Below are 72,089 nucleotides of genomic sequence, written 5' to 3' on the forward strand. Positions count from 1 at the left end.
GTACTCTCTGCAGATGAAGAGGGGAGCAAGAAACTGACGAGGTGGGAGAAGCAGTTCTCTTCTCAATATTTCTCCGGGCTTAAAAATATTCTTGGCCCTACTTCACCACTATCAAATCATTTCTTGGCTAGTGTCAAAAGTTTACCTAGCTCTTCTAGCCCACAATACCACCCACCCAGAAGCATCAGAGACTTTCCTCTGGAACCCACTAGGATACTAAAGCTATCTGGGCCACTGCTACAGGTCAGGAAAAGCATTTGCATGATTCCTAGGGATTAGCATTTCAGGAAGAAGTAGAGGTAACCCACAGAGCCTAGAAAAAAGTATGAAATTTACCTAAGTGTGATTTTTTTTTTTTTTTTTTTTAGCTCATGCCTCTTACGACTGTGACCCTTGGGCACTGTCCAAATGATATGCTTTCCAAGGACTAGTCATTTTATCATCTGATCTGAATGCATTCTCTTTCTCATTTCCCAGCTGTAAACTTTACTCCCAATCTCTAATGTGTCCAATGGAATGGTTATTTTACTCTCAAAAATTTCCCTGAACTTTCACCTCTTCAGCAAATTTGAGACTTATCTCCTCACTTAAGCTGAAATATTTTGACACCTTGCTTGAAACAACACTGCTTTCTCTAACCCTCCATGTACCACCTGGTAGGAAATGGTGCTGTCCTCTACTGAGTGGTTCCTGACAAAATTGAGGATCAATCAGACAAGCTTATGCAGAAATATCACCTTGTCTTATTCATTGTTTTTTATTTTTCATACAAACTTTTTCTCTTGGTCATTTTCTCAGATCCAATCTTACTTTCCACTTTTATTCCTGAACAAGCTTATTGGCTTAAATATCCAACATCTCCGGCATTTAGCAATCCTTAAATTCCACTTTCTAAACCTATTCTCAGAGCCACTTTGTGGGTCTTGTTATTTCAAGTCTGCTCCACCTTTAAGATGTTAAATTGCTAAGTATTTCAGTCCTCCAATTATTCTTTGTTCAAAATGCTGCAATCCTGCTTCAACATGTCTCAGGACTTCATGAAGATACTCACTCCATTGCCCCTGTGATTTTCTCCTTCTCTTCCTCCGCAAGTTGAGATTGCATAATCTGATATTCTAACTATTCTCTTGCCTTTACCACTTTGATGATTTTTTTCACATATATCTTAAAAACCTAAACACTTTCATAGCTAAATATTTATGGAGAAACTGAAATAACCGTTCAGGCTTTGGCCACTTCAAATGTATGACTCCCAATCTGAGTTGGGCATAATTACCTATTTATTTGTAATTTTCTAAGTCAATACACACTCTTCTTAGTCAGTAGTCCCAAATATTTTTGACTCAAATTTCTCTATATAATATAATGTTCTTCACTATGACACAGATTAACAAATAGTCCATCTGCTAAGAACTATTTTACCTGTACTCAGACAAGGCTGGGTACAAAGTCAATTAATATAATCTATCACATCAACAGACTAAAAAAATAAAATTACATGATCATGTCAATAGCTACAGGAAAAAGCATGATAAAATTTAGCAACCACTCATGATAAAAACTCTTAGCAAACTAGGGATAGAGTTTGAAATCTACAGAGGGGAACTTTCTCAACTTGATAAATAATATCTACAAGAAAACTACAGCTAACATCTTATTTAATGATAAGAAACTCAAAGCTTCTTCTCTAAGATAAGGAACAAGGCAAGGATATCTCCTGCTACCAATGTTTTCAATATCATGCTGGAAGTACCAGCTTGGGTAAGAGAAAAAAAGGGATGGGGGAATAAAAGTGTACAGATTTGCAAGAAAAAAATAAAACTGCCCTTATTCACAGAAGACATAATCCACTGTATAGAAAATCTGAAAAAATCAAGATCTAAATTCTTATAATTAATAAGCCAGTACTGCAAGGCATACCAGCAAGAACAAGTAGAATTTAGATTGAACAATTCAATACCATTTATATTAGCACTTGCCCCCAAAAAGAAGCACTTGTATATGACAAAATATGCACAAGAGATATTTAAGGAGAACTACAAAATTCTTATGAAAAGAAATAACAGAACTAAATAAATGAAGAGATATTCTGTATTTTGGATAAGAAAAATCATTATTGTCAAGATGTATGTTCTTCCCAACTTAATATATAGAGTCAATGTAATCATAATAAAAAACCCAACAAGTTAATTTGTGGGTGTCCACACATTGACACTAAAGTATACAAAAAGAGGGAAAAGACCCAGCATAGCCAACACGATATTGAAGGAGAGCGAAGTTAGAGGACTGACACTATTGGACTTCAAAATTTACTTTAGAGTGCTGATAATCAAGACAGTATAATATTGGCAAAAGAATAGACAAATAGGACTAGATATGCCAGAAATAGATCCACATCAATACAGTCAGTTGATCTTTGACAAAAAAGAAAAGGTAATACAATGAAGAAAAAATAGACTTTTCAACAAATGATGTTGGAAGAAGTGAACATTCATATGCAAAAAAAAAAAGGTAATCTAGACACAGGTCTTACACCCTTCACAAAAATTAACTCAAATTGAATCATAGACCTAAATGTAGAACACAAAGTTATGAAACTCCTAAAATATAACATAGGAGTAGATTACCTAGGATTTGGCACTTTTTAGATATAACACCAAAGGTACAATCTATGAAACAAATAATTAATAAACAACTTTATTTTATATATATATATATACACATACATACATATATGCTCTGTAAAAAAATTTTTTTAAGAAAATAAGAAGAGAAGCCCCAGCCTGGAAGAAAATATTTATAAATCACATAAAGGACTATTATCCAAAATATGCAAAGAGCACTTAAAACTCAATAATAAGAAAAACAACTCTATTAAAAATTGGGTGAAAGTCCTCAACAGACTCCTCACCAAAGAAGTTATATGGATGACAAACAGACACCTAAAAAGATGCTCCATGTCATATGTTATCAGGGGAATGCAAAATAAAATGAAAGTAGAAAGTCACTTCATACCTATTAGAATGACCAGTATTCAGAACACCGGAAACAGCAAATGCTGGCAAGGATGTAGCACAAGAACTCCCAGTCATTGCTGATGGGAAGGCAAAATGGTGCTACTACCTTGGAAGACATTTGGTTCTTTCTTACAAAACTAAACACACTCTTATACCACATTCCAACCATCATATTCATTGGTATTTACCCATATAAGTTAAATATTTATGTCCACATCAGAACCTCCACATGGATGTTTATAGCAGCTTTACCCATAAGTGTCAAAACTTAGAAGCAACCAAGATGTCCTTTAGTAGATGAATGAATTAAACCTTGGTAGTACATTCAGAAAATAGAATACTATTCAACAGTAAAAAATGAGTTATTGAGTAATGAAAATACATGGAGAAAACTTGACTCTATATTACTAATTGACAGAAGCCAATCTGAAAAGGCTACATACTGTATGATTCCAAATATACGACACTTTGGGAAATGCAAAACTACAGAGACAACAAGAAGTTCGGTAGTTCCAGAAGTTAGGGATGAGGGAGGGAGGAATAGGCAGAGCACAGAAGACTTTTCAGGCATGGAAACCACTCTCTGTGATGCTGTAATGGTAAATACATGTCATTGTACGTTTGTCCAAACCCACAGAATGCACAACATCAAGAGTGACCCTCATCTAAAGTGTAGACTTTGGGTTTGAATGATGTGTTAATGTAGGTTGATCAACTGTAACAAATGTACCACTCTGGTGGGTACGTTGATAATGAAAGAGACTGTGTGTGGGTGCAGGTGGTACACGAGAAATCTCTGTGCCTTCTTCTCAATGTTGTTATGAAATGAAAACTACTTCAACAAGTATTCTATTAAAAGTAATAATTGACTGGGCGTGGTGGCTCATGCCCAACCCTTTGGGAGGCCGAGGCGGGCGGATCACCTGAGGTCATGAGTTCTAGACCAGCGTGACCAACATGGAAAAACCCTGTCTCTACTAAAAACACAAAATTAGCCAGGCATGGTGGCGGGCACCTGTAATCCCAGCTACTCAGGAGGCTGAGGCAGGAGAATTTCTTGAACCCAGGAGGCAGAGGTTGCAGTGAGCCGAGATCACGCCATTGCACTCCAGCCTGGGCAACAAGAACAAAACTCCATCTCAAAATAAAATAAAATAAAATAAAATAAAATAAAATAAAATAAAATAATAACATAAAATAAAAGTAATAATTATTGTAAGGGGTGAGGTTAGAATCTGTAAACTGTGGAGTATCGTCTTGAGATTTAGTGGAGAGAGCACCATGCAGTCTTCTTCTGATTTCTCTGTGGAGCTGCTGGAATGTCACTCAGGAAATGTCATTGTGGGTCAGAAATCACAGATTTAGGAATCTTTTCAGGGAAAGATTTTTGAGTTCTCTTGGTTGTATTGAATTAATGTGCCTAAAGTGTCCCAATGTAAATGCACAGTAGTCCACTGGATGTACTCAACACGTAATCATGGGTTGTATAGAGACAACTGAGATTCATCAAAATGAATTCGGGATTCATTTTATTGGTGAGGGCAAATTCACCCAGGAATTGTACATACAGTGAAGAAACAGTTTAATATAGAACCCTGGAGGCAACTGGCATTTAATGTTTGAAAGAAGGAAAAGGGGCCGGCATGGAGGCACAATCTATTATCCCAGGATTTGGGGAGGCTGAGGCAGGAGGACTGCTTGAGCTCAGAAGTTTGAGACCAGTCTGGCCAAACCCTATCTCTACAAAAACGAAAAAATTAGCTGGGCATGGTGGCATGCACCTGTGGTCCCAGCTACTCGAGAAACTGAGGTGGGAAGCTGAGGGCTTGAGCCCAGGAGATTCAGGCTGCAGTGAGCTGAGATGACACTACTGCACTCCACCCTGGGCTACAGAACAAGACTATATCTCAAAAGCCCAAACACAAAAACAAAGAAAAAAGGAAAAGCAGCCCACAAAAGAGTCAGAAAAGCAACAGAATTAAAACTAGAAAAATAGATTTGCATAACCATAGGATGGATGAGTTTAAGAAACAGGATCTATGCAGCATCTAATAATGGAGAAAAGAAAGGAGTTTTGTTTAGGACCATTCTTACTTTTCAGTACCCATGAGGCATCCAGTGGCATGCCATTTTTTTTCAAAAGAAAAAACGAAAACTCAGTTCTAGAAATCTCAGGCTTTTGCTTTGAAATAATTTTGGTTTTCCAGAAGAGTTGTAAACATAGTGCAGAGTTTCTATAAACATGTCACCCAGCTTCCCCTTATGTTAACATCTTACATAACCCAGGAATATTTATCAAACTGAGAAATCCACATTGCCACAATACTAATGCAATACTAGTGCCTTTATTCACATTTCACTTTTTCCACTAACGTCCTTTTCACTAATGTCCTTTGATGTCCCAGGATGCACTCCAGGATGAAGCATTGTATTCCCTTGTTATCTTTCATTAGGCTCTGTCTTTGCCAATCAGGCTTTCATAAGAAAAGTACCAGAGACTGAGTGTCTTAAAAAACAAACAGTTATTTGTCTTAGCTCTTGGGGTTGGGAAGTTCAAGCTCAAGGCCAGAATACGTGGCATCTGGTGAGGACACTTTCTGGTTTGCAGATAGCTGTCTTCTCACATTGTATCTTCCTATGGTGGACAGTGAAGGATCTGGTCCTGTCTCTTCTTTATAAATGCACAAGTCCCATGACCACTCTCATGACCACCTTGCTCCTGAAGGCCTCACCTCCTAATGCCATCACATTGCAATTGAGGATTTCAGCATATGAGTTTTGGAGTGACATATTTAGTTCAGCTAATACCCTTCCCTGGTCTGTTACAGTTCTGTCTTTCCTGCTCTTTTATTGTCATGATACTTTTGAAGAATATTGGTCAGATATTTTGTAGAATGTCCTTCAGTATGGATTCATCTAATATTTTACCATTATTAGACTGAGGCTATGGATTTGGGGAAAGACAATCACAGAAGCTGAGTGCTCTTCTTGTCATATCACATTCACATATTTTGTCACTGGTGATACGAACTGTGTCCTCTGGCTAATGTCATGTCTTCCAGTTTTATTTCACTGTAAAGTTACTGTTTTTTACTTTGCATGCATTATTCTTTGGAGGCATGTCACTAAGGAATGGGTACTGATTTTATATTTTATAAACTTACTTTGAATTTATGGAATATAAAGAGAAAAGCCAGGATACTATGTGAATGTGAAGACCTAAGCAGATTTCTAGCAAAAAAAGAAAAAAAAAAAAAAAAAGAAAGAAAGAAAAGAAAAGAAAAAGAAAAAGACAGAAAGAAGAAGAAAGAAAGAAATAGAAAGAGAGTTTTTAAAAATAAAGAGAAATCTGGAATTAAGCATTGGACTCTGATTACGGAGATTACACTTTTAATTACCAAGTGAAAACAAAGTTTCCTTCAAAGACAGGAAGATGTACTCTAGATGAGAGAGGAGAATACCCAGTCCCTTCCTGAGACACTTTAAGATGTAAACCGGGAACCAGCCACCAATTCAATGAATGCTGCCCAAACATTAGAAAAATTTTAACCACATTGCTTAGGAAGAACCACAAGGAAACAAAGAATGAGGCCACTTTGCCTAATAAAATGTGTTAATTCTGTGTTCTCTGTTCCCATTCCTTTACTTTTTACCTTAAACCAGTTGATTAGCAAAGAGGGCTTTTTCAATGTTAAGGATGACAGAGAGAAAAAAAGTAATTGTATTTTTAGCAATTAAGTAGTTTTCTTGATTCTTTGGAATTCTAAACTTAAATGGTATTCCCAGTTTCTGAATAAAGAGGAACATAATTTATAAGATATTAGGGCGGTTATATAAGATATCCAAATTATCTATGCATTTTCATTTAAATAACTTTAATAGCTCCTAATTGCATGTAAAATACATAACAGTAAATTGGCCGGGCACAGTGGCTCACTCCTGTAATCCCAACACTTTGGGAGGCTGAGGTGGGCAGATCACCTAAGTTCAGGAGTTTGAGACCAGCCTGACCAACATGGAGAAACTCCATCTCTACTAAATAATACAAAATTTGCCAGGCGTGGTGGTGCATGCCTGCAATCCCAGTTACTCAGGAGGCTGAGGCAGGAGAATTGCTTAAACTTGGGAGGCAGAGGTTGTGGTGAGCCAATATCGCACCATTGCACTCCAGTGTGGGCAACAAGAGCAAAACTCTGTCCCAAAAAACAAAAAAAAAAGAAAACCAGTAAACTATTTCTAATCTATGTAATTATTTTCAGGAGGGATTTAAAATTTACTTATTTCAGAAATAATTTAAAATGCAAAGTGCAACAATATATCTCAAATGAAGAAATCAAATAAAAACAATATTTAAAAGAAATGCATTGCAAAGAAGAGATATATGAAGAATGAATTATCAGTATTTCAACATAACAAATTAAAGAGGTGATCCTAGGATCATTGTTATATAAATACTTGATAAATTAGAAAACTAGTGAAATTAACTAACTAACCCTTGAACATAGTTTGTGTCATTTGGTCAATCAATATTTTTCTAAATTGATGATTCGGTCATGTCTCCTATCTCCTTACCCACATACTCAGTAGAAGTTGCTATGTATATGAGTGGTAGAGTTAAAATTAATGTGGCACTGTTTAGTGCAGAGACATGAACCACATGATCTATCTTTATTACTCAGCCTTCATGTTATAATTTACCAGTTTGATTTTCATTTTCAATGAAATCGACAATTCGGTTACAGACAATCATGGCCTGATGGACTATGTAACTGGCAGAAATAACGCACCAGTTAAAGATTTTGTTCTTCATCAATATGTAACTAATAATATCCTCTTCTGTGTGCATATAGCTTTTTATTTCTAAAAAGAAATCTCCATTCACATGAATTAACTTTATCATTTCTCCATAACTAGACTGAGGAAAACTATGAATCTCCTGTGGGTCACTAGGCAATATTTCTCAAGTTGTCAGTACAGACCACCATACAGTCTCCTGTCCTGTTCATTCTGATCTGTCTGCAAATCTCAGGATGTAACTAATATCAGTACTTTGCGCAAAAACAATAATTCCAATATTGATCATATTTCAAAAATGTTTAATACAACATTGTTCAAAATAAACTATTGCTTGTAGAAATTTCAGAACAAACTCATATAACCCCTCACTGCTATATGAATTCATTATTCTTCATCATGTATTATGACTTTAGTTTTCTTTTTTCTACCCCAGTTTTATTTCATTTATTAAAGTTTACCTTGTTACTTGCATTTATATTTGAAAATCAATAATCTGCATTTTGTTACAGGATGAGTTATAAAAATAAATGAATAATTAGATATAGTTGGATATATACATTGACACCAGTGAATTCCTTTAAATCAGAACATAGTCTAATAAGATGGTGCTAATTAACTTTTCTTCTGAGGAAATCACAAGTCAGATTTCTCATCAAGGAGAAGTTAATTTAGTTCCCTATGGCCATGTTTAATGACCCAGTGGCATTTGCTTTAACATTATGGGCTCAGATATTCAAGGCTGGTTTCTCAGATGGTGGTTTATTTTTTTTTTAATCATTCTAACTACATTTCGAGGAGTAAGAACTAAGCAATAATTTTGTCCTCTAAATTAACAAATTGAACATAATTTAGCACGTCCTATGCAAATTGAGTTTCTAAAAAATAACGATAAATGGCAAAATTATTCCAAAAACTAACATTTGTGGGTTTTTTTTTTTGTTTTGTTTTATTAAACACATTTTTCATTAATCCAGTCAAAGTCCTGATCTCGGATACTAGACATGGGCTCCGATCCCAGAACTCTGCTCTGACTTACTGCACCTCCTATGCATTTTCATTTATAGGTGGCCTGGTTGATATCAACAACTTGTGAAATTCCATTCATGATGTAGTACCTAAGACACATGAGCAGCTGACCACCACCCGTTGCCTGCCAATGGTGCTGCATGCCACACTGGCCTGCTTACACCTCAGAATATGGACCTTTACAGTTGACCTTGAGCCATGTTTAGTTTCCCAGGTGCTGGTTCAGAAGTTTCACCAGCTATTAAAATTTGGTCTACAGTCAACATCATGCTTACTGGTGCAATATTTTTGGCATTAGCATAAAAGCAGGACAAAGAAAAGAGGGCTACTATCACTGTTATCATTTAACGCTATTCCAAATATTCTAGCAAATAAAGTAAGATACAGAGATATAGAAATTTAAAATAAGATATTAGGAAAGAAGCAAACATATCATTATTTCCTACAATAGGGTGATCTGCTTTCTATTGCTGTACAGGAAATAGTCCCCAAACCATCCCCTGGGAACTGAGTGTTAAAACTGGGACTGACATGGCACCTCTCTCGGTGTAGTCTCAGGTCTGACCTGTAAGGTCACAGCATGGTGGCTTCAGAGCAGCCATGATTGCTCACCCGTTTTGACCTACGACTCTGGAGAACAAAATTCAGTTGTGCCACCCTTTATGACTGACCTCAGAGATCACTCTGCCTCACTTCTGCTATATTTTCCAGTTATAAGGGAGTCCCAAGCCTGCAGGATAATGTGAAGGAGGCATAGATCCACCTTCTTGATAGGAGATATACCAAAGTCACATAATAGAAGAAGCCCCAGGAATGGGAAGGATGGTTGCAGCCCTGTTGAGGGCTGTGTGCAACACAGTGTATGAACAAGATATTCTACCTGGAAGACAACCACAACCAAAACAACTGAAATCTTATTAGATCTATTATGAAGACTCAGCAATGTCACCTATATAAAATAAATGCACAAACTTTAATACCTTCTTTACTACCTAGAACTAATTGATTAACTTATAATAGGGAGAAAGTATTTCACATATAGTTACTAAAATTATATATGTATGTATTTTTGTCATATATAATATATTCATATTCATATATATATCATATTCTACAGGATGAAACCAAAACACTTTATTATAATATTTGACTTGTTTTAAAGTGGGATTTGAATATATGCAGAAACGTAGTAAGTTTCTAAGTAGAAATATTTAATTTGGTATGAATACACACATATTTTATATATTTCAATGAAATTTCAAGGGATTTAAATTTTTCAGTGAGTCACAATCATTCTGAAGTACATTTATAAAAAAAGATATCTAAAATTAGCAATACTTGCTTAAAAAACAGAATAAAGAGGGAAAATTTTATTACTAAATAATAATAGAATAAAGCTATAATTATTAAAATTATAAAATATTAGTTCAAGGACTAATCAGCTACTCAATACAATAAAATGAAAAAATTACATACATAGATATAAGTACAAATTTGGATATATTATATCTATGGATATCAATGGATAAAGTTAGATCAGAAAGAAACTACTTGTAAGTATGAAAGTTTGTTGTTTAGAGTAAAAAGAAAACACATACAAGGCTCACATTTAAAACACAAAAGATTAAATACCTGATGTATTAAATAGTAAACTGCAAAAATTAAATCATAAAGATACAAATGCAGAGAGCTTAATATAATGACAGAAATATAATAAAACATAAACAAATATGTGCTGTAGAGGTAATCACAAACTTATAAACTCCTTTAAGAAAATTATTGATAATTTTAAAAAGTAGATATAACAAATATATCTTAGTAAAATTTAAATGCAAAAGAAAGAGAGGAGAAAATCAAAAGATTAAAAAGATTTAATATTATAGGAAGTCGTTGAAGCAGCATGTTAAAGAAGAATATGCTAGAGTAAATATTGGCGTAATTCTGAACAGGTAGTTTACAAAAGAAATGCAAATATTTCAAATAAAGATGTTGTCTATATTAGCCTCATATATTTTAGCATTGCTCTTCTAGCAAATTCACACTGCCTACAAGAAATGATAAAACAGTTAGATAGATGTTGATAGATGCAAGAGAGTGAGTTCTTTTACTCTCTGTGGGAATTATAAATCAGTACAACCTCTTGAAAAGTTATAAGAATCCATTAAAATGAGTGTGCTTTTTGCAAAACCAATTTATGTCCTAGGAATTTATCCAAATAAAATAAAAGCAGTCATACAAAAATAATTTTCCAAAATTCACTCTTAACCATGCTGGACATTGGAGTCATGTGGGAAGCTTTAAACATTGTTGATGCTTGAATTTCTAATTTGATTGAGCTGGTCCCTCAATTTTTATGTTGTGGACGTGTAAAAATTCTCATTGGAATCTAATTATGAGTTAAGATGAAGAACAACTAATCTAAAATGTTTAATAAAGCTTTGTGTATATTAATGAACGACTTTGAAATAGACTAACTCTTGGGAGAATAGCTAACTGTGGTAAAGTATTATGATGATGAAAACTTTGAATCATTAACATAAAACATGGTTGAATAATAATATAAATTTTTGTAAATCCATACACTAATTTAGAAACAATTCCCACATTTTTAGTATTCAATATTTCCAAGTGGTATGGTTTGTCATTTAATTTAGCCACCTCCTGTCAAATACTCAATATATTGTATATATTTCCTATGCATTCCATATTTCATTATTTTATATTTCATGTTAATTATTTTGTTATACATTCCATTTACCTTGTATATTTTATTTATTTATTTATTTATTTATTTATTTATTTATTTATATTTATCTATTTATATTTATCAGAATGGAAACTCTGCCCACAATAGCCATCAACTGATTATTGCTGACACAAGAAAAAGCTGTTACATTTGACAAATTACTTGTACATTATTCCACATTAAATAATTCCTTCACTTGATCTTCTTGAGTGAATACATTTTTTGTTTCTGTATCTGTTCCTCGTTTCTTAACAGAAATTTTAAAATAACTTTCATTTCAATGGTCAAATATGGTTGGTTGGTGTGATTTCCAAACAAATGTACTTTTTTTTTTCCTTTTTCAACTTATTTTTTAGATTTAGGAGATACGTGTGCAGGGCTGCTACCTGGGTATATTGTGTGACGTTGAAGTTGGAGCATGAATGATCCCATCACCTAAGTAGTTAGCACATAACACTTAGTTTCTAAACCCTTACCTCATTCTTTCCCTCCCCACCAGTGGTCCCCAGTGTTTATTGTTGCCTTCTTTATGTACATGAGTACTGGACATTTAGCTCCCACTTGTAAGAAAGAATATCCACTATTTGTTCTTCTCTTCTTGAGTTAATTTAGCATAATGGCCTCCAGTTGCATCCATGTTGCTGCAAAGGACAGGATATTTTTATGGCTGTGTAAGTATTCCATTTATGTTTACCACATTTTCTTTATCCAGTCCACCGTTGATGGACACCTAGGCTGATTCCATGACTTTGCTATTGTGATGAATTGTGCTGCGATGGATATGTGGGTGCATCTCTTATTGGTCGAACTTTTTAAAAAAATTTTGGATATATACCCAGTAATGGGATTGCCAAGCAAATGTATTTTAAGGAAATATATTTTTCACATTTTGAAAGGCATTTTACCTTGAATTTCTAAAAACTGTATTAAATTATTGCAGACTTTCATTTAAAAGCAGATCTAGGTATTGATCATCTGATAGGATATATGTTATATTGAGATACGCTAAAATTATCAAGCTTGTATTACTACAATTTAAAAAGTAATGGTATGGTGAGTTTTTTCTTTTTCTTTTTTTAAAATTTATTTTACTTTAAGTTCTGGAATACATATGCAGAATATGCAGGTTTTTTACATAGGTATATGGGTGCCATAGTGGTTTGCTGCACCTACTGACCTGTCCTCTAAGTTCCCTCCTATTGCTCCTTACCCCACAACAGGCCCTGGTGTGTGTTGTTCCCTTCTCTGTGTCCATTGTTCACCTCCCACTTATGAGTGAGAACATGTAGTGCTTGGTTTTCTATTCCTGTGTTAGTTTGCTGAGGATGATGGCTTCCAGCTTTATCCATGTCCCTACAAAGGAGACAATCTCATTCCTTTTTATGGCTGCATAGTATTCCATGGTGTATATGTACCACATTTCTTTTTCCAGACTATCATTGATGGACATTTGAGTTGGTTCCATGACTTTGCTATCATAAATAGTGCTGCAATAAACATACCTGTGTGTGTCTCTATAGCAGAATTATTTATATTCCTTTTTATATATACTCAGTAATGAGATAGCCGGGTCAAATGGTATTTCTGGTTATAGATCCTTAAGGAACCACCATACTATCTTCCACAATTGTTGAACCAATTTACATTCCTACCAACAGTGTAAAAGCATTCCTTTTTCTCCACAGCCTCACCAGCATCTATTGTTTCTTGACTTTTTAATAATCTCCATTCTGACTGTAAGATGGTATCTCATTGTGGTTTTGATTTGCATTTCTCTAACCATTAGTGATATTAAACATTTTTTCATATGTTTGTTGTCTGTGTAAATGTCTTCTTTTGAGAAGTGTTTGTTCATATTCTTTGCCAACTTTTTGATGGGGTTGTTTGTTTCTTTTCTTGTAAATTTGTTTAAGTTCCTTGTAAATTCTGGATATTAGACCTTTGTCAGATGAGTAGATTGCAAAAATTTTCTCCCATTATGTAGGTTGCCTGTTCATTCTGATGGTAGTTTCTTTTGCTGTGCAGAAGCTCTTTAGTTTAATTAGATCTCCTTTGTCAATTTTGGCTTTTGTTGTATTGCTTTAGATGTTTGTCCATTCCTAAGTCCTGAATGGTATTGCCCAAGTTTTATTCTAGGGTTTTTATAGTTTTGGGTTTTACATTTAAGTCTCTAATCTATCTTGAGTTAATTTTTGTATAACGTGTAAGGAAGGGGTCCAGTTTCAGTTTTCTGCATATGGCTAGCCAGTTTTCCCAGCACCACTTATTAAATAGGAGATCCTTTCCCCATTGCTTGTTTTTGTCAGATTTGTTGAGGATCAGATGGTTGCAGATGTGTGGTGTTATTTCTGAGGTCTCTGTTCTGTTCCTTTTTGGTCTATATATCTGTTTTGGTACCAGTACCATGCTGTTTTGGTTACTGTAGCACTGTAGTATAGTTTGAAGTCAGGTAGCATGATGCCTCCAGCTTTGTTTTTTTATGCTTAGGATTGTCTTTGCTATATGGGGTCTTCTTTGATTCCACATGAGATTTAAAGTAGTTTTTGTCTGATTCTGTGAAGAATGTCAATGGTAGTTTGATGGGAATAGCAATGAATCTATAAATTACTTTAGGCTTTATGGCCATTTTCATGATATTGGTTCTTCCTATCCATGAGGATGGAATGTTTTTCCATTTGTTTGTGTTCTCTGTTATTTCCTTGAGCAGTGGTTTGTAGTTCTCCTTGAAGAGGTCCTTCACATCCCTTGTTAGCTGTATTCCTAGGTATTTTATTCTCTTTATAGTGACCGTGAATGGGAGTTCATTAATGATTTCATTCTCTGCTTGTCTATTGTTGGTGTGAAGGAATGCTTGTGATTTTTGCACATTGATTCTGTAACCTGAGACTTTGCTGAAGTTGCTTATCAGTTTAAGGAGTTTTTGGGCTGAGATGATGGGGATATATTACTACAATTAAAATGTAATTGGTATGGTAATTTTTTTCAGCTTTTTCTTATATTTGCCTTGCTGGTCTATAAATTAATTTATCACTCTGGCTATGTTGGCATTTTCCATTCGGCATAATATTTTCATTAGTAATATAATTTTAGTATTCAGCTTGAAAAAAAGTATGTGTTTGCTTTTTAACCTATTTTGCAAAGATTCTGTAGTGACTCCTTATCATCTGCACCCTTGTTTCAGAAGAAAGTAGTTACTCCATGGCCCATGGTAGCACCTCCTGGCAGTTCTAAGGCTGAGAGACTGTCACTGAATGCAACATGAATTTGACCCCTTGGAATGCTTGGTCATGTATTCAGTACACCTCCTGACTTTCTGACTCTGCAGGGCAGACCTCTTCAACTTTCTGGCCCAAATTTGACAGGAAGATATAGGCTTCCAATCTATCTTCTGCTCCAGATGCCTTCATCATTCCTGGAACTTCTCCTTAATTTTCCTCTCCCAAATGGATAATGCAATCTGTGCATGCAACACCAGAAATGATACTAACTTTGAAAGAGCTGGTGATTTTGTCTGTCTAGATTATGCCCCTGAGGTACAAACTGTCACTTAAGCAGACATAAGGGATTTTGCACAATTAGAATATTCAAAACTAGTTTGTATGAGACATCTGAAAAGATACCTTCTTTAAATGATAAACATGAAGTAAGTACCTGCACGACTGTGATCAAATCATAAAACATATATCTCCACAATAGGGATGCAGTCGAGTTTATATATTTTTGAAAATATGCAGAAATTCTTTTATTTGAATTCCAGGGAATGCAGATGTTAGTTACAATTGTGTTTTTCTTCCTCTTCTTAGTTTGTTTCAATATCTTCATTGTTTATCTGGAATCATTGGGGTGCCCATGGATCCATCTCAAACATCTCCCATCTCTCAAATCTAACTCCATTCTTTCACTTTTCCAGTGCTATTGCCAATTTTTTGTCTTTTATATTTATCGACCTGCATATATTTTAATGTGAGGTTGAGACAGTCTTTTTTCTTGGAAGACAGTTTCATCTGTAATTAACCTGATGTCTAGCTTCAGATTCCTCCTCCTTCTTGGAACTGTCCTGCATCTACATTTGGAGTTCTTGGGGTGCAGTCCAAAAAGCTTGCCTCGGGGATTAAAAATGTGTTCTGATAACCAGTCCAGTATGCCTGATGGGCCATGGCACACCCTCAGGATTTGAATCTGTTTAGCTTATATTAAATACCTTATGTAATTTAAAAGATTTTATGTGGGATTTTTATTTACTATTTATACAAAAATGTATCATTGTTCTTAGAATCATTTAGTCTAAATATCAAAGTGAAAGTTGAAGAATATTAAGAAACTGTGGGTAGCTCATATTTCAGTATCAATTTTAGCTTTTCCAAGAAAGTGAAATTGCTATTGGTTATTACAATAAATGATCCCTTACAGCGTAGGCAAGGTGAAATGAAAATGGCAACATTTATACAGTGATTTTTAGGATATCAGGGGCATTTTCTTAATAATAATAATAAAGTGCAGTCATGTTTTGTGCAAACATTAGGTCAAGCTGATTTGTTTAAGCTGAATTTGGAGTACAAAAGGATCATATCAAATGTTTTGATCAGTTTCAGTGCTATTTTTATTCTTGTCATATACCCTTTGAGCTTGCATCATTTGGCATAAGCAGTGTCTTACCAGACTTAGGAGTTTTGCTTTCGTTTTATAAATAATAAATTCTACATGTTTCTGCAACTTCATATTTTCTTCTATTTTTTAAAAGTCTCTCCAAATATGTTTTTTTGTTTTATGCTAAGAAAATGGAAATTATTCACTGCAAATACTGTTGAGAAATAAGTAGAATCAATGTTTCATTAATACTACACCTGATTTGATAACTAAACATGATTTAAGTTTACAAAAGAATTGATAACATGATTTAAGTAAACAAAGGCAGAGGAGAATATAATGACTATTTACAATTGTTTAAGAACTGCATCCCTTACAGAAAATAATTGACAAATCTGAGTAATAAAAATTACAATGCAGAGTAATTGGGTTGGAGTATAAATTTTTTAAAACAGTGTGTTAGTTGACTATTGCTATTATAACAAATCACCACAAGCTTAATGGCTTAGCACAGCATGAATTTATTACCTTACAGTTCTGAAAGTCAGAAGTTTGAAGAGGGCTTTAGGGATTAGAATTAAGGTGGCAGCAGACCTGTGCTCCTCTGGAAGGCTCTACGGGGGAGCTTCACCTTCTCCAGCTTCCATTGGCTGGCTGCCCACACGCCTTGGCTTGTGGCCACCTCTCCACATCAATCCAGCCTCTGCCGCCATCATTAGCTCTCCCACTCTAACTGAGACCTCCTGCCTGTCACAGGTAAGGACCTTGGTGATTACATTGGATTTACCCATGTAATCCCCTTTCCAAACTTCTTAGACTAATCTCATTTTCAAAATTCCTTTTGCCATAGAAGGTAAAAATTCACAGGTTTCATGAATTACTTTATGAACATCTTTAGGGGAACATTATCCAGCCAGTCACAAAGTCAGCATACATTTTCTCATGCGTTATTAACGATGTTCTAAGAAAAACAATTGATTTATATGGGTCATATTATATGTGACATTTGGACAAAAGTCAGGAAAACAAATCAAACATATTTGCATACTTTAATTTTAGATTTCTGCCATTATTGTTAGTTCACATATTTGTTTTGCTTTCTTGATATGATTTTACACTATTAATTTATCATTTACCACATGTTTATGTCCTAAAAAAATAATCATTTTATGTTGGTCAGATCATAGATGAAAATAAAGTTAAAGCCAAAATAAACTTTTATAAAATACTTAATACTAGCAATCCCATTATTCTTATTTTCTCTTTAATTTGTAATTAATCAGGTTTGCATATTTCAGTGCCTATTTAACCTTAAGAGTGGATAGAATCTAAATTATAATGAATAAACATGAGTTAATCAAATGTGCGAGTAGAGATTTTACTTTGTGATGATACTGAGTTATTGATTTGCTAGTATTTTAAAATATATTTCTTCAACTTTATCTTAGGAAGAGTCTTAGTAGTTCAAGTGATCTATAGGATTAAGGATTTACTTTTTATTAATTCATCATTCATGATTCAACACAACACCAGGCATCCCAAACAGTCAAGTATCTGTTGAGACCACGCATGTAAGTCCCCAGAGGTGGGGTTTCCCCCTCAGTCCCCCGTTTCCTTCCTTGCGGGGTCTGCAACTCAGCTGCTGCTCTAAGATATTTGTTGAATAAAATATATTAAATATGATGATAATTCCACAAGAATATTTCTTTACCTCAGTTCTTATTCATTATTCATTTGCTGAAAAACTTTTTTAAAAATTCTGTATTAATGAATGTACAACTATCTCCTTGAGAAGAGGCATTTTTACTTGACAAAGTAATGGCATATCTTAAAGGTTTCAACATAAATGCTCACGTTTTCTTTAAGCAGGTTAGAACAGTATCTATTATGGCTCATACCACTCAGTAAAGACTTGATGTATCTTCAACACATTCACAAGAATAAACCCCACTTTTCTAAAATGACTAATGATATTTCAAGATATAATGGAAGAGCTGTTAGCTTACTGAATGCCATTTTAACTCTTAACAGCAAAATACAAATATAAAATTCAAAGCTGACATCAATGTTTGCAGCATTTTCTGGTTCTGAATAAGGTGCTATCACATTTAGCAGGACACATCTCTAGCACTCTCCTGTGATCAATTGCCAGTTGTTCAGCAAGATGTTTTATTACTGTTAGAATAACTGGCAAATAAAACTTCATCAATGCATGTTGTTACCATGTATAGAATCTAATAGTAAATAAAGAGAAATGATAGTTTCAGAATGATTAGATAAATATTTCTGTTTACTCTCACAAGGCATGATTCGGTTATCTTGAAGTCTTTATTTCACAAAGACTTTGTCATTTCGGTAATCTTGTCTTCCAAAGGTTTTGACAAACCTTGTCTGTCAAAGCATATCCTTGAAGAGAGAAATGTGGGATGCACTTAAATGCACTTGGTCCTTAAATAAGCAGAAAATTACTGTGGCATACTTTCCGTGGCTTAGTAGAAGAGAAATATCCCACATTGTGTTATTGGCTGAATAAGTAAAGCAATGCATCTTTTAGTAAATTCAGTAATTATTAATGCTGAATTCAAACTAACAGTTTTCAACATTGTAGCAGAAAAGTTAAACTGTATCTCAATACGGATACAGAATAAATTGGATATGACAATTTTTCTTTAAAATAATTTATTGCAGAATCTCAAATATTATTTTTTTGATTCGTATGTTAAGTTACTGCTATATGCCCAAGAAAATATCAGTAAGTGAAGGTGAAATAAATATTTAACAAGTATTTTATTAGTGGGGAAATATGAAATTCATCTATTTATGAAAATAGCCAATGCTTTACCTTACGATGTTTTTCATGGCAGACTGAATTTATCAGCAGAGGCAGTTCACCAATTATCAACACGCTTGAAAATTAGTTAACATTTTTAAGAGGAATTTTAAGAGAAAAATAATTTTATAAAACATTTGGTCATTAGTTAGTGGCTAATTATGGTATATCTTCACAGTACTAAAATAATTGTAGATGAACTGAACAATTATGAAGAATAAATTCATGGCCTTTTTTAAAGTAGTAGGTGGCATTATTTTCATTTCTATTCATGATGCAATAAGAACAGGTTGAAGGATGGACAATTCTGTCCTCAAACATTGACTTTTCCGACATAATAAACACCTGGTGTTTAACTCTTGCTAATAAAGTCAAATCTGTTAAATATTATAATCCTTTATATACATAAGTGTTTGAGGAGAAGTACAGTCAACAAAGATTGAGGGTCAGTGGGGGAGGACCCAAAAAGTCGGAGTGTCCATGGATAAATTGTTCAATGACACTACACAGGCTAGGGCAGTTCTGCTGCAGTGGTGCTGGTGCTGGTGGTATTAGCAGAGGTACAAACTGAGCGTTTTGGGGGGAAGGGTGAGTGCTTTGGTAAACACTTTGTACATATTGTCTCATTTAATCTTTTTTACGGAGCAAGATAGATATTATTATTGTCATTTAACAAATGAATAAACAAATATTCTGAGATGCAAAGCATATTGGGCAAGTTGCTAATCCAGATTTTTAGGGCACACACAAAGCCTTTCTAACAATTTCTCAGTTATTCATGGCTCTTAGGTTGCAAAGCCCTCATATCCAAGCTGAACTTGTTTACATAAAACAATTTTTGTTTAAGTAAGCAAAATCAAAGAGCTGTAGGTTGGGGATCAAACCAGACTGCACGGACTCCCTTTCTCAAGGTTGTTTCTTGTCTCTGTTTTTTTGAGCACATGTGTTTCAGGCTCTCTACCATTCATGCCCAGGAGCAGCACCCTGGAGAAGACGCAGCCAGACCACAAACCCAGCTCAAGGTTAATCACTGCTGCCCGTCAATGTGATTTTTCTCTCTCTGTATGGCAGTGCCATTTTCCCACTGTGGGACCAGAGTATGTGCTGTCATACACAACAATAAACACTGGATGCTGTTAATTCATGGCTGCCTGGCGCACGCACACAGACACACACACACACACACACACGCACAGAGGCATCAATGCCTTTCTTTGTAAAATACAATTTAAATTCATTCCTTATTTTAATACAAAAAGGTTACATATAATCAAAACCACACCTACTTCAAAACCACAGCCAGCCACTAGAGGTAATTCTAAGTTTTAAATTTCTAAGCCTTTTTCTTTTTTCAGAGACATGATTTTGCTCTGTCACCCAAGCTGGAGTGAAGTGGCATGATTAAGGCTCACTGCAGCCTCAGTCTCCTGTGCTCAAGCGACCCTCCTACCTCAGCCTCCTGAGTAGCTGGGACTACAGCTGTGCCCCACTGCACCCGATTAATTTTTTGCAATTTTATTAGAGACCAGTCTTGCTATGTAGCCCATGCTGGTCTTGAACTCCTGGGCTCAAGCAATCCTCTTGTCTTGGTCTCCCAAAGTGTTGGATAACAGACATGAGCCACTGTACCCAGCCAGTCTTTTCTATTTCTCTCAGTCTGAACCTTGTGTGGCCTCTCATACATAACTTTGAAATCTATGGACTAACAGCAATGTTTATTTATTCCTAACATACCCAATTTAAAACAGTAGATAAAACACAAGATGTGTTCAAAGAACACTGTCATTTAGAAAAGTAGAAAATGGGGAGAAAATTAATATGAATTCCAGTCCAAAACTGAACCAAATCATTATTTCATTCATTCATTTTTATCCAAGTAAACAAGTCATTACTGAGCCTCCATTGCATGTCAGGTCCTGTTCTAGTCTCTGGATACAGCATAGGAAGGAAAATAGCAAAGGCTTCTGCTCTTGTGGAGCTTGCACTCTAGTGGGGGAATAAAAATACTTAAGGATAACTAACCAAATAAATAAAATTTTATCAGGATAAGGAAGTAGAAGGGTTATTTATACAATGACTGGGGGGTGTTATGTTCAGATATCTTTGCAACTGAGAAAGTTGTCTTGGAGAAAGGGGACTTGATTGATGATCCCTATGTGGATACATTGCGAAGAACATCTTAGGAAAGGAAATAAAATCTAAAAGCCATCAAATTTGGTGCATTCAAGAAACAATAAAAAAGGCAGGCTGGGTGCAGTGACTCATGCCTGTAATCCCAGCACTTTGGGAGGCCGAGGCGGGTGGATCACGAGGTCAGTAGATTGAGACCATCCTTTTGTAGAGACATGGTGAAACCCTGTCTCTACAAAAAATTAGCCAGGCGTAGGGGCACACGCCTGCAGTCCCAGCTACTTGGGAGGCTGAGGCAGGAAAATCGCTTGAATTCAGGAGGTGGAGGCTGCAGTGAGCTGAGATTATGCCACTGCACCCCAGCCTGGGTGACAGGGCAAGACTCCATCTCAAAAATCAAAAGACAAAAGCAAAAACCAAAAAAAGACAGTGAGTACGAAATCATGCCTGTGAGAAAGCAGGGCAGCAGCTGAAGTATGAAAAAAAGCAGAGTTCTCCTATGCATCAGTGATGTGTTAGAATTTGGGTTTTCCTCTAAGTGCAAATTGGGAAGTCAATAGAAAAGTGTAAGCAGAAAAGTAATAAATCTGTTTCATAGTTTTAAACGGGTAATGGATCATTGTGGTCAAGTGTGAAAGCTGACATTCAGTAAGGATATAGGCCAGGCTAAAATAAATGGCTTCTAAGGTGATAGCAGTGATAGATGGAGAAGGAAATATTTGCTGTAGAAACAATAAAACCTGCTTAAGGATTGAACCTGGTGGGTGAGTGATTCAGAGGTGAATCCTAGGTTTGAGGTCGGGGGTATTTAGTGAATGGTCTCATTTAAGGAGGAAGATATTTATGGTATGTTGATTTCTACATACACAGTAGACATACAAATGGAGCACACCAGAAGGCTACTGCATATACAAGTAAAGTTTTCTTAAGGGAGAAATAAATGCCAGAGTTATGAATCAAGTAACTATTAGCAAACACATTAGCATTTCACAGATATAGTCAAAAGAACAGGTTTTGTCAAAGGTTGCAAAAATTCACTTTTCTGGTTCACGTTGCATTTTTTGGTCAGCCAATTTAGCTGTCCCAAATTTTACACAGTGAAGAGAACCAATGAGCTTGTCATCCTTCATGGCGACACATAAGAAAGTATTGTGAAGTTATGTATCGTAGACATCTAGTGATATCACAACCAACTTCAGTGCTTTCGAGATACCAGTTATAATATGGCACTTGGCAGAGGAATTGGGTGAGGAGGCGAAGACAGAGCTCACATGTTCAAATAAAAGAAGCTGAGAGCAGAGTGCTGTAGACACTAGACCATGAAGTTGAGGGTGTGACAAAGTTGAAAGTGGCCATGCCTGGTTGAAGTAGGTTCTAACTTTAAGGTCTATTTCTACATTCTATTATATTAGCTAAACTGCCTTATGGTCCCAGAAAAGTGGTGTCTAACTCACTGTACCTAATAAACACATGTTGATTTGATTTTCCAGTAGAAGAATATTAACATAGTCCCGTTATCACTATAAACAGTAGACGATTGATCTAGGGTTTAAATATAACAATAAAAGTCAAGTACATTCCAACACATTACTCATAATCAAGGCTGCTAGAGAAGTGAGGTGATGGAAATGAACACAGAATGATGCTGCCTGGCAGATCTTCAGTGCTGCCCTTGGCCTTGGGTTGTCCATGCCCAGCAAACCTATTCACAGTTCCATGGTCATGTTCTCATCTGAGCGAACTCTCCAAGTGGCTTTCTGAAAGACTCTATATGTTTATGAATACATGTTACTCAAGTACCGTCTATCTTCTTCGTAATTAGGTACTGTAATCACCAAGGTCAGCATGATTAGCACATGTGAAAAGAATGGGAAAGAAAGCCAGGGTATGGTTGCTGTCACAGTTTTCCTTAGAGGACATTGATCCTTGTTCAGTTCAGAGTTCTTGTTTTATGATCTTCATCACCTACACGTAGATCTTCATCACCTACATGTGTATCCTTTACTTGACTTTTTGAAGCTATAGGTTAAACCATAATAATTATAAATTTGCAGAGAATAAACATTCTTGCTTTTCACACATACAGGTTTCTTTACAAAATAATGCTATTGGGCCAAAGCCACTTAAAAGATAAGCTGTTTGGTCAATGTATAGTTATTCAAACCTATCCTGTGTGGTGGTGTTTGCTGGCACCGAAATGGTGGAAGGCATTAAACTTCAAAGTTTAGTGCCCTTTCTAAGATCACCCTTAATTCTACTTTCATCTCTCACCTCTCTGTGTCCATTAAAATGATGATGCAACAAAAGGCCAATTACATATTTTAGAAAATTGCTAATAGATTAGCCACTTCGCAATCATTTCGCAGGCCTGCTAAAGATCTTCGTCTGGAGACAGAATGGTAGCCAACATGGGATAAGTCTCTGCCCTCCACGTGCCTAACTCAAAAGGAGACAATATACCATGCTAAAAATAGCTGAATATATCTCTCAAAATTTGTCATGTAACTTCAAACGTACTATTGAAATTGAATATGCCTGCTTCCAAAAGGAAAGGGTTCTAGAATATCATGGAAAAAAGCTCAATGAAAAAAAAAAAATGGACCAATGAAAAGAACTGTTAGAAGAGCAAAGGAATCATTAGAGAAATAGTATTTTTAAGGATCCGGGCAGAAATCATTTGTCTAGAGAATTTTTGTGTTTGTTTAAGAAAAATGTGTCATTCTGAACAATAGAAAAATGGGCTAGCCAATACCTACTCTCTAGGCATAAAGATCAGAAGCTTAGTTAGTGACGTAATTAAAAATGCTTAAACTGCACCATAAGTAGTAGTATATACATATAAAATGGGATCATCAGTACCAGGAAAGACAAGACATCTCAGGTTATTGCCAGACTCAAGTGACTGTTTATCCTTATATTCAAGAATATTCAATTTGCATTGGACATGTTTTGATTTGTTCCTGTTTACTTTAAAGAAAATATTCTGTTTTAAATTCTAATCTCTCTAAAATAAAGTTCCAATTAAATATAATGTCTTTGGAGGAAATTGAACCAAATGGTTTCTTTTAAAAGTAATGTGCCTCACGCTTGTAACCCCAGCAGTTTGGGCAGCCGAGGCGGGTGGATCGCAAGGTCAGGAGAGCAAGGCCAGCCTGGCTAACAGGGTGAAACCCCGTCTGTACTAAAAATACAAAAACTAGCCAGGTGTAGTGGCATGCTCCTGTAATCCCAGCTACTCAGGAGGCTGAGGCAAGAGAATCGTTTAAACCCAAGAGGCGGAGGTTGCAGTGAACCGAGGCTGCAGTGAGCCGAGATTGTACCACTGCACTCCAGCCTGGTGTCAGAGCGAGACTCCGTCTCAAAAAATAAATAAATAAATAAAAAATAAATAAAAAAGATAGTATGCCTAAATACAGGTGAGAATAACCTGAAAACATATTTGAACAAGAGACTGAAATAGGGCAAACTAGCCTTACAATGTATTAAAATGTAACCTAAATTTCTGGTAATCAAGAGTATGACCTTTTCATTTAAACAAAATAAATAAAACTAAGTTTATGGGCACATAAATATTTAAGATATACTAAAGCATCATTTAAAATACTTCTAAACAGGTGGATTATTTTATAAATTCTATTGAGGAAAGGCCTTTGATAATTACTGTAAACATATGATATATATAGGGCTAGCTCCCTTAAAGTTTTAAAAAATTTTTCCAGTAAAAAATACAAACAGACTTGTAAATTAATGGGCAAAGGAGATAAGTAGTTTACAAATTAAACAAGAAACATAATCACATAATATGCCAGTGAAAAAAATGAAACATAACATAAAAAACAAATACAACAATTAAAATACTAATGACATTGCATGTTTTATCTGTAAGTTTGGGAAAGATTAAAAATTATGACATAATCCAGAGTTCGTAAGAGATTTTTGAAAATCACAGAACACACTCTTTACTTGTTTATGCCTTCAAAATTTGCCATGATAATATGTACCCATTATATTTTCACTGCCTTCTCAACTTTTTAAATTGTTTTGACATTCTATGTCTCTTCTGCTTTGTCTTTTCTTTCTTATGGCAATCTATTTATCGTCTCAGGTTACTCAAAATTTCCTAATGATGTTGGAGTGACCCCACTCTACATGAACCTCTATTATTTACAGCCTTTCCATTCCTGTAGCAGAAGGACATAAGAGAGAATTCAGGCTTTTCAAAGCTCTCTAGAACGCCCATCTCAGAATGGAAGTTAGTTTTGTTTTGGTTTGGTTTTTTTTGGGTGGACGCTCGCTCTGCCACCCAGTCTGGAGTGTAGTGGTGGGATTTCGCTCACCGCAAGCTCCACCTCCTGGGTCCACGCCATTCTCCTGCCTCAGGCTCCGTAGCTAGGACTACAGGTGTGCCTGGAATTGGTGGGTTCTTGGCCTTCCTGACTTCAAGAATGAAGCCGCAGACCCTTGCAATGAGTGTTAGAGTTCCTAAAGATGGTGTCCAGAGTTTGTTCTTTCTCATGTTAGGACGTGTCCGGAGTTGTTCCTTCCTCCTGGTGGGTTTGTGGTCTCGCTGACTTCAGGAGTGAAGCCACAGCCGTTCTTGGTGAGTGTTACAGCTCCTAAGCGAGCAGCAGCAAAATTTATTGTGAAGAGTGACAGAATAAGCCTTCCACAGGGCAGACGTGGACCACAGCAGGTTGCCGGTGCTGGCGCAGGTGACCTGCTTTTATTCACTTATATGGTCCCACCCACATCATGCTGAATGGTCCATTTTACAGAGTACTGATTGGTCCGTTTTACAGAGTGCTGACTGGTGCATTTAGAATCCTTTAGCTATACACTGAGTGCTTATTGGTACATTTACAATCCTTTAGCTGGACACAAAAGTTCTCCACCTCCCCACCAGATTACCTAGACACAGAATGCTAATTGGTGCATTTACAAACCTTTAGCTAGATACAGAGTGCTGATTGGTGCATTTACAAACCTTTCGCTAGACACAGAGCACTGATTGGTGCATTTACAATCCTTTAGCTAGACAACAAAGTTCTCCAAGTCCCCACCCCATCCAGAAGTCCAGCTGGCTTCACCTCTCACAGGCACCCGCCACCACACCCAGCTAATTTTTTTTTGAATTTTTAATAGAGACGGGGTTTCACTCTGTTAGCCAGGATGGTCTCCATCTCTGACCTTGTGATCCACCTGCCTCAGTCTCCCAAAGTGCTGGGATTACAGGAGTGAGCCATCGCACCCGGCCAAGACATGGGTTTTAAAGAATGCTTTGCTTGCTTCACATCTCTTTTTGGAAGAGCTCTGTGAATACTATTCCTGTTCTTTTTTTTTTCCTAATAATTATTTCAATTAGAGGATATTCGTGAACGATTTCCCATGGCTCTCTCCTATTCCTCACAGCTTGTGAGCAGAGGTGCTGGCCACCCTCCATCCTTGTTCTGGGCTGTCTTTTCAAGGATATTTGCATAGTTAACAGACTTGGAATAGAGTGAAAGAAGAAAGGGGCAAGTTGGTTTGCTCTCCAGTGTGAAAAAATACTACAACCTCCTCCAGAAAAAGAGCTAAAAAGGCTTCCTCTCTATTATGAAAGATTCAGGTTCCCAAGCTTAGAGTCCCTTTCCTGTGTCACTTACTGCATGTGAAGGTATGTCTAACCCTCTTATGTCACCCAGGAAGATTTGGAGTTTCAGGAACCAGTGCAAATTCTGATATTCAACTGCTACTATTTCTGTGAGTACTAATCTGTCTTTTTTTTTTTTTTTTTTTTTCTGATTACGGTATTTGTATCTTCTGCTTGGATCCAGGAAACTAAGGCAACTTAATTTGTTAGCTTGCTAGAAGAGCACAGTCTCAAATGCTTCACAGTTCTTGATTGTTTAAATGATGAGGATGGGATGTGACAAAGATGCGGCTTAATTAAGTAGAAAGAATGAGGACCTCATGGGTTGATTAGAGCGATTTGAAGGAAGTCCATGGGAATCAATGATGAAAATGTTTACAAATCGTATTGCCAAATGGAACGTAAGTGGACCTCTGCTATATTGTCTGCTAATAAGAGGGAGTTGGGTGGGTGAGTGTACCCTTAGAGCTAGCAGCTGTCTGGGAGGTTATGTTGTAGGCACTGTCACACAGCACCCCTGACTAATCTATGTTCTATGTCCTGCTTGTAAACAACACGGTCTTTCTAGGGGCACCCTGTGTGTCCTCAAAATTGTACTATTTGTGTGGAAATCAGGCATTAACTTGCTTCCTACCCCTCCCAACCCCATTCTACCCTGAAAAATAAAACCTAGTGAATTGCACCATCTTAGTGGTGGTAGTAAGTAACCTTTAAGTCTTAAAGCAATACTATCAGCAAATCATATAGCCCTCAGGCAATTGCGGGCATATCTCCAAAATGAGGCCAACCCTGGTTATTCAGGGGAACTTCCCAGAGGGATAACTAATTGATTATTTAAGCCCGCACTGTTGGCAGTTTTCTCTGTGATGGGAATCATCCTATTAGAAAACTTGTTACAACATTTTGTGCTGACTTGACCTGCAGTGATAAATGACACCATGGTATCTTTGGAAGGCATTCAGGTCTTAAGGCATTCAGGCCTTAACTGCCTGGCAAGGAAAGTTAAAGACTACAGACTTGTGCAAAACTTCTTCCCAGTGGGTCAAGATGGAGGCGAGACCATAAAGAATGCATCCTCCTCTACCTGGATTATTGCCTACGATCAAATAGAAAGATCAACTCAGAAACTTAAAGAGCAAGCCACTTGGATTTCAAAAATTCATCCTAATGGTCACTGAGTATTGTTTTTTATTTTTAAACCTGGTTGAATGCAAGACTCTAGGAGCATAAATGAAGTCAATATTTCAAGTAGGACTCATCCTTCAATGTTGAGTCCCATTGAAAGTAGTCTTAATTAAATGACATTTGAGATACATTAAATAAATGTGATACTAGCTTCTGCCAGTCAGATTAATTAGAGTGACTGCAAGAGTGGCAGACTCATGGGAAAGTCTTCAGAAGCCAAGACAGTGGAGAAACAAGGGGTAAATATTACTAAGGAAAATTCTCCATGGGTCTGTCACATTTTTGCATGTCTCTGGAGTGGGACTGCCTGGTTGTAGACTGTCTTTCCAAGGATGTTCGTATACTGAATAACCTTGGAATATAGTGTCTTCTCTACACCGTCACACTTCTGCATCCCAGAGAAAAGTGTGGGTTTGTTTACTGTCCAGAATAACAAAGACAATGCCTTTCTCTGGGCAAAGGTCAAGGCAGGCTTACTGTCTTTTGGTTTTCCTAAAATGGTGATTTCTCTCTTTTAACACAACCTACTGCAAGCATGGGCATTGCTTAACACTCTGTGTCACCTGTGGGATCAGGGGCTTGAAGAACTGGCAACAGTACAGATGCTTTAGCCATGGCTCTTGCTCTTAATAACAAATGGCCCTTTGTCTCTGACCCAGAAGTGTTGCATCTTCTGCCAGCATCCACAAACCTGCGCCAAGCTAAGCTATTAGCTTGCAAGTAAGGTAAATTCCCAGACCCTTCCTGGTGTTTGATAGAAAATATTGGCCACTATTGGTCAATAAATCATATTGGTCGATAAATCATAAAATGATTCATTATTTTTTAGCTAAATATATACTTGATATTGCTTATCAAATGATCAACTCTCAGCATGTAGAAATACATTATAATTTGACATCAGGTAGTGGAAAGTTAAATTGGGTGATATTTACTGAAATTCTGATTGTGACAGATGTTCATGATCATTTCTCATATTGGGCCTAAAGTCTGGAACATGAAGGATTAATTATTTATAATAAAAGACCTTTCTTACTTTAACTCTTTTTTCTCTTCCTTTTTCCCTCCCTATGAACCTAACTAGTGTCCCTAAGTCATTGAAATGATGACTCTGGACAGCAGAAAAAGTCTGCTCTGAGAAGTGATAGTAAATTCGTGAAAGTGAAAATGACCCCTGAGAAAGGGATGCAAAGCAAAACGCTCTTCATCAAAGAGATCCTGGGAATGCTTTTAAGAACAAGGCAGAGGAAATAAAGTCCTTAAAAGAGATTGAACGTAAACATTTTTAGAAAAGGACTGAACCAAGAAAGTGTAAAGAAAGCAAAGAAAAGAGAGTGTAAAAATAATGCAGTTTTGTAGCAGGGTCAAATACTGCAGAAAGGACGATTAGCATGAGAGCTCTAAGGAGGCCAATGGGTTTGGCAATTAGGAGGTCATTGATGACATTTAATCTTACAAGTCACTACATAAGTCAGCTAATGAAGACAAAGCTGCCAGGTGCCCCCAGTGTATCATAATATCAGCCCTGTGGTGAGTGATATTATCCACAGGGTAACGCTTAATGATGAATAGTAGTGTGATTAAATTGCCATAGAATACCAATGGGAATGTTCATTGCAACCCTTTAAATACCAACAGCACAATTAATACTCTAGAACAGACATGCAAGAAATAGATAGCGGTTTGCCACTTACATCACTGTCAAATTTTATGTCACCTTCGGGGGTTTATTGATGTGAAATGAAGTGCATTTATTCAAATAGAGTTAGTTCTGAAGAATAAGAACTTAATAAAATGGGATTATACATAAAGAAAAATGGAAATGCTCTTTGATATGCGTATGTTGTTACTATTCTGTAATTGCTAAGGCTATTGTCTCCATGATGTAGAATATTTTTAACAAAGAACTAAAATTACAATAGTCAAGTAGCAAATGTACCTTTAAGAAAGGTCATCTTTTTTGATCCATTGGAAGAATATATCCTATTAAAGGTATTTTCTGTATTTACAATTTCAACTCTATGTAATTAAGTGCAATATTCTCCTACTGTACTGTGAAAGTATATTTTTTCCTTTCAAAAACTACATAAATTTCTAGAATTCACAGCTGCCTGATATTTATTTTTATGCTTTTTAGGAATAACCTTTAAGTGCTAGACAAACCCACAGTATATGGCAGTGAATTGTCAATATTTTATCTTATCGGTTAAAATTTGCTTTACATGTCAAAGGGGAATGTGTGTGTGTGTGTGTGTGTCTGTTTAGGTCAAGGTTGACAAACTTTGTATATAACAGTAAATATTTTCAATTGTGCCAGCCATGGGTTCTCCATCACCATTATTCTTCTCTACTATTATAGCAAAAAATCACTCGTAGATATCATGTAGACAAATGGACCTATGTATTCTAATCACACTTCCTTTACCAACACAGGCAGAGCAGGGCAAATTTGGCATGAGAGGCTATAGTTTGCTGAACTTTGTTATAAATAATACATAGTGGCTCATTCATGGCAGTTGCTCTTATTGACAGTAAGACTGAATGGAGGATGTGTAAGAAACACCAAAACATATAAATCAGGATAATAGTAAAAGACACATGATTTTCAAATTACAAAATAATTAGGAAAATAGCAATTAAACAATCTATATAACATATTGCCAAAAATGAATATATAACACAGAAAGCATTCAAAAAACTAATAGAAGTAAAACCTGTGTCTTCAGTTGGGAAAATAAATGTGAACATGCACATTTTTTTCTAGGAAATTAACTGTTGCAAATTCCTGCTTTTGAAATAAAATGATTTCTAAGAAAACTATGTGTAAACATAGAGAACTATTAATTATGTAAGTATAAAGAAATATCAGGTAAATATAGGCAGATGAAAAATTAAATGACAAGTTTAGTGAAATGGTAAGATTAAACTGCAAGGAAAAACAAAAGGTAGAAACAAGAAATAAATTTACTACAGAGAAAAATACTCACCAATAAATAATTTTCCATAAGAACTTTGTGTGCCAAGTGTTGTAAGAGCTAATTATTTTAAAATGTGAAAAAATGAAAAATGTGTGGATCTTAAATAGGTATGTAAAACATAAAATGAATGAATAAATGACAGAGAAATGATAACTTTTTACTGTATTTTAACTATTGGTGAATACTCAAAATTGTGTATTGGGTATTTGTAAATATGTATTTTATGGTAGACCTCCATAGAACTTCTCAATAAATCAATGAAACTCAATTTGTGCTTGCTTTCTCAATATAGATGATGAATTTATCTCCTCATCTGCTCTTGAGCTCCACCTGATAAGGACATTGTGATGAACGAATGAAAGAAGGAGCTGAGGAATGGAAATTTGGGCCTTTTATGGTATCTTAAAATTTCTCCGCTAGCCCTTCTCTGTCCATCTCAGTCTTTCTGTTATGCAAAACAAACAATCAAACAACATAGCAACACATTTTTAGTTAATCTACACCAATGTATGCTTGTTACATGCTGCAAATTGCAGACCATAATGAAAACAGCATTGGATATTTTTGCTCGAGTTCCAGTTCTCAGCTAAAGATGGAATATTCTATTACCACCACACTTTAAATTCTGAGAGTATAAACAGATTTAGCACAAGAAAAATAAACAAAAAACAAAAAACCAAGTCCCTGGGCTTTCTGCCTCCAATCCTGACTCACACAGGTCTATTGGAATAGATTTGCCCTTTCTTCAAGAATTCAGTTCGCCAGGGCCAGGCACCATCCTCTTTTTTACATGGGTCTTTCATGTTACACTATTGTCTTCAAAGGCATTTATGAAGGGGAAAGTGGTCCAGAAGCTAGATTCCCAACTACCTAAAAAATTACACATTTTCAGGCAATGAGTGACATTCCAGTTGCTTTGGTTGCAAACATCCTGAATTTCAGGCCGGGCGCGGTGGCTCACGCCTGTAATCCCAGCACTTTGGGAGGCCGAGGCGGGCGGATCACAAGGTCAGGAGATCGAGACCACGGTGAAACCCTGTCTCTACTAAAAATACAAAAAATTAGCCGGGCGCGGTTGTGGGCGCCTGTAGTCCCAGCTACTCGGGAGGCTGAGGCAGGAGAATGGCGTGAACCCAGGAGGCGGAGCTTGCAGTGAGCCGAGATCGCGCCACTGCACTCCAGCCTGGGCGACAGAGCGAGACTCCGTCTCAAAAAAAAAAAAAAAAAAAAAAAAAAATCCTGAATTTCTTATTTATTTATTTATTTATTTTGAGACGGAGTCTTGCTCTGTCACCAGGCTGGAGTGCAGTGGCACGATCTTGACTCACTGCAACCTCCGCCTCCTGGGTTCAAGCGATTCTCCTGCCTCAGCCTCCCGAGTAGCTGGGACTACAGGTGGGCACCACCACACCAGCTAATTTTTGTATTTTTAGTAGAGACGGGGTTTCACCATGTTGGACAGGGTGGTCTTGATCTCTTGACCTTGTGATCCACTCGCCTCGTTATCCCAAAGTGCTGGGATTACAGGCGTGAGCCACCGTGCCCGGCCCATCCTGCATTTCTTAATCTGAGAGTAAACAGCAGGGAGGCAATTGAGGAGCTCACTGTTTACTTGCAAGCACTAAGATGCTTCTTTTATTTTCTTTTTTTGATGTCTGCGTCTCCAGCAGATAAACCTGCATTACCTTCGGAATTCTCTCATATAGGTAGTTAGGTTAGTGGAAACTTTACCACACATGGGCAATGATTGGATGAATTGTTGTTGTTTTTAAACATTTTGCATGATTTTTTTGACCTTACATTCAAACTTTAGGGACATTCATAGAAATTTTCAGGTTTGCCTAGTCAGACATCCCTTCAAATGGTTTAAAGACTTCTAAATTTCCCATAACACCCAACAATTCCATTCTTAGGGAAATACGCAAGAGTAATGAAAACATATGCCCTACAAAAACAATTTTCTAAACATAAATAACAGCATTATTTATAATAGACAAAATGAGGACAGAACCCAAATGTTGATCAACCGGTGAATGAATAAACAAAATGCCTTGTACCTGTGCCTTATACCTATGCAATAGAATACTATGAAGAAATAATACTAATTCATGCCACAGCATGGACTAACCTCAAAACTATTGGGCTAAATGAAAGACACTAGATGCAAAAGATTACATAAAATATCTGAATAGGAAAATATGTACACATGAAAAGTGTTTTGTTTTTGTTTTTGTTTTTGTGACAGGATCTCCCTCTGTCTCCCAGGCTGGAGTGCAGTCAGATGCTCACAGAAGTTCTATGCAGTTAAGTTGTGAGAATTATCTAACGTTAGGATTTAAATAGCAGAGAATCTTGGTCAGAGAGATTCAAACCCTACTTCCATTCTTACTGGTTACTTGATCTTGGGTGCTTAGTTTCCATAGCCTCCATTTCCTCATATGTCAATGGGCTTGACTGTGCCTCACAACCAGACTTATGTGTGCAGCTTAAAGTTCTTACAGAGGGTCTGATATGTAATGAATGACCATTTATTATTTCTAGGATTTGATCTGATAGAAAAAAGACTAGAATTTCCTTATTGAAATATAATGCAATAAATACATAAATAAGTGTACTTTTGAAGAAGGAAGCAGAATTGTGGTTACCTGGAAGCTGTGGGAAATTTGCATGTGGTCCCACTGTTCCTCACAACCATCCATGTCTTCCATCTTGGGTCCTGCAACATGACTCTTACAGTGATGCTAATTATAACCATCCCTATAAACTTTGTAAAATTAATCAGGGAAGAAGGGAGAGGGAGAAATGAAAATAATCCATTGCGGCACACTCAGCATTCATTATGAGGTCACCCTGCTCTCTACTCCTTCTTCATTTGCCCCAGAAGCATGTAGACCCTGTTACAAGATGCTGGTTCCCCTTAACTGCCCTATACATAACAATTTGAACAGGTCCTTGCACACCAGTGAAACCACTGATGCCAGCTGGTTTGAAGGACCCCACAGGAGGCTGACTCACTAAAGAATGAAGCGTCCACATCCAGATGATTTCATCCCCCTCACCCCAGCCAATCAATGACCCCAGTTTTCCAGTCTCTTCACTTTCCATGATCCCTTTAAAAATCCCAGACTAGAACTCATCAGGGAGATGGACTTGAGTGTCCTCCCATCTCCTTGCTGTGTGCCTTGCAATCATTAAACTCTGCAAACCCTGCTGTCTCGGTGTATTGGTCTGCTACGGCATAGCAGGCATACAAACCTTTTGGTCCTATGACACTAAATGTGTATTTATTTTTCAGTAGAATTAAAGGGTGTCATTTTCTATATTGGGCAGTGCTGGGAATTGGAACTCAACCTTGTAAAACATGCACACAGAAACAAAATTTATTCATAATTGCCATAACTTGGAAGCAACTAAAATGCCCTTCAGTAGGTGAATGGATAAGTAAGCTGTGGCATATCCAGAGAATGGAATACCACAGCACTAAAAGGAAATTATTTATCAAGCCATGACAAGACACAGAGAAACCTTAAATACATGTTATTAAGTTAAAGAAGCCAGTCCCAAAAGGCTACACGCTGAATGATTCCAACTATATTACACTCTATAAAAGGCAAAACTGTGGAGACAGTAAAAGATTAGTGGCTGCAGAAGTCAGACTGGAAAAGATGAATTAACAGGCAGAGTACAGAGGATTTTGAGACAGTGAAACTACTCTGTATGATACCATAACCATGGCTATATGTCATTTTACTTTTGTCCAAACCCATAAAACGTACAATACCAAGAGAGAGTTTTCACGCCTAATGTGGACTATGGACTTTGAGTGATAATGATATGGCAACATGATTTTATTGATTGTGACAAATGCATCACTCTGGTATTGGATGTGGATGGTGGGAGGGGCTATGTATATGAGGTGCAGAAATTATGTGGGATCTCTCTGTTCCATGAACTTTTGTTGTGAACCTAAAAGTGCTCTGAAAAATTAAATCTGTTTAAAAACAAGCAAACAAACAATACCCAATCCTGTCAAGATAGAAGCTCTTCTTGGCACATTTATATGCTGATCTACAAGTCACTGTAGTTTTGCTTCTATAAGAAAAAAAATTCAAACCTATACAAGATTGTGTAATGTCTCTACATTGTGTATTACTTAATTTCAGGGCCCCATTGTCATTCATTTGTATTCTAGTCATTTAGCATAAATCTTGAACTGTGTATTATATGGTGAGTTGTTGTAAACCTTAAAACTTCTTTATAAGAAGCCCTCCAAAACTCATGTGGTAGGTTAAAAAATGCCCCCACCCCAAAGATATCCATGTCCTAATCTCTGGAATCTGTGAGTGTTATATTATATGGCAAAAAGAGAGAAAGAAGGAAAGTGTTTGCAGATGTGATAAAGTTAAGGATCTTGAGATGGGGACATTCTCCTAGCTTAACTGAGTGGCCCTAAATGTAATCACATCTCCTTCTGAGAGGGAGGTAAAGGGAGATTTCACACACAGACACACATGAGGAGAAGGTGGGGGGAAGATGCAACAGAGGAAAATTTGAAGACATTTGTCCTAAAGTTTGAAGTAACACGGAGTAATGCGGCAACCACCAGAAACCCAAAGTGTCAAGGATTTCAGAGAGCACTGCCCTACCAACACTTTGATTTCAGCTCAGGGGTACAGATTTTGGATTCCTGGCCTCCAGGACTCTGATGGAATAAATGTCTTGTTTCAAGCCATGGCGTTTGTCACCATTTGTTATAGCAACAATGGGAAAGCAGTACAGCTCCTCAAATTGTTTTGGAAAAAAAGTGCTATAAAACACTGAACCTAAAACGAGGTCACTGAGCTGATCCCTCCCATCTGTTCCCAAATTCCTTTTGTGATTGATCATGTGTAGGGATTGTATTTTTCTAAGACGAGTTCAAAATATTATAGATTGACCTTGAATCCATTCATCTTAGTGCTCTACTGGGTTGGTCTTAATGTTGCCTCAATCTTTGTATCCTAAAGTTAAGTTGTGTGTGTGTGTGTATTGGTGGGTGGGGTGGAGTGTGTGTGTGTGGGTGTGCATGTGGGTGGGGGTGAGTGTGTGAGAGTGTGTGTGGAAGTGTGCGTACTGCTTCTCTCATTTATACTGCTGAGTCGATATAGGGCTGTAGAGTTAAAGTGACATGTATATGTGGTACAAAGATGCTTTTGCCAAAGAAGTCATTTATGGGTATCCATGCTCTATAATGAGCATTTCCTCTCATTTATTTGAGAATAGTAATAGAGACATCCTTTTTAGCCCTTAGGCATTTTTCCAGTCAACTAAATCAAATCCTATTTGTATCTCCCAGTCTTTCAATTATTTTTATTGCTTGCTTTATTCCTCTCTTCAATTTATTTTTTCCCATTTAAAACTGGAAAATTAACCAGTGAATTTAGCCTGCATTAGCGTTTGCCTGACTCCCATAGAGATGAGGCACATGGCTCACCTAATATCACTGGAGAGTTCTTTATTTTGCTTTGTCTGATCAGTAAGAAGACTCAATTTTTAAATAATCATAATAGCACAGACATAATCAGAAAAACATGATTTTTTGAAGTAGTTACATCAGGCAAAACATTTATTCCGAGGATACTTCCGCTCCTCAAAATAATTTCACATCTCCTTTACAGATTTGGCCTTAGAGTCAGTTTTCAGGTTAAACAATAAAATGAGCATCTCATTATTTAAAAGTCACAGTTCTTATCATTTTAGGCAAAAACAATAGGATCCAAGTTTATTAACCATGATTTTCTTCCATTTATAAAATTTCAATCTGTATTTTGGAGATTTCTATTTACCATATTTGAAGATATCTTAAATGAGGATTTTACCTTTAAAGGCCCTAATTTCTTCAAGTGATTAAACAGAAACTATTTTCTCCTGCAGTAGAATCTTTAGACCCAGGTGAGGGTACCCTGGTTTTGGAGAAGAGTATAAGAATATTTTCAAACCCTCCTTGAGTGTCTGGGACCAGCCATCCCCATTGCAGCCTGGGCAGGGTGCCGCCCTGAGCACCTACTGAGGGTGCATGTCCCACTCTTTGTCTCTCCCCTTGGGAGCTCTCTCCAACTCCCCATCCCCAATCTTTCCCCATGCTCCCTGTGACATCCAGATGCTCAGGAGATGAGGCGATGGGCAGCCATGGGGTAGCACCTGGCCTGTAGTATTCAGGCTCTGCATGGACGATCCTGGGAAACAGATGATGTGGGATTGGGACACCAAGATGGTGTGGACATTCTGATTTTGGGTGACACTCGATCATTGTGGAAGTAAGGTCAAGTCAGTGCTTTGGGCTGGAGCTGCATGTGTGGGCAGGTGTTCAGGCCTTCCCTCATCTTTTTCTGCCCGTGCTGCCCACAGTGGCATAGTGCTGAGGTCAGCTGCCCCCCTCCCCAGGTTCTGCCCATGGGCCAGGCAGTGTGTGGACATCCAGGTGTTCTCAACAGTGAAAGAAGTCTCAGGCAAGGCTTGATTACAGCCTACAACGTTCAACAGAAGATATGTTTAAGAGAACATGTGTTGTTCTAGGTTTACACAATAACATCATAGAATTTCCAATGGAAAAATTAACATGAATAAGCAAATTATCTTTTACATTTTCCTGCACATTCTGCATAAGAGCTGCCCTCGGGATTATCATCAGCAAAAATAGTGATGATGTTTGAGAGAGTCAGAGCTGCACAATGAGTGTGAGTGGGCATTATGGCGTCATGAGTAACAATGTAACAGGGTAAAATAAAGGCTATTTGGGAACCATAAAGGCAAGAAGATATGTATTGTTTTAATACAAACATGTCCAGTGAGCCATGAGATGAGTAACAGGAGTGCAGTCACCTTTGTCTTAGAGGAGAGATATGAAATTAGTAAGAAATGGTGCTCTTGACAAGAAAGAACATGAAGAGATGGTCCTAAGACCTGAATGGTACGAGATGGCGCCTGAAGACTATGCAGACTCTTCATCTGCCCTGATTAGATGATAAACAAATATGTAAGCACCTTTCTGTATGCATTATTTTACATCTTCATCAATAGATCACTATACTTTTTTATAAGCTTATGAATTAAAAAATGTTTTCATGAAATTATTTTATAGACAAGAATCCTTAAATAATTTGGTTCTACCCCTGCATACTCCACAGGCAGCCTAATACTGTAGATAATTAACTATATTGACTCCAGATTCACGTGATGCTATTGTTCATCTATCTAATAATCATTGAGCTCTCACTAAGTGCCAGAAACAGCTTGTTGGAGACAGTGAAAAGAAATATATTTTACAGGAATATGGTATTAGACAGGGCTCTCTAGAGGGAAAGAACTGATAGGATATATGTAAATATGAAAGTGAGTTTATTAAGGAGAACTGACTCACACAATTACAAGGTGAAGTCCCATGATAGGCCCTTTGCAAGTTGAGGAGCAAGGAAGTGGCTCGATCCAAGTTCCAAAACCTCAAAAGTAGGGAGACCTACAGAGCAGCCTTCAGTCTGTGGCAGAAGGCCTGAGAACCCCTGACAAACCACTGATGTAAGTCCAAGTGTCCAAAAACCAAAGAACTTGGAGTCTGATGTTTGAGGGCTGGTGTGGGTCCTCCGTATGCCGAGCGCCAGTCCCCTGGGCCCACTGTTCTTTCTTTATACTTTGTCTCTGTGTCTTATTTCTTTTCTCAATCTCTCATCCCACCTGCCGAGAAATACCCACAGGTGTGGAGGGGCTGACCCCCTTCAGCATGGGAGAAAGATGAAGGCCAAAAGACTCAACAAGTCAGCTTCTGCCACCTTCTTCTGCCTGCTTTTCTAGCCACACTGGTAGCCGATTGGATGGTGCCAACCACATTGTGGGTGGGTTTCCTTGAAGGTGGGTCTTCCTCTCCCAGTCCACTGACTCAAATGTTAATCTCTTCTGGCAACACCCAGAAACACCCAGTTACACCCAGAAACAATATTTTGCATCTTTCGATCCAATCAAGTTGACAATATTAATCATCACAAGTCCACCCCTTGTCAACTTGAACCCATACACATCTCCTGAAATCATATGTAATCTCCAAATAAAGATAATAATAAGGTCATAATTATACATAACATAATACAGCTGTCTTTCATACAACTGGAAACACAGTAATCCTTCACCTAGATGCTATTATGTAAAGTTATCAACACTTAAATGCTGACATGAAGTCAGTAAATCTTATGTTACTTGATAAAGAAAAAAATAAAAGAAAATGAAGATATATTTTCTTAGTACAAGTGTATACATGCACAAACATGTTCTTAACAAATTAAGAAGGAAATATTTATAACAATTACAGTCCTCATTTCTGCACTTGTCACGTGGCCATGGATAGTACTGATGACTCCCTTCTTCTGCTATTCATTCTGTATTCCGTTTGCCTTCAGCAAGCACCTAAGCAGGTTGTGATTTTTTTTACCTGCTGGAGTGATCCAAATCTTCATTCCTGAAGGTTGTGGGCCATCTATAGTCCTGCCTGGATTAGGTTGTTGCAATTTCCCATTAACCTTAATCACAGGGCATGGTAATACTAAGAGACACCCTAATGGATCTTCTGTATTCCACACATACACTTTCTTACCTCCATAGTGGAGTAGTAGATTGATTTACTCTTGATATTCCAGGTCAATCACTCCAGCCAATGCTGTGACTCTTTCCTTAGCCTGTTGACTTAGAGTTTGGAAGAAATCAATGTGGCCAGTTGGCAATCTTAACTTCCAGTTTAGTGGAATCATTGTTGTGCCTCCTGGTGGCAGCATTCCTTCCTCTGGAACTAAGACCTCTAGGCCAGCAGAATATAATGTCGTGGGAAGAGGAAGCAACAATTTTGCTAGCAGGTCACTAAGGGTGATAGTGAGTGATGTCACTTCCACTTGTACCCCTTGATTCCTAGACCTGTGAATCCGGGCTATGTTAGAAACAGTACCACATATCGGATACTAATTCAGAGCATACACAGATTTCTGGAGAACTTTGCCCCAGCCATGCAAAGTACTATCACCTCGTAGGCATTGTAATTGTGACTTCAAAAGGCCACTCCATTGTTCTATCAATCCAGCTGCTTCAGGATGATGGGGTACATGGTAAGGCCAGTGAATTCCAGGAGCACGAGCCCATTGCTGCTTTTCTTTAGCCATAAAGGGAATTCCTTGGTGAGAGGCAATGCTGTGTGGAATACTGTGACAGTGGATAAGGCATTCCGCGAGTCCAAAGATGACAGTCTTGGCAGAAGCATTACCTGCAGGATAGGCAAACCAATATCCAGAATACATGTCTATTCTGGTGAGGACAAAATGCTGCCCATTCCATGATGAACAAGTCCAATATAATCAACCTGCCACCAAGAAACTGGCTTATTATCCCAAGGAATGGTGCCATATTGAGGGCTCAGTGATGGTCTCTGCTGATGGCAAATTGAGAAGTCAGTGATGGCTGTAGCCAGGTCAGCCTTGGTGAGTGAGAGTCTATGTTGCTGAGCCCATGCATAACATCCATCCCTGCCACCATGGCCACTTTTTTCATGGGCACATTGGGCAATGACAGGTTGGCTGTGGAAAGAGGCTGAGTAGTGTCCACAGAGCAAGTCATCCCATCCACTTGATTATTAAAATCCTCCTCTGCTGAGGTCACCCTTTGGTGAGCATTCATGTGAGATACAAATATCTTCACAGTTTTTGCCCATTCAGAGAGGTCCATCCACATACTTCTTTCCCAGATTTCCTTTTCACCAATTCTCCAATCATACTCCTTCCAAGTCCCTGACCATTCAGCCAAACCATCGGCTACAGCCCATGAATCAGTATATAATCACACATCTGGCCATTTCTCCTTCCAAGCAAAGTGCACAACCAGGTGCACTGCTCGAAGTTCTGCCCACTGGGAAGATTTTCCTTCACCACTGTCCTTCAGGGATGCCTTAGAAAGAGGCTGAAGTGCTACTGCTGTCCACTTTTGAGTAGTGCCTGCATTTCATGCAGCACCATCTATAAAACAGGTCCTAGTCTTCTCTTTTGTTCAACTGAGCGTAGGGAACTCCCCATGAGGTCATTGGTGCAGATAGTGGGAGAGAAGGCAGGGTGGCAAGAGTGGAGACTATGGGCATTTGAATCATGTCCTTAGGTAACCTTCTTCTGCCTTCAGGACCTGCTTGACCCCGATCACATATATACCACTTCCATCTGATGATGGAATGCTGCTGTGCATGACCCACTTTATGGCTATATGGTTCAGAAAGCAACCAGTTCATGATAGGCAGATCAGGTAACATGGTAACTTGATGACCCATAGTCAAACATTCAGTTTCTACCAAAGCCCAGTAACAAGTCAAGAACTGTCTCTCAAAAGGAGAGTAGTTATCTGAAAAAGATGGCAGGGCCTCGCTCCAAAATCCTAGAGGCCTCTGTTGTGATTCACTATGGGGGCCTGCCAAAGGCTCCACACAGCATCTCTATCTGCCACTGACACCTCCAGCACCATTGAATCTGTTGGGTCATATGGCCCAAGTGGCAGAGAAGTTTGCACAGCAGCATGGATCTGTTGCATTGCCTTCTCCTGTTCTGGACCCCACTCAAAACCAGCAGCCTTTCAGGTCACTTGATAAGTGGGCCAGAGTAATACATCCAAATGAGGAATGTGTTGCCTCCAAAATCCAAATAGGCCCACTGGGCATTGTGCCTGTTTCTTGGTTGTAGGAGGGGCCAAATGCAGCAAGTTATCTTTCACCTTACAAGGAATATCTCTACATGCCCCACATGACTGGACCCCCAGACATTTTACTGAGGTAGAAGTTCCCTAAATTTTAGTTGAATTTATTTCCCATCCCCTGGCACACAAATGTGTCACCAGTAAGTCCAGTGTGTTTGCTACATCTCACTCGCTGGGTCCAATCGGCATAATATCATCAAGGTAATGGACCAGTGTGATTGTGGAAGGGAAAAGTGATCAAGATCTCTGTGGACAAGATTATGACACAAAGCCCAAGAGTTCATATACCCCTAAGGTAGGACAGTAAAGGTATATTACTGGCCTTGCCAGCTGAAGGCAAATTCTTTCTGGTGGATCTTATGGACAGGAATGGAGAAAAAGGCATTTGCCAAATCAATGGCTGCCTACCAGGTGCCAGGAGATGTGTTAATTTGCTCAAGCCATGAAACTACATCTGGTAGAGTAACAACAATTGGCATCACCACTTGGTTAAGCTGATGATAATCCACTGTCATTCTCCAAGATCTGTCTGTCTTCTTCATTGACCAAATAGTAGAGCTGAGTGAGGATGTGGTGGGAATCACCACCCCTGCGTCTTTCAAGTCCTTGATGGTGGCACTAATCTGTGCAATCCCTCCAGGGATGAATATTATTTTTGATTTACTATTTTTCTAGTAGCTCCATTTTTTCTAGCAGCTCTAATGGCTTACATTTGGCCTCTCCCACCGTAATAGCCCTCATCCTACTGGTCAGGGAGTCAATGTGGGAGTTCTGCCAGCTGCTAAGTATGCTTATGCCAATTATGCATTCTGGCACTGCGGAAATGACCACAGGATGAGTCCAGGGACCCACTGGACCCACTGTAAGTCGGACCCGTGCTGAAATTCCATTAATTATCTGATCTCAGAGAGTGGGGTACTGCTATAAAGACACTTGAAAACATGGAAGCCAACTTTGGAACCAGGTAAGAGGCAGAGATTGAAACAGCTTGGAGGGTTCAGAAAAAGACAGAAAGATGTGGGCAAGTTTGAAACTTCCTAGATGCTTGTTAAATGACTCTGACTAAAATGTTGATAGTGATGTGGACAATGAAGCCCAGGCTCAGGTGGTCTCAGATGGAGATGAGGAACTTCTTGGGAACTGGAGCAAACGTCACTCTTGCTATGCTTTAACAAAGAGACTGTCGGAATTTTGTCCCGGCCCTAGAGATCTGGGGAACTTTGAACTTGAGAGAGACGATCTAAAATTGAAATTTGTATTTCAAAGTAAAGCATAAAAGTTTGGAAAATCTGCAGCCTCGTGATGTGACACAAAAGAAAAACCAATTTTCCCGGGAGGAATTCAAGCTGGCTGCAGAAATTTGCCTAAGTAACCAGGAGCCAAATGTTAATCACCAAGACAATGGGGAAAATGTCTAAAGGGCAGGTCAGAGATCTTGGCAGCTGCCCCTCCCATAGCAGGGTGGGAGGCATAGGTGAAAAAATGGTTTTGTGGGCTGGGCCCAGGGCCCCGCTGCTCTGTGCAACCTCAGGACATGGAGCCCTGCATCCCAGCTGCTTCAGCACCAGCTGTGGCTAAAAGGGGCCAAGGTACAACTCGAGCTGTTGTTGGTGCAAGCCTCAAACCTTGGCAGCTTCCATGTGGTGTTGGGCATGTGGATGCACAGAAGCCAAAAACTGAGGTTGGGGAACCTCCATCTAGATTTCAAAGAATGTGTGGAAATGCCTGTATGTCCAGGCAGAAGTCTGCTGCAGGGGCAGAGCCTTCATGGAGAACCTCTGCTAGGGCAGTGCAGAGGGAAATGTGGGTTGGAGCCCCAACATAGAGTCCTCACTGGGCCATTGCCTAGTGGAGCTGTGAGAAGAGGGCCACTATCCTTCAGACCCCAGGGTGGTAGATGCAGCAACAGCTTGCACCATGTTCCAGAAAAGCCACAGGCACTGAAGGCCAGCCTGTGAAAGCAGCCAGGAGGGGAACTGTATTCTGCAAAGCCACAGGGGCAGAGCTGCTCAAGACCATGGGAGCCCTCCTCTTGCATAAGTCTAATGTGGATGTGAGACATAGAGTCAAAGGAGATCATTTTGGAGCTTTAAGTTTTAATGACTGCTCCACTGGATTTTGAACTTGCATGGGGCCTGTAGCCCCTTTCTATTGGCTAATTTCTCTCATTTGAAATGGAAGCATTTACACAATTCCTGTACCTCTAGTATATCTAGGAAGTAATTAACTTGTTTTTGATTTTACAGGTTCATAGTTGGAAGGGATTTGTCTCAGATGAAACTTTGGACTTGGACTTTTGAGTTAATGCTGGAATGCGTTAAGCCTTTGGGGGGCTGTTGGGAAGGCACGATTGTTTCTGAAATGTATAATATAAAGGCCATAAGATTTGGGAGGTGGCAGGGGCAGAATGATATGATTTGGCTCTGTGTTCCTACCCAAATCTCATCTTGAATTGTAATCCCCAGGTATTGAGGGAGGGACCTGGTGGGAAGTGACTGGATTACAATACCTGTAATCCCCAGGTATTGAGGGAGGGACCTGGGGGAAGGGACAGTTTCTCCCATGCTGTTCTTGTGATAGTGAGGGAGTTCTCAGGAGATCTGATGGTTTTATAAATGACAGTTTTTCCTAGGCTTTTCACTTTCTCTCTCAGCTGCCGCCATGTAAGACATGCCTGCTTCACCTTCCACCATGATTGAAAGTTTCCTGAGGCCATCCCAGCAATGCAGAACTGTAAGTCAATTAAATGTCTTTCCTTATAAATTACCCAGTCTCAGGTATTCCTTTATAGCTGTATTAAAATGGACTAATAAAAACATGTGTGCTGAAAAAAATGGCATTTGAATGGAGGTCTCAATGACATAAAGAGTTAACTCTGCAAAACCTGGGGAGAATGCATTTTAGGCAGAGCAGCAGAAAGTACAAAGCCCTGAAAGTTGAAGCAAGATGGCAGTATGGGTAGATATGAGTTATTCTGTCCTCTGAGCATCAGCAGATCACATTGAGCTGGTACACTATGGTGAATGATAAACGTTTCTTTCTAAGTAAGATGTAAAACCATTGAAATATTTTGAACAGAGTATTTTTATAATCCAATTTATATTTTCAAATAATAACTAGGTCTTGAATAGAAATATTGTGTCATGGGACAAAAGTGGGAACAGAGAGACCAGTTACGGACTTGTTGCCACAGTTAAGGCGATACGCTGATGTTGACTTTAAACAGAATGGTAAATCCTTAATGATCACAAGTAGAGATGTCAGGACTTATTCATATACTGGATATGGGATGTCAGAGGGAAATTTTAAGAAAGAAACAAAGAAGTCTCTCAGCATTCTCTCAAGAGAGACTGAATTAATGGAGTGCCATATTCTCAGAAGCAAAAAACTGGGTTAGAGAGGGAGCAGGCTTTTACTGTTTGTTTGTTAGGAGGGTAAACATACTCAGCAGTGCTGCCTTAGAGATGCTAAGTTTAACCAGCCTGTTATATAAGAAGTATGTAGTTACGTTTTAAAGTCTGGAGTTAGCCTCAAGATGATATTGTGGGCATAAGTTTGAGTATCAGTAGCAAATAGATGGGCTTAAAAGCAACAGGATGGTATGAAATCATCTGGGGAGTGGATGTTAAGAAAAGGAAGGGAAACAAATGATCCAGAGGGCAATCCAATATTTAAAAGTAAGAAAGTAGGGGATGATTTAGCAATAAAGGCAGAGAATGATTGGCCAGTAATGTGAAGGATCCCAAAGAAGGGTCTTTGGAGTCACTTAAAGAAAAGATTTTAAGATAAAGGGAGTGATCAGTTCTATCAAAAGTTGCTGAAAGATCAGTAGTGTAAGAACGGACAATGATCATTGAAATTGGCAACATAGAAATTGACGGTGTCCTTGAAAAGAGTGGTGTGTATACCTTGATGGCAAGGGAAGTGTGATTTAAATATATTTACAGTGAATGGAAGTTGAGAAAGAGGTGACAAAACATATTTATATATATATATGCACACACCCACACACACAAACGCGTATACATATAGTTATGTCAGGTATAATGAGACTTTTATATAGAAAAAATGACTTGTAGATAAAGAAAAGCAATGAATATAGAAATAAAAAGAACCTAGTAAGTGTATTATAAAATATACATATACATGCACACATATATGCCTAACCTATGTCTTTAATGCTTTGTAGAACAATTAAGATATATGATAGGGAAAAATATTGTGTGGGAGTTGTCATGTATGTTTGTTTATATATTGAGGTAAAAATGTTTTGACTCTAACACACCCACTCTAAAATTTGGATGACAGTTACCACACTTTCGAGTTTCAGGATTTCAGGTTTGAGAAAGATTGCATATAGAAAGTAAAATACTATATACTCTTAGATCAGTACAGTGAGTCCTCACTTAACATCATCAACAGGTTATTGAAAACTGGGACGTTAACCAAAACGACACATAACGAAACCAGTTTTACCAGATGCTAATTGACATAACAAGAATTAAGTTCTTGGGGCATATTTGTCTGGTCACAAAAACATCACCAAATTTCTAAATAAAGATTCAAAAGACTTCTCATATTAAAAATTAAAGTAAATGTGAGCTATACACACATTTAAGAATGATTAATAACTACCAGTCCATTTTTTGATAAATCAGTGAGGGACAGCATTTGTGGTGGTGGTGGGTTAAATCAAGAAATAAATGCTTACAAAGCAAAAATTGTAAGGATATTGATACCACATGGAGTTCAAAACCAGATAAGAACAAGTATGGTGGTCCTTTGAGCGCCTTCTTACCTCATTGTATATTGTCCTGCATTTGTATGATTATTGTATATTTAACAAATTTTTATTTTACAGTAATTTGTAAAATAACTTATTCATTCATTTTCCAACCCACTACTAATTCCAGTTCAGGGTCACAGGTGGGCAGAGCCTCTCCCTTTGGCTGAGGAAGAAAGACGGAAATCAGCCCCCTGGTGGCCCCCATCCTGTGGCAGATGCACTCACACACACACTCCTACATTCACCCACACAGGGACCATATAGACATGCCAAGAACCTGACAGGCACAGCTCTGGGATGTTGGGGGAAACCACAGTACCTGGAAAAAACCTCACAACGACATGGGGAGAACGTGCACACTCCATACAGACAGTGGCTCTGGCCGCGAATCACCTTTTTTCTTATTAAAGTTATAACAAAATGGTGTTGAACAAAATGACCTTGTTTGAGAGCCAGCTTTCTTTATCAATAATAGAACAGATGTGTTATGCTACCAGTAAAATAATAAAAATGTCCATGATTAAAATAAATTGTGTTGAGTATAAGAAGAAACTCCTATCATTCATTGCAAATGTTCTTTCTTAAAATGAAGTTGAACTAAAATGAGTGACGGTCCCTTCTCTAACTTGGTAACCTCAATTACAAATAGTTTGGTGAACAGGGATACTCTTCTCGAAGTAGCTACCAGTGCTGAATGGACCTGGGATGACTAAGTTCCTACTTTTGTCACATGTAGTCAGGGACATATGTGGAGAAAGACTTAAAAAAGAGAGACTTAATTCTAGCCCCAGGCAGGAACTAGAGCAACTGACTTTTCGAATCCTGGTTTTCCAAATAATGCCTGCAAGAACAACAGCTCTCTCTCTCTCTCTCTCTCTCTCTCTCTCTCTCTCACTCTCTCTCTCTCTCTTTCCAGAAGCATAGTCATGCAGGTCATGGTTGGATGGGAAAACATCCTATCCTACAACAAGGGCTGAGATTGGAGGAGGTGAGTGTGCCGTCCTATCCTGTGCCACTCTCTCTCTAGTAAATGTGTTTCCTCTGACAACAAAAGCACGTAGTATCCTAAATGCAGTTTGTGTGTGTGTGTGTGTGTGTGTGGCTTAAGGAGCAGAGAGTTTAATAGGCAAGGAAGGAAAGAGAAGGCAGAAGGAAGAGTTTCCCCCACACAGAGACAGAGGGAGGGGGGCTCCAAAGACAAAAGAGGAGGTCCCTAAGTGCGGTGCACACCAGCCAGGTATATATTATTGCAGAGGCTGGAGGAGGCAGGGTCTGATTTGCATAAGGCTAAGGGGATTGGTTTGACCAGGCATGCCATTCATATAGCCCAGGAAAAAAGCTGGTTCTCTCACCCTAGTTTACTAATATTGCAAATACATGGTTATTTGGAAAACCAGGATTCATGAAGTTCTACACATGTGGGGATATGTGGGGGTGGCCATGTTGCCAGGAACATGTGAGGAAAGGGCAAGAAGGCCAGGAATAGCCGTGTTTGGGTGAACTCAGTTGTTAATGGCCTGTATTTGCATATCAAAGGTTGCCTGCTTGGCCACACAGGTTGGCTAGAAGTAGGGAACAGACTGGTTTGTAGCTGGCTCATTCACATCTTTCTAAATTAGCCTCAGGATTTAAAGTGTGCTAAGGAGGGCCGGGCGCGGTGGCTCAAGCCTGTAATCCCAGCACTTTGGGAGGCCGAGACGGGCGGATCACAAGGTCAGGAGATCGAGACCATCCTGGCTAACACGGTGAAACCCCGTCTCTACAAAAAAAAATACAAAAATCTAGCTGGGTGAGGTGGTGGGCGCCTGTAGTCCCAGCTACTCAGGAGGCTGAGGCAGGAGAATGGCGTAAACCCGGGAGGCGGAGCTTGTAGTGAGCTGAGATCCGGCCACTGCACTCCAGCCTGGGTGACAGAGCGAGACTCCGTCTCAAAAAAAAAAAAAAAAAAAAAAAAAAAAAAAAGAGTGTGCTAAGGAGTGAGAGGCATCTAGGCTAAGTTTTCACATACTTGGAAAGTCAGTGCACACCATGGGTCATGTGATCCATGGGACACTAGATTTAGTACAGGACTTGTTATTCAGAATGTCCACCCTGTAAATTTTGACACACTAAACAGTTTACTGAGTATCTCATATGACTCCTCTGCCATCTCTAGGAAGACACCTTATTTTATTTGTATCTTATTCTCTCTGAGTTAAGATCCAGTCCTTATAATGGTTTCGCATATGACCCCTCTGCCATCGCTAGGAAGACACTATATTTTCATTGTATCTTATTCCCTCTAAATCAAGATCTAGTCCTTATCATGAAAGAGAAACTTAAAACACAATAATGAAATAAAAATACACATCTTCACAGAACAAGGCGTCATATTGAAAACAAAAACAAAAACAATTGTTAAGTCTTTCTAGCATAGAAATACTAGAATTAACATTTGGGATACAGACAACATATGTGAATGTGAAGACGAAAATCCCAGCCTCAGCTCTACGCCTTTTCTCTGGCCTGAGTAGGCAAGTTGTATCAGTGAATAACCTACAGGTAGCTTTAGGGAACTTAGAAAGAGGTCTTGGATGAAAATATAAATCAGTGACTCATCAGTATATAGGTGTTATTTAAGAACAGGAGGTTATATGTTTAGTATGCTAAGTAAAAAAAAACATTTCAGAAGTCTGACTGTAACACGTATTGTTGTTCTCATGGAGGACAGTGAGCTTTCACAGAGCTGGTGGTAATGGAAATTAATACAACCAACGTAGAGAGCAATTTGACAACATCTTAAGTTGAGAATAAGCATATTGAATAAGCAGGTTATTCATATCCTTGGTATTTAAGGGGAACTTGTCACATATGACTTTGGGACAGGCAGACAGACTTTAATTATAGCAAGATTTGGAGTAAAGAAAAACAGCATCAATCTTACTTTTCATCAAAAGAAATAACCAAAACATAATCACCTCTTTCAATGAAATAGTAGAGTGTCTTAAATGAATGACGCAACTCTAACTCTACATAGGTTGGTGAGAATAAATCTCCAAGGCTTAAAATGTCTACTCTGTAATGCATTACTATATGCTGTGTATAGATCCGATAAAATGCAGTGAAAATATAAAAATAAAGGTTAGACTAAAATTTCAAAATATTAGCTAACTTTAGAGAGGGACCAGAGCAGGTGGTGGACCTCAGAAGGTTGCACTTGCATTTCTAATAATAAACATTTATCTCCTTTTTAAAAATAAAATCTGAAGCAACTATTTGCAAAATATTAACAATTATGAAATCTTAAATTTAAAATATGCTTTAAAAATGGGAGGTCATAATTGAAAAAGGAACTACCTACAAAATAAAATTAAAAATAAGCATCCAAAAACTAGGAAAAGTATCAAGGGAGATGCTATCGAGAAAGCCAAAGTGAGATTGTGTCAAGAATACAAGTCCTCTATACTCGGTGGGAACAAGAAAGATGGGAGCACATCACTTTGGCATAAGGGGAAGAGACTGAGAGCCACATTCTCTTCCCAAAGCTGGAGGCTGCTGTAGAGCTCCCTCAATGGTCCGTGCTGGAAAAGAGCTATAGGCTTTACACAGCTGCCCTCTAGGGAGGCTGCGTGGCACAGGTACTCTCTCACAGATAGGACAGAAACCACTGGCTTGCTATCAGATCTGCACTATCTTCAACATAACCATTTAGTAAAAGTTTCAAGACACCCATAAAAAAATTGCTTCCCAGATAAAGTGGAGACATCTATAAAGCAATCAAAATAAAAGAGAAATACAGAAAAATAGTTATAAACTAAATGAGACAACAAAAATAAAACAGATAATAATGCTCACTCAGGTTGCACCTTCAAATTTTGAAAATATTTAGAAAATATTAACCCTAAAAATAAAAATCAACAGTATCCACAAAAATAAGATGAATGTACTCCATATCCAATGAAAATAATAGAACAAAACTGAGACAACTTGAAAATAAACATATTCAAGAGTCTCAAAGAGATAAAGGCAAATAATCTATAAAAAAAGGAAATCTGAAATTATGCAACAGGAAAAACAAGAATAAATTGATATTAAAATGTTTTGTCAATTTTAGTAAATTATGACGACAGATTTTTTTTTTTAAAGTAAACTGTCACAATAAACTGTATGCAAGATTGGAAATAGTTGGGCATAGTAATCTGGAGGACTGAGTGTCTAGCATCACAATGTGGCAAGGGTATAGTTAATAAGAAATTTAAAAGAATGCTAACAGACTACTTCAGGCAAGAGAGAAGGGTTGCCAAGGACAAGGCTTGATATATTAAAGACTAGTGCAAGCAAATAATAAATACACATACCTGTACATTAATTTTACTAGTCACTGTAAAAGCTTGACTAAAGTTTTGTGTTTAAAAGACAACAACCCTCTTGACAATAATAACTAAGAAAATAATGGCGGAAAGGATGTCTACAAGAAATTAAACTTTGCTAAGTTTCTAATTTTACTCAGGAGTAGGAAGGAGTTGCTGAGTAATTTTAGACTTTGTTAGAAACACTGAAAAATTAATTAAATATGTTAAAACTTTAAAGGTAACATAAATAATTGAAGATTTCTTTATACCTTCCAAATAAGGAGAGAAAAATGTAAAGAAAATATAAGCACTTTATCAATGCAATCTCAAGCAAGAGAAGTAGAAAAGAAGTCAAGAAACATGAAGACCAAGAAACACAGACTATTACATATGAAATAAATGCAAATTCATGGGTAAATATATATATAGCACTCTCATCCATTTAAACAGCCAGATTGCATAAAAAATTAAAGTTAAAATGCAGCTGAACAATATTTACATAGTCATAGCTAATAAACAATATTTAACATTTAGAAATTAAAGATTGAAAAGTATAAGTTTGAAAAATACTCTGGTCATTAGTTTTATGACAGTTTGGCTAAGGCAAAGTGCCCAGATAATTCTGGATATTTCTGTGACGATGTGTTTGGATGACATTCATATTTAAATCAGGATTCTGAGTAAAGCAGATCATCCTCCATAACGTTGGTGGACTTCAATCAATTGAAGGTCTTAATAGAAAAAAGTTTAACATATATATGCAGAGAGAGAGAGAGAGAGATCAATCGTCTTGTGCAATTGAGGGAGCTGGTTGAACCATTTGTTTAAGCCTGTCGTCTTCTTGTCTGATGCTTGAAGCCCACAGGGCAGGTAGTTGGATGGTGTATTAGTCAGGGTTCTCCAGGGGGACAGAACCAAAAGGATATATGTATATATGAAAGAGAGTTTACTGGGGAGAATTGACTCACACAATTATAAGGCAAAGTCCCATGGTCGGCCATCTGCAAGCTGGGGAGGAGAGAAGCCGAAGTGAGTATTGGCTCAGTCCAAGTCCCAAAGTCTGAAAAGCAGGAAGGCTGACAGTGCAGCCCTCAGTCTGGCCGAAGGCCCGATAGCCCAGAGAAAGCCACTGGTGCAGGTTCCAGAGTCCCAAGGCCAAAGAACCCAGAGTCTTATGCCCAAGGCAGGAGGAGCAGATGGAAGTGTCCAGCTCAGGCGGAAGACAGAAGCCAGAAGCCCCAGCAAGCAAAGCTATCCCACCTCCTTTCCCCTGCTTTGCTCCAGCCACTGGTAGCCTGTGGGACAGTGCCTACGGACACCGAGGGTGGTTCTTCCTCTCCCAGTCCACACTCATGTGTCAATCTCCTCTGGCAACACCCTCACAGACATGCCCAGAAACAATGCTTCACCAGCCATCCAGGCAACCCTGGATCCAACCAAGTGGACGCCTAGTATTCATCATCACAGATGGGAAGATGGATGGAATGTGGGGGAGATGATGAACAGGCTGAATCCCATAGCAGGAGCTGGCACGGGGACTCAGAACCATGCCCTTCCCTGTAGCCTCTGACCTGGGTGGTATGGGCAGAAGTCAGGGAATACACACATCAGATCCAGTACTAAGAGGCTGAAGGAAGACCTAGGCCCAGGTAGAGCCGCTGCAGACCCCACTGCTGTGTCAGTCCCACAGAGTGCATCAGCAGACCATCCCCAATGCCCTGAGCTTAACCCCGGGAGGGGAGGCGTGGGATCTTTCCAGAACCCCTAGTGGGAAACAGTGGTCTTGTATCATATTTATGCAAAGGAGGAATAGGTGAAGTATGTGTTCAAGAAGAGATTTTTTTACTTTCCAAACAGAAAGACAAAAATCTTCCAAGAAGAAGTTCCTTTCCTCTGAGTCCTTTTTGATTCTAGTCCATTCTCTGTTCCCTGGCCTGGAATTCTGGTGCAAGTCAGGACACTCAGCAGTTGTTTTGAAATCTGAAGACAAAAGTGTCATGCTTACAATCAGTTCTTCCTAACATCTTTGCGAAGATGCACCGGAGCTAGTGTACCTGCTTCTGGACATTTTACTTTATTATGAGTATAAATCCCTGCTTTAGCCACAGTAATACAGATGTACTGGTACCTAAAATACTCATTCTCTTCTTGTTAGTTATACTGCTACAGCGAATTACTAAGCAAGGCCATCAGATCAGAGGGAGTATGGAGTTGGAGGAGCTGGCTGTTCAACGAGGAGAGGGCAGCAGGGCAGGGGCAGCCACTCACCTGACCACACTCCAGCCAGGCCCCTCTGAGCCCTCTTCTCAAAGAGCACTCAAACTTGTCCCATAAAGACCTGAGCAGCAAGACTGAATCCCTAGGATGACCCTAGGCCCGCTGAAGATGCCTGCCTGAGGACACTCAGGCTGCCCAAAGGATTCAGTGTTTATTCTAGCTAAACCCTGCAGAGGGGGCCCCTGTCTCTCAGCCTGTGTGGGCCTCTGCAGGAAGGCAGGGGCCTAATTCTGATGAGTGCCAGTAAGCACATAAAGGCAGAGTTCATGTGAGCAAAGGCCTTTTTCCACTTTTTACAATTTTTCCCTTCTCTGCCTCTACTAAGCCCCCACTTTGACCTTTCCCCATTCCCTCATTGTCCCCTAAAAAGCCCCATTACCTCTCTACAAAGATGAGTTCAGTTTATGATGCACACTTTTCCCTACTTAAATATCACACTAGCCGTTCAAATCTGTCCTTGCTCCTTTAGCTAGTAAGGTGGTTTTATTTATTTATTTTTCTAAATAGATTTAGGGGGTAGAAGTGTAGGTTTATTGTATGCGTGTATTGTGTATTGGGAAAGTCTGGGCTTTTAGTGTGCCCGTCACCCAAGAAGTGAACCTTGTACCAATAGGTAATTTTTCAACTCTCAACCTTGTCCCAGCTTCCCAGCATTTGCAGTCTCCAATGCCTGTTATTCCACTTCATATGCCCATATGTACCCATTACTTGGCTCCCACTATGTTGAATAGGAGTGGTGAGAGTTAGTATCTGTGTCTTAGTCCAGTATTTAGAGAGAATGTTTTCAACATTTACCCATTCAGTATAATGTTGGCTGTGGGTTTTTCATTTAAGGCTTTCATTAGTTTGAGGTATGTTCCTTCAATGCCTAGTTTGTTAAGGGTTTTTATCATGAAGGGATGCTGTATTTTATTGAATGCTTTTTTCTGCATCTATTGAGATGATCAGATTTTTTAAAAATTCTGTTTATCTGGTGTGTATGTTGAACAACCATTACATTCCTAAAATAAGCCCACTTGATCGTGTTGTAGTAACTTTTTGATGTGCTGCTGGATTTGGTTTGCTAGTATTTTGCTGAGGACTTTTGCTTCTATGTTCATCAGGGATATTGGCTTGAAATTTTCTGTTTTTGTCATCCCGATAGGCAGCTTTAGTATTGGGGTGACTCTGGGTTTATAGAATGAGTTAGGGAGGATTCCCTCTACCTTGACTTTTTGGAACAAGTTTAGTAGGATAGTTACCAATTCTTTGTATATCTGGTAGAATTTGGCTGTGAACCATTTGGTCCTGGGTTTTTTTTGTGTTGTTGTTGTTGTTGACAGACTAGGAGAATATAACATAATTACTGGGCCACAGGAGGGTCTTCTCACTATTGTTGGCTCTGATTTAAAGGTGAATCAACCAACATGATTGTGCTTTTCTAATCCAGACAACTACAAACTAAAGGTCAGAGAACATACTGCCCTAATTTTTGCCAGGATAACAACCAAAATGCATGTGTGAATTTGTAATGAAGATGATGTGGCCACCTCCGGCTTTGGCAATTTTGGTTTCCCACTGCCTTCTTGAAATCATGTTGGTTATTATAGCTTGGGATCATTTTGTTAATCTCCCTTATGCAGTACTCACAACAGAAAAACAACAGACCAAAAAAAAAAAAAAAAAAAAAAAAGATTGCAGCAGCCCTTATTAATAGAAAAAGCAAACGCAACAAAAACAACAACACAACTTATAACTATTGAGCTAGCTACACAAAGCAGACAGTCACAGAATGTTTTGCAGACAAAGCACAGCTCCTCAGGGCCCCGTTTTTCTCATGCTTTTTTTTTTTTTTTTTTTTTTTTTTTGAGACGGAGTCTCGCTCTGTCGCCCAGGCTGGAGTGCAGTGGCCGGATCTCAGCTCACTGCAAGCTCCGCCTCCCGGGTTTACGCCATTCTCCTGCCTCAGCCTCCCGAGGAGCTGGGACTACAGGCGCCCGCCACCTCGCCCGGCTAGTTTTTTTTTTTTGTATTTCTTCATAGAGACGGGGTTTCACCGTGTTAGCCAGGATGGTCTCAATCTCCTGACCTCGTGATCCGCCCGTCTCGGCCTCCCAAAGTGCTGGGATTACAGGCTTGAGCCACCACGCCCGGCCTTTCTCATGCTTTAACCTGCACCCCTGACTCACCGTGCCTGTCAGCCCTCCAAGTGCAGGTGTGACTGCCAACTGCAGAACATCCTTGGCTGTCAATTGTGAAGCCAAGTAAGTCTGAGGTCAATTCTGAGTTTTCCCCAATATTTGACCCAAACTCAGCCCAAGATGTTCCTGATGACCAGTTTCCCTACTCTACCTCATGACATTTATCTGGGCAGTTCTAAAAACAGTAATAATAAACCAACATTCCATCAGATATTTAAGATAGGTTATGTATGTACACACATGTATACATACATACATGTATGCATAAATCTTCATATGTCTATAATATACATTATACCAAAATATATGCAATATGTTATATATCAAAATACCACTCAATCTAAAGACATACATGTATGAAATATACAAAAGAGCTATACATATGTGCATATATTTGTGTATAACATAGCCCACCACTCAAGAAAAAGAGAATATATATATTATATATATACATATACATATTTTTTTTGAGACGAAGTCTTACATTGTCACCTGGGCTGGAGTGCAGTGTCATGATCTCATCTCACTGTAACCTCCACCTCTGGGGCTCAAGAGATTCTCCTGCCTCAGCCTCCCATGTAGCTGGGATTACAGGCGCCTGCCACCATACCCAGCTAATTTTTTGTATTTTTAGTAGAGATGGGGTTTCACCGTGTTGGCCAGGCTCATCTTGAACTCCTGACCTCGTGATTCACCTGCCTCAGCCTCCCAAAGTGCTGGCATTACAGGCATGAGCCCCCATGCCCAGTCAGAAAAAGAGAATATATATTTTATTGTGATGTAACTGTACCATTCATGGACACTGATAAATGTTAGATTAATTAACTACTCACCACTTTCAGAAACTACTTAAAATACAGAACTATACTTTGAAATCTCAATGCAGTTATGTTAAAATTAACAACAAAATATGCTGTTAAGAAAAACGAAAACTGCAACTAACCAATAAATGGGGGTTGATGTAGATTGACTGCAAGATTGCGGTGGTGGTTTCATGATTAGACATTTACTCACTGAGTTATGGCTTATAAAGGATAAATTGTATTCCAGGTAAATCATACTGAAAATTGACTAAACAAAGCCTCATGTTCAAAAACCTAGAAGGGAGGCCTTAAGTAATAAATTGGGTAAAAAAGAGAAATATGAAGTTATAAAATATTTATAACTGCACAATAAATAAAGTAATATATGTCAAGGCTTGTGAGATAATATTAAAATACTAAAAAAATTTGTTTATATCTTTATGCATGATATGATCATTTAGGCAGAAATTTCCAGGGAAGTGGAGCCATAAAACTGGAAGGCAGAGAGTTTGTTGGATACAAACTTGTTGAATGCAGGATGAACATAAACTAACAATACTAAGAAAATATGATAGGAAGATTTTAAAAGGGGCAAGAATAGCTAATATAAATTTTAAAAACTGAATAGAATGGTATAATCTTTCTTTTTCGGTATCAAAAATTATTATAAGTGAATCAGTGTGTATTGGGTCAGGTTGGACTAATGAATCAGTGGAACCTATTAAAACATCTGGAAGCAGACCCACGCCTAGAAAACACTTGGTATGTGAGTGAGACCACCTTGCAAATCACTGGGAAATCAAGGGAAATTTAACAATGGCTGTCAACTGAGTATCCATATGACAAACAAACAAACAAACAAACAATTTTCATCTTTAACTTTCCTCCTATAAAATGACTTTAAATAATTCAAATCGAAGAAAAATTTAACAAAAAAGTTTTAATGTATTATAAAATATTACCAAATGTGATTACATAAGAGTGTTAAGCATTTATCTGAAAAACACACAGTTTAATTTTGAAAGCAAGGATTCAGACTACAATAAGATATTTCAAGGCATATAGTCAGTAAAGCATTAGTTCCCAGACTATGTAAATCAATCCTAGATTTAGACAAAGAGGCACACAATCCGACAAGTGGCAAAGCTGGTGCAAAAGTAAGTTACAGAAGAGCAAGCCCAAATCAACAATGTGTGGAAACATTTCAGAAGTCTGACTGTAACACGTATTGTTGCTCTCATGGAGGACAGTGAGCTTTCACAGAGCTGGCGGTAATGGAAGTTAATACAACCAACTTAGAGAGCAATTTGACAACATCTTCTTAAGTTGAGAATAAGCATATTGAATAAGCAGGTTATTCATATCCTTGGCATTTAAGGGGAACTTGTCACATATGACTTTGGGACAGGCAGACAGACTTTAATTATAGCAAGATTTGGAGTAAAGAAAAACAGCATCAACCTTACTTTTCATCAAAAGAAATAACCAAAACATAATCACCTCTTTCAATGAAATAGTCTAGAGTGTCTTAAATGAATGATGCAACTCTAACTCTACATAGGTTGGTGAGAATAAATCCCCAAGGCTTAAAATGTCTACTCTGTAATGCATTACTATATGCTGTGTATAGATCCGATAAAATGCAGTGAAAATATAAAAATAAAGGTTAGACTAAAATTTCAAAATATTAGCTAACTTTAGAGAGGGACCAGAGCAGGTGGTGGACCTCAGAAGGTTGCACTTGCATTTCTAATAATAAACATTTATCTCCTTTTTAAAAATAAAATCTGAAGCAACTATTTGCAAAATATTAACAATTATGAAATATTAGTAGTGGCAACATAGCTGGTAGTTCTACAGCCACCTGGACTTTTCTATGTGAGTGAAATACTTCATATTTCGGAATGACTAAAAATGGTAAGATGATGTAGACTATTGGATTAGAAAGTATTTGACTTAGGTAGAGATGGAATTCATTTTTATTGTTAAGGAGAATGTGAACTAAGGGGTTGAAGTGTTGCTTTTGCAATTCCTTTGAGTTAAAGATAGGGAATTCATGGAGCACTGTTTAGATTCTGGTGAGAACTAGTCAGTAGAGAGAACGAGTGAAATAGGTTGAACTTTCCAACAAGCTGGATGCCCATAGAACTGAAGCTTGGAGAACTTACATTTGCACAATGAGAAGCACCTGCTACCTGTAGACCAATTATTCTTCCTTGTCCCTCCTGTTTTCCTTCCTGGCAACATAAACCCTTCACTTATTAGGGAGAAGGAGTGGATTTAAGATTTGTCTCCTGTCTCTCCAGCTGACACCACACATAACAAAGCCTTCTTTTCTGGAAATACTTGTTGTCTCAGTGATTGGCTTTTTCTGTGGTGAGCAAAGAACCTAGGCTGAATTCCTGGTGTTAAATGACAAGAAATTGAAAGTGCGTTTGTGTGTGTGGTGGGGAGTGGTGGTGGGGAAAGGTGGACCATCCCTCAGAACAAGGTCCATTTGGGTTATAGGAAAGATGGTGACCACAAAGCAGCAGGCTGGTTCCCAACAGGAGGATCTTCTCTTCCAGGATATCAACAGTTCTTAAGGAGGACAAGCATAGAGGCATATACATTTATGCATGGTGGGCAGAAAATCAGGAAAATCCTGACTTAGAGGTTCTGATTCTATAAAGCATATGCAGAATTATCTTCTGAAGAAAGGGATGGAGGGTAGTTGTGTTAAATTGTAACATAGTCATTGAAGATTGTGGGAAAATTCATTTACTAAGATAAATTTGTAAGCTTTCCAGGCAACTGTGGGTGCAGATGTGAAGCTGTAATCATGCACGTATAATCCTACCATCGTTCCATTATTTATTCATTTGTTTATTTTCTAGTGTGAAGGCTCCTTTGCTATAAATGCTTTCCTGTATGTTTTCTAACTGGGCTCCTTATTTAAGGAAATAAATGTAATTTTTTAATAATTAAATTCAAATACTAGATTTTTAATTTTCTGAATACCCTCCCCTGCCTAAATATATTGTTTATTCACACACATAATTCATTTAACACAATATCCCTATTTATCCTTTTGTCACTGTGTGTATCTTAATCTCATGGATTTAGATGTTAGACTAATTGATTTGTTTTAGCATTGCTTCTACTTTAGCAAATGATTATCCACAATTATAGCGGATTAAGTGAGTGAAGAGTTCAGCTGAGTAACAGACTTCTCTGCCTTTCATGTTCCATTTTTTAGTAAAATGTGCAGGAAGATTTCTCTCATCTTGCAGAAGGGATATAGTCCCAGTAGGGCTTTGTGGCAGCTGAACACATAAAACCATTATTGTCTAGGAAAACACTCACATCTACTAGTTCTTGATTAATTGTAAATAAGTGACATTTGGAATCTTACAAAAAATAGACACTGTTGGAAGTAAATTCCAGCCAATGAGATATACTTTTTAAGTGTTTGGATCATAAATGAATGCATTAAGCAATGCAAGGAAAAATTTCTACGAAGTATCCCAGAACCACTACCAAGGACTAATAATGACTATGTAGCATAGACAAGTCAGTTTCTCCTTTCTAAGTGTCAATTTCCTCACAGTTAGAGAGGGCTAACTCATGAGGCTACCAATTCAACAACTTAGAGGTTAGGAGTAAAGGAATTTTTATACGTAAATAATTTTTAAAGAGGAAGATGTTATACAAGAATAAAAAACATTTTGATTGTAGTTATCTAATGTACATAAAGTAGTACAGTTTACTGCTGAGGATTGAAGGCAAATCCTCCTGAACAGTCTAAATAACTCCCACATTTGTAAAATACAACGTCATAGAAGATGAACAGGAAATGAAGCAAAATGTTAAATGTGGTAAGCTTAGGTGGTACAGTTATTGGTGAATTTTATTTTCAACATTTTTTGCTAAATTTTCCATAGTTAATACGTAGTACTTTTATAAAGGAAAACCAAATTTACCCCCCCAAAAAAAATTGCAACACTGAAGGGTCTAAATTAGTTTTCCATAAAAGAAACTCATAAGATTGGATCATCACTGCATAGATGATCTAAGATATATTTGTACAGTTCAATTAATTTTAATACAAGTAGTGTGCGATCATCTTCTCAAAACACAGTGCTAGACAACAGGCTTTCAAGAGAGGATGAAAGCTTATTTCCTGCCTTCCCAAAGTGTACGTTCTCTGTGCACATTCTGTTTTAAGTGATTCCATTTACTAAACATCATATTCATGGTAAAACAAATCATCAGTATCCTAACAGCTACAAACATGTAAATGTCTGCAATGTAACAGATGCCTACCAGCAGCGACCATATGGAGCTTGCAAACCAAGCCATTTTTTTTTTCTTTTAAAGAGGACTTTCAAAGTTGTGAACACAGATTTATCAATAATGACCCTTATTCCATTTTTAGGGAAAATTTGTGAACCAACAGCTGCACTGATTAAGCTCCTAAAAATCTATGAGGGTATTCAAATATTTCTTGAAAATTACACACAGTCACACCTGGGTAAGAAGAAAGCACATTTTTTCCCGCTCTAGGGAATACATACTTTAAAACTTAAAAAATGTTACCTTTCAATGAAATGTTGAGAGTTCACTCAGACTGTTCTCTCCTTCTCTTGTATGCCCTGATGTTATCAAACTTCCATAACTGTGATATAATTATCAAAGCCAGGAAATTAATAAACAGGTGCCTTAGTTTTCCCTCTAGAGCTTTTTAAAGGGATTCCCAGTTTTTTGATCCACAGGGTACTGCCTCTAGTGATTCACTGTTTAGGTGGAAAATAACTCAAAGAAAAAGTAACTAATGAATTTCAGATTACAGTCAATGCTTCGAGCTGCTTTCAGCACAGAGTCAATGACCTTCATCTTTGTGAGACAACTAATCCTGCCCTATTGATTCCTCTGACTCTCTTCCTTCATTCTCCAAAGTGAAAATTCTGGTTTCCTTTATTTACTTTCAATCTATTGATGCAGTTGCTCAAGGCTAGACGCAGAGAACACAGGTTCAGAATTGCTGATTCAAATCACTTTGAAAAGCAAGTTTATCTCTGAAGTTCAGTATTTTTTATAGTTCTACTTTTATAACGTACACTTACTATATGTGAAAGTTTTACACATCTTAAATGTACAATTTAATTAATTTGGACAGATGCATAGATTAAGTGATTCATTGAAACCAGCCAAATTGTCCTATACAACTGATGTTTACAATTTCTTTTGAATAAACATAGAAATTGACCATCCCGGTGTTAAAATTTGAAAACGTTGCATTTGTCTTGTCTGAGTTCCTTTCTCAGGAATACAACCATCAGGACTCCCAGATAGTATCAAGAATCTGAAACTTACCAGATTACTGAATTTGGACAATGAGATGCCAAACCCCTCACAATTCATGACTGCCTAACTGACCACCTGCTCCCTATTGACCAACTCCTCTTTCTTACCCCTCCCTAACTCCTGTTTTAGTGCCTGTTGTTGTATTTCTCTCCTGCTATATAATCCCCTGATTTTAGTTGGTCAGGGAGATAGATTTGAGACTGATCTCTCATCTCCTTGGCAGCAGCACCTGATTAAAGCCTTCTCCCTTGGCAATACTCATTGTCTCAATGACTGGCTTTCTGTGTGGCAAGCAGCAGGACCTAGGCCAACCACTGGCATTTTGGTAACACCATAACCCTCTCAAAATACAAATATTCATGAAAATGTTTTGCGTGAACACAGGTTTTCATTTTCTTGGGTAAGTTTGTAAAGATTGCTGAATTGTAAGGTAAGTTTGTAGATAAATTTATAATAAATTGACAATACTTTAAAGTGGCTGAACCATTTCATATTCCTACTAGCAATGTATGAGGTTTCAAGTTTATCCATGTCCTTATGAACACTTATTTTCTGTCTTTGTTTTAGCCATCCTATTGTGCATGTATCTTACATAGAAATACTTACCAAACTTCAGGCCACTAAGATTTACTTCTACATTTTCTTTGAAGAGTTTAATAATTTCACTTACTGCATTTAGGTCTATTATTCATTTTCATTAATTTTTATGTATGGTATGAGGCAGGATCCAAGTCGTAAGTTGGCAAAATTTATCTATACAGGGCTAGACACAAATTTGAGTTTTGTGGACTATGAAGTACCACCTCTGCTACTCCACTGTGCAGGTGCAATCTGGATTACCAGTCAATTATTTTGGTGGGGTTTCCATATAGATTTGGGGCTTCCCCTTGTGACATCATCCTTCCAGGGATTTCTGCCATAATTTCTCTGACATTCTGGCAGCCTTGATTTTGTTCTCTGACTTCTCAAGCCAGTAAGCCTGACACTTTTTATTTCCAAATTGTTGATCCAACAGTGAGAACTGGGATGCATAATCTAGTAAATATATGTACAATGATCAGTGCAGTTATTTAAGTTTCTACTCCTTTGCAATTTCTACATGTGTTGGCAGCTTTCCAGTGTCTCCACGTAGTTATTTATTTATTTAGTTAGTTTTGAGACATAGTCTTGCTCTGCTGCCCAGGCTGGAGTGCAGTGGCATGATCTCAGCTCACTGCAACCTCCGCCTCTCAGATTCAAGCAATTCTCCTTTCTTGGCCTCCCGAGTAGCTGGGATTATAGGCATATGCCACCATGCCAGGCTAATTTCTGTATTGTTAGTAGAGACAGGTTTCACCATGTTGTCCAGTTTGGTCTCAAACTCCTGACCTTAGGTGATATACCCAACTCAGCCTGCTTTGGCCTCCAAAGTGTTAGGAGTACAGGTGTGAGCCACCTTGCATGGCAGTTAGTTTTTAACACTAGATAACTGTTATCTATTACAAAGAAAGTTGATCCAAGTTAATCTCTACTGTCATTACCAATAGCAGAGCCCCATTCTACCAGAATTGGAAAATTCAGATTCAATTTTTAATTCCTCTATTTTCTATTTTTTCTGCATAAACATGTGAACCTCCTCAATATACTGTTAGGTCCCATAGGTAGTTATGGAGTTTACACTTAAATCATATCCAGGGCTATCTCTTATATTTCTATGCAATTGTTTATTTATTGACCTGATTTTTCCTGATTTTAGATACCCAAGTGAACAGTATGCTCTCTGTAATTTATGAGCCAGATACATAAATAGAACAAGCACTCCTAACGGTAAGCAGTATAAATAGGAGTGATAGTACTTCTTTTACTCCACCTAAATATAACTTTTATCCTCTACAAACTGCTTTACGCTTTCCAACAGCCACTTCAGGTGTGCAGACCATCCCATACTAACCCCACTACCCAAGTAGTATGATTAAGAGATAAAGGAACAACCCCAAGTGAACACACAAAATGCTACATTTTTCATTTTACTAATTACATTCAATCCATGATGGTATATGATAGATACATTAGTTTCAGATTTTTTTATGATATATAATTTACCACAGGTAGAATGAGTTTTTAAAAGACTCCTAGTTATTGTTATACTTACAGAATTCATGGTTACTCTATACTTTATCAATGTAGCATACTGACCCAAATATAATCCCAAGAATTTAGCAAAGTTCTTACACCTAAAAATACGGTACAGTAAAATTGTCAAGGTGCAATGCATCTGAAGTTATTTTGTAGTTCCGTAAATCTTCCTTAACCTTACATGGACTTACAACTGAATGTTGAAGTATGAGGCACTAAACTACTCAAATAGTCCTTTGTCTTTGGATCTTTTTGTATGACAAGAAATTTAAAAAATATATGTCCCCTCTGAACACTGATAGCATCTGAAAGGAGGTTTGACATCAGAGTTGTTTTTTGTTCTTTAATGTAGGCTTAGCTGTTATCCAAATAAAACTTCAGATGCTTTATCTTCTCTGCATTGTGATATTAGGAACTAGTTAATGAATGTGAAAAAAAGACGAGTTCCTCAGTAATATCAACAACATCCAGTTCCAGAGAGAATGCATGCCTTCTGTCTCCCCATCACACAAGCCATTCTCATAGCCACCTCAACTAGATTTTACAGTGTATAGTTAGTCCAAAGTCTGAGCTTATGTTTCTTCCCTTATTTAGTAAAATTACAGAGTGACAAGACTGAAAATTTGTAAATCAGCTGTTAATTTATGTGTATGAATTTTATTTCAGATTTATGCAAATAGTTAATCTGCTCTGTTTATGAAATGAGGCTTAAAGTATTTAATCTACTTGAAAGCTGAAGCTGGACAGCTACCCTTTCCTACTCACAGAAATATAAAGAATCAGTTGGTTATTTTTAATGGCCTTATTTTCTCCAGTCTACCATAACCAACAACCTTGGTGATCGTTTTTATTCTGAGAAAAATAGTTAATAGTACACAGGCTCAGTAAGGAACAAAGATTAGTCAGGCAAACCCATCTTTTCAGAGGCTCTTAAGTGAATGACTTTTCAAGTATCTCCTTGAATATTCCAAAGGTCGAAGTTTTCTGTGTGCTATCTCTTCTGTTATACTTCTCTTACTAAGATATTGTTGTTCAATTTTTAGACCAGTTTTGACCATAGTATAATTGATTAAATATTTTGAATATATGCTATTCAACGTGATGCTTTGAAATACAGAGATCAATGCTGTTTTAATACTTAAATGTATAATTAGTAATGTAGAATTGTGCTGAAATTGTACATGTTTTGATTTTGTAGGGTAATTCTAAATTATTTTTATATGGAAATGGTCCTTATTTTTTGGTCATCTGTGACTCCGCAGCATCTAGAACAAATCAATAAATAAAACATGTTATTTTTCCATTCTAATTTTCTTTAAATTTTTCTACTTTTAGTATGACCATGTAGTTTAATACTCAATATGAGCCTTAATTTTTATTTCCAGAATGGCATGTAGTATTTCCTTGTCTTCTATCTTTTTGCATATATCTAGTGCATCTTCTATATAATATACTATTTTTTAGGAAGTCATATTTAATTATTTAATTTTTCTTTAACCCCTTCTTCATAACTTAGTCCTTCTTTTCTTTCCTTTTTCCTTCCTTTCAATTCTTTCTTTTTTCATGTTTCAGGCTTTATTTCATTTTAGAAAAAGATAAATTTAAAGGAAATGTAGGAGCCACACCCCAAACCATCTTCATATATAATCAAAATCATGAAACCTATTTTTTTATAACTTTACCATGTTACTTTATATGTCATGTAATTTTATATTGTGTGTGTTTATGTGTGCACTTATGTATGTCTGTATATAATACAGTATTATATGTTTTGAAAATTTATACGGATGGTATGATACAGTACATTGATGTTGCATTAGTAGCTGGTAATTTGATCAAAAAAATTTAAAAAATTAAATTTTTTCAGGAAGAGTCCTCTAGCTCTTGTTTTCTTATTTTAGATGCCTCTGGTAGAAGTCTTTAAACTATGGTTCATACATATCCTGAAGAAATATATTTCCAGATCATCAAAATTATTCTCATGTTGGTTTTCCTAAAAGTAACCATCCTGCGAGTAAATTTTTGGTTAAAGTCAAGCTGCTCCTTTGTCAATCATCTTTCTCTTTTTAAATAGAATAAGTGCAAATAATTGTATAAAATCACTCTGAGTCATTTGGTTTAATTTTTTTCAATAACATTGAAGGAGGAAATAACCAAGCTGTTAGCTATTATACCACTAAAAGTAATTATTCATAATAAACCACTGTGTCATTTTTGGCATATATCTAAAAAATTCAAAGAATTGAATGAAACTGCAATGAGAAAACTCCTAACATGAGCATCTCTTTATTTCTGTGAATGTGTACAGTGCCTGTAGCCAGAAAAATTATGGTGAACTTTGACTCATTCAAGCAGCAAGTTGTGCTCATTCAGACACAGAAATATAATTTAAGATAGATCTTGATGCTGTTCATTAAGATATGCAAATTCAGTTAAGTAATATTTCATTTTTATACATAAGATGTATTATAATTTATAATAGAATTCTATAGGATGCTCAAGTTTTAATACTAATTATAATACATCAACCCATATTATTTCATAACTTAGAAATATATAATCATGGAGAATTTTTAAAAATCAACTTTCATACATAATTTGTGGTACAGAAATAATGGAGTGATTAGTAAAATAATTTCAAGCATAATGCATGTTATGATAAAATTCTCTAAAATAAATGGAATGGAGTCATATTAAAGGAAAAAAGATACAACATAAAATTTGATTTTCAAAGAAATGCCTGCACATGATTTGCAGAAGGTAGGAAATTACTTCAGTATTTAGATTCCCTTGGAAAAGAGCAATGTGAAAAAAAATTTTTTTTCAATGTTTAATCATGCTGGAAATTTCATCCTCTGTGATACTCTAAACTTCTGATGAAATAATATAATTTGCCAACTCAACAACATCCAAAGTAGTACATTCATTCTCAAAATCCTCCTGCTATAAAACACAACGTTGAGGAAATCCACTCTTAGTATTTCTTTTTATGTTTTTAATATATTTTGTTGTGGTAATTTTTTTATAGTTCATAATTTTCCTGCATATTGCAAAATTTTTCTCTATCATATTTCAAATTCTTATATTGCTATTAGTTTCTGAGCTCAATAGTTTTAATTGGTCTACTTGTTCGTTTCTGCATCAAAATCATGCTCTTTTATTTTTACAGTCTTGATACTTGATAGGTTAAATTTTTCTTCTTCATCCTTCTTTAAAACTTTTTAACTAGAGTTTATTCATCCACAAAAATACTCAAACTGGCTCTTAAAGTCATAGTTTTCTAAAGCACTCAAAATTTTGAAAAATACCTTGGTGGAAAGAATTTAACATATATATATATATATATACACACACACACACACATATATATATATATATATAGTTTTTCTATCAATGAACATAATTTACCTCTCCATTTAGTTAAGTGACTTTTCTATCCTTAAATATATTGTACTTTTCTCTAGAGTGTTCTTTAACCTAATGTATTTGATTTATTCCCCAGAATCTTAGCATTAATTAATGTTGCCATATTAATCATTGTTGGTTACAGAATATTGAGTTTTGTTGATGTTTTGCACTCAGCAACTTTACTTAACTCCTTCGGTAGCTAACAATGTCAGTAACTCAATGTCTGCTTTCAAATTATTTTTATTTCTATACATTATCTTGGGTTTTTTCTACACAAAATTATTTTATTTGCAAAACAATTTAATTATTCATTGGTTTTTAGGCTTTTCTGTTTTGTCTTTTTATTGTATTGCGTAAGGCCTCTAATTCATTGTTTAACATTGGAGTTGACAAACTACATCGAGGCCTGCCTTGTAAGTCAATTTTAATGGAACATAGCCACATGCATTTGTCTACATTTTCTATAGCTGATATTAGAAAGGAGCCCCTTTGAGATACCTAAAACTTAGAAATTTTGAGGAGATGAGAGAAGCAGGGTCAATTCTCTATCTGTAGTTACCACTGTCCAATCCATGCCCCCATCCTACTTGGGTTTATTTTAATTCTGATACAGAGAAGAATGTGGACTCACTCCGTGTCTCTGACTAGATTGGATGCCCGGGATTACCTGTCCCTGTGAGGAGGGACATGCAGATACCACAGGAAAGCATGCCACCAGTGGAGCTGTAGAAATCAACAACCTGATTGGAGATGATGAGCCTGCATAGACCATGTTAAAAAAAAAATCAAAGTAGAGTCACCTCTGACATTTTTTAATGTGAACAAAAGAGATAATACTATATCAAAAATAGTACATAGGACACTTTTATCATTTTCTCAGATTAAAAGAGTAGGAAGGCAGAATGCTTGAGAGGAAATGAAGGGTGCAAACACCAAAGCCAGGTGATGCAATATTGTGTAGCTAGGGCTTGGTAAGAAAGAAAAGAAATATGGAAAGATAATGATTAGCTGAAGATGATTTCACTGATTGAAGAAACACCTGATACTTTCGTACAAAAGAGTGTGCTAACTTATGAATACAGTGATTGAAAAACATAATCATAATAGCATACATTCGTGAAACTTCTGAATGTCACTGATACAAAGAAAGCTCATAAAACTACCAGAGAGAGAAAATAATACATGTAAAAGGAGAATCAGATTCACAAGAGTATTTTCATAAGAAACAAGAAAAATTAAGTCTATAATAAAATACAGCAACAATGAAAGAAAACAGAAATATTAATAGCTTATAAGGCTGGAATTATAATTCTAAGGTACTTTTATGTTTGAGAAACAGAAAATACATTTTCGGGCATACAAATCTAAGACTTGCTCTCACTGCAATGCCACTTTCAGTAAATAAACAAACAAAAACAAACCAATACTGTACATTTTAAACATGAATGTACTTAAAAATTAAAGAACAATGGAAAGTTTCCCTGTTTAAATAAGGATGATTGTTATCACCAATTTAATTAAGTGTTGTTTTAGAAGTTCGACCAAGAAAGTAAAGGAGGAAATTTTTAAAAAGAGAAAAAGAAGAAAAGAAAGGAAACTATCAAATGGTCATTATTAAAGATGCTAATTCTTTTCAGACTCATCTCACATTAAATGAAAGAAATATCAATGAAATCCAAATAGATGGCTTTGAAAAAACCATTGACTGGCTCATTCTGAAACTTACATGGAAAAATCAAAGGGGCAATTGACAAGACTCTCTGGGAAAGAAGAAAAAGGTGTAAGATATCAAATTCATTTCAGAAGCCACATTTAGGACATCTAGTTCTATCAGTATATAGTAACCCCATTCTTCCTACGTTGTCCCCTTATTGCCAAAGAACATCGGGGATAACACAGCAAACAAGCAGAGCATCTGACGAGGCCTAGGGACCTTGAAACTTGGAGAAAGTCTGTGCTCCTTCCATGCCTGTCCAACAGGGTGCCGCAGAAGCCTGTAACACAGTAGATAAAATAGGAACAGACAAGGGCTCCAAGAAAGACTGTACTCTAAGACAAAGGGTGACCTAACAACAGGTAACAGATAACCAGCCCTTGTTCAGTCAAACATCAGTGAACAAACATTGCCCTCACAAGCTTCTAGTTGGGACCCAGCAGGAAACTGATTACCCCCATACCTTCCACTCCACCCACTATGCCCTCTCTGCATAAGAAGCAGGCAGCAGTGCTTAGATCCCACCAATGGTTGTCAACCTGCTTGGCAGGGAACTCATCTCTCATCCCGTACAGAATGGTAACAAGATTCAACTGAGGTGGTGCAAGGTTGCATTCACCATCACCTGGCTTCACTATTTCCTTTTCTTTCCACTGCCATGTCATCTACCCACTGTGGGTAATTGAGGCTTAACAAGGTGGTTCACGTCAGGGCCAGAAAGCACTAGAATTTCCCTTCCAGCCCCACCAATGGTGGCTGTGAGTCCCATGGAGAACCTGAAGGTCCACACCCAACTGACAGCAAAAAGACTGAAGGAAGCAGAACATAACAGTAGCAACCATTGCTCTTGTCCTTTCCTTCTAACAATGATTTCAGAAGATCCAAGAAGGAAGCTGTGTCCCCAACCCAACCTAGCATCACCCAGGCAGAATGAGTTGGACCAGGTGGGGTAGTCAACACTCAGCTTCCAACTTTCCCTGCTGAAAGCAGGGCCAGTGAAGAGCTGAGTCGCCACCTTCAGCTTGCATTAATGAGGCCAGGTGGTGGTAGGGAGCAACTCCACACTCCGGGTTTCCCCACTTCTACTCCCTGAGTGTCAGTAGAGTCCAGCTTCTGGTGCCAGGGTAGAACAACAAATCAGTGTGAGTCATTCCTTTGTTTCTACCTTCCCTGCTGGCACTGGGACCCAGGAAGGAACAGATTTTCAAACCTCACTTGAAGACAGAGTTGGCCTAAGTCAGCGCCCACAGTGAAGGTGGTAGTGGTGGTGGGGCCCTGTGAGAAGTAAATGGTGCATAGACACACTCCTGGCTCTCATATTACACCTCACTAGGAAAGTGCTCTCTACTGAAAAGAAAATCTATCTATCTATCTATCTATCTATCTATCTATCTATCTATCTATCTGTCTGTCTGTCTATAAACCAAGATATAGAATCTCATACTACACTATGAGATTCAAAATTTCCAAGATATAAGTGAAAATCACTTGTCATATCAAAACCAGAAATATTAAAAAATGACTGAGTAAAGACAGTCAACAGATGGCAACAACAAGATAAATTCAACGTTGGAATTATCTGACAAGAATTTTAAGGTAGTCATCATTAAAGTGTTTTGACTAGTGATTACGAATTCTCTTAAAACAGATCAATAATTGGAAAGTCTCAAGAAAGGAATAAAGTTATAGCCAAAAACCAAATGGAAATTACAGACTAAAAAATACAAAGACTGAAATAAAGCACTCACTGGGTGGTCTCAATATAGAGGAGATACGGCAGAGGAGCTAAGCAATGAATTTAGAACAGATGAATAAAAATTATCCAATCTAAAAAAATATGACCAGAGTCACAGGGACATATAGATAAATAACAGAGGACCTAAAATTTATGTCATCAAATATTCGGGAGAGGTAAGAGAGAATGGAACTGAAAAATTACTGAAAGAAATAATGACTGAGATTTCCCAAATTTGTCGAAAGTCATAAACCTACAGACTCAAGAAGTTGAGTGAAGCCTAACTTAAGAGAATTCTAAAGAAAGTCATACCACGCCACATCATAATTAAACTTGTAAAAAATTTTTTAAAAAAGAAAATATCTCGAAGGCAGCCAGAAAGAAATGGTGCATTATTTAGCATAGAACACCAATTTAAATGACAGCAATTTCCAGTGTAAAACAGTAGAGGCAAAAAGAATGTAGCAAAATATTTGCAAGTAATGAAAGGATAGAACTGTTAAATGTGAAATCCATACCTGACAAAAATATCCTTTAGCAATGAAGAGGAAAAAACACACAGAAGGAAGAAAAGTTAGACATATTTTTTTTTTTTACTGGCACATCTACCTTCAAAGAATAATTATGAAATGGACTCCAAACCGAAAGGAAATGATAACAAAAAGGCTTGAAACTTCAAAAAGAAAAACAGAACATTGGGGAAAAAAAAAGAGGAATACATATAACATATTATCCTTTTCCTCAGGGGTATCATAAATCATATTTGGTGGTTTTGGCAAAATTATAATACCATTTAGTGTGAAATCAATATATACAGAGGAAAAACAATTGCATTTTAGAAGTCAAGAGGCTAAGTGGACCCGCACTGTACTCAAAATAGTAAAACGTTGATACCAGTGGACTGTAATACATTATGTATTAATAATTTAATACTTGTAGTAACCATTAAGAAAACTATAGAAAGTGATATACTCAAAACACTATAAGTAAATTAAGATTGAACCTTAAGAATAAGTTCAGATAGGCCGGGCGCGGTGGCTCAAGCCTGTAATCCCAGCACTTTGGGAGGCCGAGACGGGCGGATCACGAGGTCAGGAGATCGAGACCATCCTGGCTAACACGGTGAAACCCCGTCTCTACTAAAAAATACAAAAAACTAGCCGGGTGAGTTGGCGGGTGCCTGTAGTCCCAGTTACTCGGGAGGCTGAGGCAGGAGAATGGTGTAAACCCGGGAGGTGGAGCTTGCAGTGAGCTGAGATCCGGCCACTGCGCTCCAGCCTGGACGACAGAGCGAGACTCCGTCTCAAAAAAAAAAAAAAAAAAAAAAAAGAATAAGTTCAGATAACCCACAGGATGATAATAAAAGCAGAGGAACAAGAAACAGAGAAAATAAACAGAAAATAACTAATACTATGGTAGAGTTAAGCATGAACATATTAATAATCACATGTAACACAACAATTAAATTAAACAAATAAATACAACAACAATTAAACAACATAGTTTGGTCAAATAGCTTTAAAAAGTAAACACGATTAACAATATGCCATGTGTCCACAAGAAACTTCAAAAACAATATCATAGGTAGATTAAATGTAAAAGATTAACCAAATGGCAAATCTTAACCAAAAAAAGTGGCTAAATTCATATCAGATAAAGCAGACTTCACAGTGCAGAAAATTACTAGAGACAAAGAGGTATGTTAGATTATGATAAACGATCCAAC

The sequence above is a fragment of the Macaca mulatta genome, chromosome 3, assembly GCF_049350105.2.
Source record: "Macaca mulatta isolate MMU2019108-1 chromosome 3, T2T-MMU8v2.0, whole genome shotgun sequence".
Classification (NCBI taxonomy): domain Eukaryota; kingdom Metazoa; phylum Chordata; class Mammalia; order Primates; family Cercopithecidae; genus Macaca; species Macaca mulatta.